Source organism: Pteronotus mesoamericanus, unplaced genomic scaffold (assembly GCF_021234165.1).
Source record: "Pteronotus mesoamericanus isolate MK-2021 breed Mesoamerican mustached bat unplaced genomic scaffold, CSHL_Meso_final contig_90, whole genome shotgun sequence".
Taxonomy (NCBI): Eukaryota; Metazoa; Chordata; class Mammalia; order Chiroptera; family Mormoopidae; genus Pteronotus; species Pteronotus mesoamericanus.
In genome coordinates this window covers 25,592,636-25,664,724 of record NW_026555277.1, presented here as the reverse complement: position 1 = coordinate 25,664,724, position 72,089 = coordinate 25,592,636, and positions in this window count along the sequence as shown.

Genomic DNA, 72,089 nt, shown 5'->3' with positions numbered 1-72,089 from the left:
CATCTTTCTATCTACACATACATATATATGCATGTATTTAAACAAACACACATAATCCCACATATAGCTATTTTTCTACTGCATGGAAACTCACTCCTGAACAGCCAGATGTATGCCTTCCTGCCACTTTCCCCGAATGTCTTTTCCATTTTTCATAGGCCTTGTTCTTACTTTGTATATCTATTAAAAAATTATGTATTTGTAAGCTTTGCTATAGTAACAAATGGCTACAAAATCCCAGTGGCTTATAACAACAAAGATTTATTTCTCACACATGTTACATGTCAACTGTAAGTTGATGATGACTCAGCTACAGCTCTTTTCAATTCAGCTGTGTTTCAAAATTTTTATTTATATTAAGATTGTGCTGAAGAAGCAGCAGCAATATGGAAGATGAGATTCTTTGGCATAGGGTCATAGAGTTGAGTAGAAGCAGATTCAGAATTGGCTTTCTATTGACATGTTATAAGAATTATATATATTTTTTCTTCTAAGAGCCTGAAATTTTGAGGTCTTTTGTCAATAAAACAAAAATGACTAAATAGAAGTTTGTAGCCAGATATGAGAAACTGTAAAAAAAAAAAAAAAGGCATTCAAAATGTGTGACATTGGCTTTGAGGTTAGGTATTGAGAAGTGAGAGAGCTGTTAGCTGAGATCACAAAAATGATTTTGGTTGGATTCCATTCCTTTCTCTTTCCAACTAAGTGTTATGCAATGGCAAAGTATTGTATTTCTTGACATCATTGCCTGAGATAATTTGGAAGGCAGAAACAAAAAAAAAATCTTATGGTTGTAGGCAACGGAATAATAGCACAACTGAGTTTTGCCAGTTTGAGAGGTACAAAGAAAAAGATGAACTCAGGAAAGAACCAGCAGGTTTTCAATCAACTATCACTGATGAAAGAGGTGATACAGAAATTTTTGTGCTTGGGTGGAAAGATGCAACCATTTCTCATCACCAGTGAATAAAAGGTACAATTGAAAAAATGGAGAAACAATGAGCAATTAAGTATCATCCTCAGGATAAAAACCAATGAAGGTCATGACCATAAAGGACCTGATTAAATTTTCTAAATAGATTAAGGTGGCCCCCAGGAAATCTCATTTACACAAAATGACTCTGGGAAAAAAAAAAAAAAAGGACTAAAGACTTAGTGTCATAGGAGTCTGATAAATTCAGGGTACTTGCAATTAAATCTAAAGAGTAAACACACTTTAGGTGGCCCCATGATTCCCAATCCCTGGTATTCCAACCCTTGTATAATCACCTTCCCTTGATTACAGGCAGGACTGTGACTTGTTTCTAAATGATAGAAGATGACAAAGTAACAGAATGTTACTCTTATGATTACATTGCATGACTTAATTGCATGACTTCTTGCTAGCGGACTCTGTGTAGAGATTCTTCTCCTTGGCCTGATTGATTAAGTAGCCAGCTTGAGAAAGCTGACGTGTCAGGGCACTGGGGCTGCCTCTAGGAACTGTGTTGGCCTCTAACTGTCAAGAGGAAGCTTCCAGCCAATGTCAGCAAGAACCGGTGACACTCAGTACTAAAAACATAGCAAACGGGCTTGACCAGCAGTCTGAGTGAGCTTTGAAGCAGACCCTTTGCCAACTCAGCTGTCAGATGATAAGAAAGCCTCGCTGACCCCTTGATTGCAGACTTGTGAGACTCTAAGCAGAGAACCAGATTAGCTGTGCCTGGACTTCGGACCCCCAGAAAATGTGAGCTAATAAATGTGTTCTATTTTAAATCACTAAGTTTGCAATTATTTGTAGGGCAGAAATAGAGAACTAACACAGTAACAGAAGCCATACAATTTTTTTAAAAAATATTACTGAGCTTAGAAAAGATCCATATGGACAAAAACAAAAACAAAAACAAAAAACTCAGAGTATAACTGGAATAATGTATGAAAACAGGCTCATGCTCTGGATGTAATATCATATAAACCAGCTCTCTTTTCATCAAAACTCTTTCACCTGGAAACACTGTATCTCCCTGCCTCTTCTTCAGATTCCTCTCTTTTCCCATTTTTGGCTGAGTGAGCTCATGACAAGTGTTGGTGGTGGCAAATCCTGAATTTCTGAATGACTACATGGAGCAGGACCCCTCACCAGTGCCTCCTACTCACTGGTGGCTTTGTCTTTTTTCAACAGTGTAAAAAGGACATTACCTACTTTCCTTAATGTGGTTTGCAGCACGACATTGAGTGACAGACTCTCACTGAGCTAATCCATGGATATTAGGAGTTTATTTTTTATAGTACATGACAGTACCTTACCTAATGTACATATTAAAAACATTATAAATTTTTAAGTACTTCACAAGTATTGAAGCAGATGACTGTTTTTTTACTAAAAGCAGAAATAAAAGAGGGAAGAAACTTAAAGAAGCAAGTATGATCAGCTTTAAACTTTAATTCTAAACCAAAGTAAACAATCATTTCATGAGATACTATACTTTGTTAAAAAAATAAAAAAGGAAGCTATAACCAAGAAATTTGTAAAACATGACCTTTCTATGAGCCATTTGAAGAACGATAATCTATAATAACAGAATAAATAGTCTGAAAACCCAGGAGTTAAAAATAATAAGGATTGGAAAACTGTGATCCATAATCTAAATATGGCCCACTGACTGTTTTTGTAAATAAAGCTTTATGAAAACACAACCAGATTTGTTCCTTCATGTATTATCTATGGATGCTTTTTTGCACTACAACAGAGTTAAGTAATTTCAACAGAAACTGCATAGCCTGCAGAGCTGAAAATATTTAATATCTGGCATTTTACAGAAAAAGTTTGCTGATCTCTGAATAAAACAAAAAACAGAAACAATCTGTTTAACTTCTTACCATATTTGATCATAAAATACATTATTTTATGTTAACACTTTTTTTTCCAGGAAGCATATTATTTAAAAATACTTTCCAACAGAGTTTTGAAGGAAGAAAAGTCATGATTTAACTAATTCATACCTAGATAACTTGTCACCTATTTGTGAAGGTAACAAAGTCATCATTTGATATTCTGTGTCTGTGATAGTTTAAATGGCCCCTGAGAAAAACAACCTGAAGATGTATCATAGCTAAGAAACAGTACAGTATCTTGGTTACGTATACAGGGCTTAGAGAGAGACAGGTTGGCTCTGATGGACAGATTACCATCAGCTCTCTATTACCTTGATGTTCTCATACCCTAATGGAGCTGATAATAAGGATGGGATGACTATTAAATTAGATAATTCATATAAAATCCTTTGAATCATGTGTGGTACGAAGTACATTATCCACATATTGGCTATTATTATCAAGAGAGCATGGAATAACAAAACAGTAATGTTTTTAAGTCGTAAATGATAACATAAAATCTTATGGAAACAATAGAACATGGTAATGAATACACAATTTATTACAAATAACCTAGGAAACTATGGTTAGAAGATTGAAAGCAAAAACAATCACAATTCAGGAAAGATATTTGATATATAATGTAAAAATGAAGTTCTCTGAAAGGTTTTGTCTATTGCCCCTGTTTACATTAATTAAATTGTGACAGGGAAAGGAAAAAATACTGAAACCATTATTAAAAATCCATATATATATATATACATATATATATGTATACTCAAGTAAACAGTTTTTCTAAAATAGTGTTTTGGCAAGGGCATGTTGATGGGGATATACTTATGCATTGACGAGTGTTTAATAAAAATGTTTGAGGTAAATAATTAAGTGACATGGGTGAAAAGGCTTATATTTTCATTCTGTAATCCCTGCTGCAATAATTGATTTAAGCAATGTTCATTGATGGTTGCTAACACCTCTGGGAGAAAAGTAAACAGAATTAATTGCTAAAATAAAGTATTACTCCATGAATGACTTGCTGATCATCTAGGAAAACATGCCACTTTACACTAAAAGAGTTGGACCAACCCTAAACAATCAACCCTCTCAAAAGCAGGATATTATGATTCTTGGTGTGATGTGATATGAAGGATGAAGCTCCTAGAAAGTAATCTTACCAAGATTTTAGGTTCAGTTCAATTTCCAGGTTGTAAGAAGAACAACAGATATAAGGATGTTTAATGGCACCATGAATAAACAATTAAATGAATCTACAATGTTGGAAGTTCTATTGAGAAACTGACATGTTTCCTTAAACCAGTTAATGGCACAGCAAATAAGATAGAAACTCACAGATGAAAAGATTTAAGAAGCACAATAGGGGAGAGCCAAATGCAGTGGGTGAAATTTGATGGATCCCGATCCCATATGACCAACTAGGTAACAGGTCTTTTTTTTTTTTTTTATTTGAATATGGGCTGGGTATTTGATGATATAGGCAATCAGTGCTTTTAGAATTTAAGTGTTAATTTTTAGAATCAATAATGATTTAGTCATAAAAAAATGTTCTTATTTTTTTCAAGAAATCCATACTGAAAAATTTAGTGATGAAAAATATTTGTTTTGTCTCTAAAATGCTTCTGCAAAACTGATTTTTAAAATAACAAAAAAAGAGTGAGAAAAAGAACAAACAACTGTAAGGAGATAAAATATTTATAATTGTGATACATGGATTAGGAGCTAGTTGAAGGTTTACTATGCTATTCTTGTTATTCTCATACATACTTTAAAATCTTCAGGAAAAAATGCTGAACTTTTTTTAACCTCATATTTAAATTAACTAGTTAATTTCTGGGAAGCAATGCTATGGCAATCATTAGAAGTATGGAAAAATAATTTTGCAAAATGATTTCAGTCAAAGCATTTACCTACGCTGGGAAAAAATTTTGACTTTAGGGTGATAATTCATACGTAGAGAATCAAACCTCAGTGAGTCTTGAATTATTATGCTTACAAAAATTTACAATGATGTGAAAAATTCTTACAATATTTAATAAAAATGCTATGTAATTGAAATTACATATATATGTGGGTATATACACACATACACGTAAATGTGTAACATGAAGTGCACAAAAATAAACATAGAAATATAAAAATTATTGTAAAAAATGCTGACAATTATTTTCTTCATGGGTGATTTTTTGTGTGTGCTGCTTCTTTATACTCTTTGCTGTTCTCACCAAAATCTCTATAAGCACACATGAATTTATTTGATAACTAGTGAAAGAAATAAACAATATCTATAAAAAATGATTTCTAATTGTTTTAGGGAATTCACCTTTACTTTGTAAAACCCTCATTTTTATTTTTTTTATTTTTTATTTTTTTTAATTTTTATTTATTTTTATTTTTTTTAAATTAATTTATTTACTTTTTAAATACATTTGTCTCTGCCTTCCCCCCACCTCTTTCCCTTGCCCCCTCCCACCTTCCCTCCCTCAGCTCTTCCCCTTTGGTTTTGTCCATGAGTCCTTGCTATATGTTCCTTGACTTTCCCCTTCCCTTCCCTTTCCCTGCCCCCGCCTTCCCTCTTGTCTCTGTTGATTTCTTTTCCTTTCAGTGTTGCTGGTCATATTTTCCCTGCTTCTTTGCATTGTTGGTTAGGTTCCACTTATAGGTGAGATCATATGGTATTTGTCTTTCGCCCCCCTGGCTTATTTCGCTTAGCATGATGCTCTCCAGTTCCATCCATGCTGTCGCAAAGTTTAGTACTTCTTTTTTCTTTCTGCTGCGTAGTATTCCATTGTGTATATGTACCATAATTTTTTGATCCAGTCATCTACTGATGGGCATTTAGGTCGCTTCCAACACTTGGCTATTGTAAATTGTGCTGCTATGAACATTGGGGTGCATAGGTTCTTTTGTATTGGCGTTTTGGTGTTCTCAGGGTATAGTCCCAGCAGGGGGAATCGCTGGATCAAAAGGCAGTTCCATTTTCAGCTTTCTGAGGAAATTCCACACTGCTTTCCATAGTGGCTGCACCAGTCTGCATTCCCACCAACAGTGGACTAGGGTTCCCTTTTCTCCACAGCCTCGCCAGCACCTGTTGTTTGTGGATCTATTTATGATGGCCATTCCGACTGGTGTGAGGTGGTACCTCATGGTCATTTTTAAAAATTATTATAAAAATTAAAGAGTAAGCTGAAGCAAAAATTTAACTATCTACCAAAGAATTTGATAAAGGTCTTCACATCCTTGGAGATATCCCTCAATGTTTAAGAATCATTATTAGTAAATGCTTTATGTTTATTAAAACTGAAATGTATAGAACCAGTCCGATCATGGTTACATTGAGAAAGTTACAATGGAACAAATCTTGGTGTGATAAATAGAAAATGCCCAATCTATTTTGGGATTAGAGTTCTAAAGCAAAAACACAAAACAAATGAAACAAAAACAAACAAACAAAAAGAGGTATGGAGTTTCTTAACTTTAGTGCCTCTTATTTTTACCTTTTGTCTACCTGCCTTTATTGTCAAAGCTGATAGTATGGACAAAAAAAAGTGTTATACGATATCCTAGTAAAATTGCTTAGAAAAATATCCTGCAAACTCTTTCTTATTATTATTTTATTTTTCCATTCCCTGACCTGAACTCTTAAATATGCTATTCATTTTGCCAGTTAATAATGTATTGTTTCATCTTATTTTTAGAAAAAGCAACATTATGTAGGGAATAGAGCATGGGTCTTTGAATCAAATCTGTATTTGAATTCAAGGCCTGGAAGTTTTTTTCTTGAATAAACCTCAATTTCCTCATTTACAAAGTGATGATAACATCACTTACCTCAAATATTTTTTGATAATTAAATAATATGTCAGACAAAACACCTATGATACTACTGGTAGATGTTTGGACAATATTCATATTTCAATTCTCCCTTTCACATATTTTTTTTTTATTTTCTGTTGTTCTGAAGAAATTCTTTCTGAATTACCATGCCAATGACTAGTTAAGCTAGTAACCAGACAGGCTCTGTTTTAAAATGGTTAGGGTAATAGTTATCCAGCTGAGCAATTGGAATGTAGAGTTTGGAAGAATTCAAATTATCTTATTATTTGTAAATGTCTTAGGTTTTACAAAATATTATTTTTTAAAAAATCAAGTTATTTTGAAAAATGCCCAGCTCCTCTGCTCTCCCATCTGGAACCCAGAGACACTCAAAAGTTAAAATTTAAAGTTATTTCAACAACCAACAGCTTTGCCCTTCTGGTTAGCTCAGTCTTCCTGTCTACCCCAGTCTTTCTGGACAGTGAGCACATAAAATATCAGCAGGTATCATGATGTCAATTATTTTTCTCTCCTTTGCCCATTTAAGTTGAGTTTCATGTCAGAAAAGGTCAGTTTGGGGCCTGACATCCTTTGGGTTGATTTTCTACTTCAGTATCCTTACTTGATTTTGATAGATTGATTGATTGATTTGCACAAGGAATCGCACTCCATACTATATCAGTATTTTTTTCTTCTGAATTCGAATTGCATCTTGGGGTGAACACGTAGTATGAGGGATGCCTGTCTGCAGAGACAAGCAGAGCAAGCTTCAAGAGTGAGCTGAGAACTAGGAGTATTGGGAAACATATTTCAGACATAATTTCATAGAGTCTTCTGTCTTCATATTGTACAGATATAATATTTATAGTTTATGCATATAGATATATATTGTTTAATAATTCATAGAGCTGGATACATTTGCTACAAGGCAATGTGATGTCCTCATTTGATCTACTTTGGTAGAATCACTTTCTGCCAGGGAATTTGCTGTAATGATGTGCACAGTAAATATTTAATAGCATTAGAAACATCAGAGTTTATTTTACTTTGAAGAGTGCTTAATTATGTCAATTTCCCCTGATGAGATGCTAAAGTCAGTGTTATTTGAATTTGGAGTAACTGAGTGCAAGTGAAGTCCTTATGTAAGGCTCTCCTCCCATAAGAAGTCACTGTGTGTGAGTTTAACAAGGAAATATACCAGAACTTCAACCTCATTAATTTGAGCCACATTAATTAAATATTTGTGATACTTCCACTGTGCTTGAGCTAAAGTTTACCTAGCACTATCAATGAAGAAAGGGTTGGCTAAGCTGTACAGAAGCATAAATACAGGAGAAAAAAATTTAAATCTCTTTTTACTGCATTGTCTCTATATACCTTGATAGCTGTTATTTGCCTACATATTAGGCTGAATCATAAATTGATATTTGATGGTTGTGACCTAAAAAATGGCAGTTTCACATAGGTCAACCGACAAGCTTTACTCCTTCCAAAAGCTCTGATGATAGACAAAACATTATTTCTGTCAATTCTTTCCAGTTGGTGACAAACCATGACACACTCTTGATACATTTTTCTTGCATTATCACTAAAACATCCTAAGCCAAGACCTTAGCTGATGGAAAAGTTGATAGGATAAGCAACAAGCTCCACTTGGCTTTTCAAATAACTGCATGAATTTGGTCTCAATAGTGAGTGTTGTTACTTGTAACTCTTAGTACAGTCAGAACATATGGCTTCTCCACAGCGACTAAACTAAATATGGCTCTCTGAGCAGGATCGCAGATTTGATCAAACATCTCATTACAGTGTTATTTTTATATCCGCCAAAGAGCAGACTTTTCAAAATTTGTATTTTCTTCTAGACACAATAAACAACATTAGGCTTTAAAAAAAGATCTTATTTATTTATTTTTAGAGAGAGAGGGAAGGGGGATAAAAGAGAGGGAGAGAAACATCGTGAGAGAGAAACATCAATCAGTTGCCTCTCATACACACCCCCAGCCTGGGACCAAACCTACAACCCATGCATGTGCCCTGACTGGGAATCAATCTGGTGACCTTTCACTTTGCAGGACAACTGAGCCACACCAGCTAGGACAGCAATATTAGACTTTTAAAAGAATTTTCCTTTGGAAACATTTGTTTACAGAAATGTTGTAAGATTAATCTAGAAAACAAAACACATGAATATTGTATAAAAAGTACTTTTTATACTTCTAAGTACTAAACATTGTCTATTTTTAATAACAATCTGACACAGGATTTTGACAGAATGTTACAGAGTTTTGTCTACAGATGATACGACGTGTACTAACAGGTTCTTGAAATCCCAGCTGTAAGGGTGAAGATATAATCAAATTTACCAATCCAATTTACCAGCCCATGTCTGAGTGGTTCATTTTATATCATGTTCTGAACTCCTCTGAAGCAGAGAAGATCATATATACCTTCAGATCTTTCAGAACAATCAGCAGACTATCAGGCACAAAATTTGTGCTTTATAATACAGACTTGTTCTATCAAATTGTATCCTCTGTATTTTATCTCAGGGATGGATATTTGGCCCATCTGTGCATCTCATACCCTGGCCATAAAGTTGGTACAACAATAAAGTGGCCCACACTGGGTCAATGGGGCTTAATTATGGGAATTTTGCTACGATTGCTAGCAAAAACAACCTTCTCTTTTATTTGTTAATATAACACAGCTCACCATCACTCACTCTTTCAGAGAATAATTGTAAAGCACCTATTATGTGCCAAGCTCTTTCTAGTACAAAACGAAAGTCTCCCTGAGAAGAAAATTGAGAAAATTAGAGGCTGCTAACACTGACTATCATAATCTTATTACTAAAGGTCATTACTAAAGTGTATAGTTTATATTTATAATTGAAGATAATTTGTTGTCAATGGCAACAAAGACAGTATCTGAAATATACAAAATGTTTTTTTTCAAATTTTAATTTTAATTTTCTTGAGTTTGGACATCATTCAGACAACTTCATTGTATCTTACACCCAACTGGTAGTCCTGAGGAGATAAGACTTAGTAATCGTAATCCATTACATGTGCATCTATGGATTTGACTTACACAAATCCAATTATTGACACATAAACACATCATGTACACCAAGACACACTCCCAAATCAACCCCAAGTTTTTCTTATATTAAGTTATTTATATTGTTACTTATATCAAGTAACTCAGTTAAGATTTATTCTATCACCAAATCTATAATTTGGGAGGTAGAGTCTCTCTAAACAGCCTTTTCCCTCGCACCTCACATTAGGGTTAAGTCCTATTTACTCAACCCAACTAATGTATTTTAAATTAGTCTTCAACTATCCATTCCACTTTACTACTTTAGTTCAGAAATGCATCGTCTTTGACATATATCTCTGTCAGTTTTCACTTCCGTTCATTTGTCACCAAGTAATCTTCTTAAAATATAAACCAGGCTATATTCTTGCCATCTTAAAATAACCCAGTGTCTTGACAATTCCAAGATAAGTAGTCTGCAATTTTTATGCTGCGTATACCGTAAGTCAAAAAAAAAATAAAAAGAGCAAGCACTTTCAGAATGTTTATTATATATTTACAAATTGTAAATCTCTGTACTACATATAATGTGCACATTAGAAACCACACACAACAGGATAAATAAGATAAAAATAAGTGTCAGTAGATGTTCTCTATTTTCTTCCAACATCCCAATGGGTTGTTTTGAGTGTCTATGAAGAAGGCTTACTCCACTTTGGAGTCCCTTGTTCTTATGGATAAAACACAAATTCTTTTCCATGAGTCATGCATTCTCTTGAGTCATTTTGTATCCTGTTCTTTATTCTACCCAATATCTTCACATGGTGATGTGTGATTTACAGTTTACATGTGATAAGATAATGCACAGGGTGAAGATTAAGTTTACAGTTAGCGTCCCTTGAGGGCAAGGTAGAGTAATTTTTTTTTTCCTTTAGACAGTCTGAGCAACTAGCACATTGCTTAGAGTATGTTTGATAAATAAATGAATAAAGTAATGTAATTAAATATATGAGTTAATATGTAAACTAATTTAGATTGAGCTGCTTAAATGTAAAATGCATTTGATTAAACTGTCTCTGGTCTAAAATTTATTCTTTCACTTCATGTATAAATACAATGTACTCTATAATAATAATATTGTTTTAAAATTAGAGACAGTAAATTTTACTTAAAAGTATAAACAATTGCCTAGTGTTTTAGAGATACTTACTAACACAATAAAAGTCCCAATTATTAATGAAACCTGTCTGTTTAGTTGTCAGGCCCTGTTTCATCTTGAATTGGAAATATTTTGTATACAGGCAATTCATCCAACTGTGTGTACTTAGAAAAATAATAAAACTAAATTTCTTTCTAATTCTTCTATGGTCTGGATTCTGGTTGTTCCCCAAAGTACTGTATTTCATAGTTTATGCTCTTCAGTTTCTGCAAAAATAGATGCTGACAGGAATTATCGTATTTTGAGAAAGACTGGTGCTATGCTTTTAACTGTCTAAACCTCTTGAGTTGGAGAGACTGAAGGAACTGAAAGCACATTTCCATTGTTTACTTCAGTCACATTTCCTTCATCTTGATGCCTACTGTTTAACTGTCTTTGTGGAAGATAAATAAGAACCTCCAACCCCATTTCAGCACCAACCCCCTTGGAAACACACAGGAAGCTATGCAGTTTGCAAATCGACACTCACTGCACAATTTCAGAAAATGGCCTCCTGAGGCAAGTTCCAGATAGATCTCAAGACAGAGGTAGGATCTTAGCATCATTCATCTATCACCATGTGTTTTTTAAAAATTGACTTAGCCGGGAAAAACTGTTCGTTCAGCATTAAAAGATGGTAAACTCAGAAAAAGAAAATCTAACAGCATGAAACTTTACTAAGTGCTTTAATTTTTGTGAAAACAAGCAAGAATTGAGCCCAGATATGAATCAGTGATACAATTTTCCTCTTCCTCAAAACACGTCACCGCCATTTTTGCCAGAAGTCTACATTGATACTCATTATCCTTTGAGTCCAGCTCAGAGCCGTAGGAGACTTTGCCATTTAGATTTTCATCACCAGTTTCCACACAGATTTCTGCATTAGCTGATCCTCTAAACAGGGGTGTACAATCTTTTGGCATCTGTGGGCCCCACTAGAAGAAGAGTTGCCATGGGCCACAAATTAAATACACAAACATTAAAGAAAACAAAAAAAATCTCATAATGTTTTAAGTGAATTTATGATTTTGTGTTGGGCTGCATTCACAGCCATCCTGGACAGGTTGGACACCGCTGCAAAACTTCACGCATGAATAGATACCACTAATAATAATAGTGATGAACACGTGCAGGGAGATGTTCCCTTCCCAAGTGCTTCACGAACATCCTCTAATCCTGCCTGCTAAAAGCAAACTTGAGCCCCTTGAAGTGTGTAGCGAAACTACAAACCTTGTACCTTGGCTTTTGTTTGAAGATCACCTCTCTCTTCGGACTGAGAGTAGATTAGATTGTCAGCATATGAACAAGACCAAAAAAGGCAAAAAGGGGTTTAGAATCACAAAAAGAGAGAAGTAAATCATGTCCAAATGCGTGAGATGTGTGCTACTGAGAAGCCACTACTATGCATTATGCATTGATCCGCACACAGCCAACTGAAGCCAAGACAAATGTGACCAGGACCAAGACAGAAGGCTTTACTGAATTACAGCTGTGGTTAAAGCGTGGAAGTGAAGGGCATTATGAAAACTTACAGGTTGGAGATACTCTATCCATATGCAGGTATTGGCCATGTAAGAACCTATGGAGAATTTTTATGAAAATTTATCTGAGTCAAAGAGAGGATACATGCCCAGAAGCAAGATCTCAACTGACTGAGAAAAGTGCTTTGGAGGATAACAGTTTGCAGTTTCTTTTATGCAATTGAGACTAAGGAGGGAAAGTAAGAAACTCTACAGGAAGGTGGAAGAAAGCAAGGCAGCGGTCAGATTACAACGTAGTTCAGATTCTGTGTTCTCTTGAGGTTGGTTAAATCTTAGAAGGGGGGGTCTGAAAGGGGGCATTTCAAAGGTGTGTTAACCTAGATGCAAAGAAACAATGGACAGCGCTTGCTTAAGGCAAAGATAAGCCTTTGAGTAAGGAAAGTAAGGAAGGTATATGCCTGGGGCCTGACTACCCACCATGAACTAACCATTTCGGAATTTAAGATCAGACCACCATGAGGTTGCTTTCCAAAGAACCCCTCCCTTTTTTCACCCACAGCCTGGAAAGTCGTACTGGAGAATGTCGTATCTGGGAAAGGTTCTGAAAAATAGGTAAGGATTAGAGGCACCGAGGGCCTTCTTGACAGAAAGGCAGGCTGAAGCCCAGGCAAAGATGAGGGTTCAGGAAAGCAGGTTCTGGGGAGTAGTGTGCAGCTGCCTGGCTGGAGGTGTGAAAGTGCTTGGAGCAGGAGGAGCGGGACACTCACCAAGGACTGATTGTTACAAAGGACTCGCAGGAGGAGGGAGGGCACAACGCAGTCAGTCCGTGAAGGCAGCTCTTCACAGTGTTTTAGCAGAGGACTGACAAGATCAGGTTTCGGCATTGCTCACAGCATCCTACTAAAAGCAGAATCTTACAGCTATGTTGAGAAATGCCAAGGCTTCCTGTTAAGGTAAAATGTATCCTTCCTAAGGGATGTAAAAAAAAACAACACTCTTACTGAGGTGTAATACAAATGTATCCCATTGCCCCAGAGCCATGAAGAAGGCCCATTAAGAGGTTTCATTCAAGACCCTGAGTCACTAATGAGGGGGATGGTGTGGGTTGTTCTATATGGACGCTTTTTGAATGACTCATTTTGCTGAGGCATCTAATTTAAATTTACTTGGATTTATTTGGCCTAAGGGTGTTGCTGAAATATTTTAACTAACAAGACAGGGATTAACTATTAAAAAGTGACAGACAAATCAGTCAGGTGTCTTACCTAAGAGGCTGCCAGGGCTTCAAGCCAGTGAAGGGAGAGGCATGGGTGATACCATGTGATGGCTCTTGGAGCAGGTTAGGGCTTTGGTTCCTTTCCCAGCCACAGGCCGGTCACAGGCTACCCAGCCTGGAAGATCTGATGAAGCTACTGCAGCAGGCAGTCGACTGGTGCTCTGTGCTCTGTTGAATTTGATCTCAAGTCCTCTTTGCCACATCCTCTTCTTAGGATACAGGCACCAGATAATTGGAGTAAAATTGCCAAGCCTCAGCAAGGCCTGAGGTGAGGATATTGGGAAATTTCTGAATTGCCCCATTCTTTAGCTTCTTGTGTCCCTCATGCTTGGCTGACTCAAGTCTGTTTAAAACAGCTCCTCGTTTCTGTATTTACTCACATCTTAGCTCTTCAGGAGAAGCCTTCCATAACTATTCTGATTCTGATACTTCCCAGTTAGCCTTTTTTCTTCCATAAGGATTGCAACATCCCAGATCATGTCCAGCCCCTACTAGAGAGATTTTGATTCACTAAATCAGGCGTGGGCCTCCTTTCCTTCACGCTGGTGTAGCCATTGATATAACCACTTCCCTGGACTGTAAATTACATCCAGGGAAGTATCAAGTCTGTTTTGTTTACCGCTGTTTTCCAGTGGCCGAAGCAAGGGGCTTTACAAAGAAAGGGTTCAAAATATGTTTACTGGCAGAATGAATGAATGAATGAACGGTTGAGTGAATGAATGATGGAATGAACGCGTGAATGAATCCAAGGAGCATCCTGGCTGCAGAGTCCCCTGACGTCTCTCCCTCTCACCACCCACACAATCATACCCGGATCTTATGTATTAGGGATCCTCATCTGAAACTAATGTAAATTTTATGCATGTCTATGGATATCTAATGAAATGAATGAATACATGTTAAACACTTAGAATTTGTTTTGCTTAGGACACATTTGTCAATTTGAGAACAAAGTCTGTCAATTCTTGCTTAGAAAAGGAGACGGGGAAGGGCAGAGCAGGTGATGCCCAGCCTTATGGTCGCAGAGGCCTCAGACAGCGGCGGTGTGTCCCCTGAGCCTGAAGGGCACGAGCAGAAAGTGAGGAAGAAGAAAAGTCTTGATTTCCTGTGGAAGTTAGCAGGGCGCCACTGGAAGAAGACGGCTGAGAGGTAGGGCTGGCACAACATCAAACAGTTAAGGAACTATCAGAATTTAGTAGCCTTGGGGTGCGCATCAAAGAGGTCAAAGATGACAGAAGCAGCAGTGACACCCATGTGACGTTAAGTGGTCCAGGAAGGTTGTGAAACGATAACAGAGAAGAGTATCAATGTAAGTACCCTCTGAAAACCCTAAGCGACGTCACTGGGGATGCTGCGGTGGACCTCAGGTCATCAAAGAGGGGCCACACTCAGTGTGATGTGATTTCTGTGTGTTAGTATTTGACATCATTATCACTCAGAGCTGAGGGGGCCTGGGAATACTTGGGTCGTGGATACAGTCATTAGGCGCACCACCATTTCCTCGATCTCTGCCCTTCTCCAGCTACAGTATCATTTCAGTCTCCATTCGGTTGACCTTGAGCTTATTTTAGGTAGCGAAAGTGTAAAATTCCTAGGTAGGTTACATGTACTTAACCAAAATCCTCAGACGTGTTTTCTATTAGTTCTCAAGATGTAGGGAGGAGCTGCAGTTCTATGTCAGGCTCCCCAGTAATAGTCACTGAAAATATGAACTATAAAAAAAAAAAAAATCCCACAATGAATCTGCTAATTTGTTCCCATGTTACAGACAGTCCTGTGTAAACCACAAGGTATGGTTCACCCTTGGACGGAAATTGGAATCATGGCATCGGGAAGTTGCAGCGCATACACCCAGAGGGAGCCACACTCATTGCAGTCTGTGTCATGACACATGTGTCTCAAGTAAGGATTTAGAGCATTCACACTGATGGTGGCACTAGGAGTACCTAGTGTTGCTAGTAGTCATTTTTAGTGAGAGCCTGTTCGATCCCCTCTTCACCCTGTTTTAGGGAGGGCTGAACATCTACCTCCTGAAGTTGGAAAGATAAAAGAGACAGCAGTGTATCAGCCACTGAAACTCACAGGTAAGGTAAGAGGACACCACACGCCATGCAGGGCCACCCTCAGGGAGGTGCACCTGGGAACAGAGTAAACAAGTAGGGTGTGGCGACGCCTGGTTCCTGCAAGAGGATGGGACAGATTTGTTCAAATAATCCTACAGAGCTGGCTGAAAATGGACTCCTGCTCCCCAGGATGAATAGCTGTGTGTGCCTGGTCCGCGAGATAAGGAGACTTGTTTGGCTAGGGGCCCCTTCTGTGGGGGGAGAATGGCAAGGGGAGCTTGAATCTAGGGCACTGGAAGGCCTCCAGGCTTCAGAAGTCAAGGCAAGCTATAGTACTGGATCTTTGCTTCAGGTCTTACACTATACAGTCAGCACTAACTGAATGCTCACCATGTACTAAATGCTGGTACAAGTGCTTCAGGTGGACTTCTCGCTTTTTCTCTATAATAGCCCTATACCTACAAGCAAGTACTATGAATTTCTTTTTTTCACACATCTTGGAATGCCACTGAAGTGCCCATAGTAAGGCATAGGGCTGAAATTTGAAGGTCTTCTTAATACTGTGTACACTGCCTTCAGTTAATGGCAATAATGGCATCAGATTGGCTCAGGAATTTAAATGGAAACTGAATGGTGAAATCCTTGAATTCTGGAGCATGAATGGGTCTGAGAGATCTCATGCACCCTGGGAAAATTAATGACATAGTTCTTTTGAAATGGAAAAATCGGAACAAGATATTAGATAAAGTAATCGCGGGCCAAACCCGAGCTATAATAATATAATGTTAATTATACACAAGTATTTTTCTAAGGATCCAGAGAACCTATTGTAACTTATATTGAATAGTAGTGATATCGTTAATATGAAAATAATATGAACTATTAGGAAGACATCCTGCAAGGCAGATGTTCCTACCTCATACACTTAATACATCTTAATAATGCAAGCTTTGCTGACCTCACCAATCTGTTGAGATGAATGAAATCACATGACAATGAACAGCCCATGTTTAACTACCTCTTGTTCCCAATGAGTCACTTGTAAAAATAAGCCTCCCACATATTCACGCTATCTACTCAGGGGGTGTGTCAAGTGTTCCCACGAACAAACGCTCGTTGTCAGCGTGCCTCACTGGCCAGCACGCCTCACTCACTGCATTTCTCAGTCTCCTGATACCCGCTCGCCAGGGCCCAGCTCCGTGGTCAGACACCTCAGTCAGACCTGAGCTTTTCCGCACTGTCTCCCACCACGCAGGACAACAGGACAACAGTGATTCTGTAGTCCCTCATGTCCCTCAACGGCCATGCGGTGTGTGACAAAAGCAGAAAACTCTTTCTTCTGATTTTACTCCTTTAGATGACTCCAAAGCGGTGATGATTCTTGAACTGTATCGTGCACTCGATCGAATTGTCATTTTGTTTTGTTTATTTCTGAGAGGGTGTATGTTCCTTTTATGTATTCCTTTATAATCAAAAGTTAAAGGAAACAGACCCTTCTAAGGTCAGGTTTCTGCCATTCTTATTATAGGATCTCTTAACTCTGCTATTTTTAAAAATTGAGGTGTCATTTGCATAAAGTCAAATCCAGTCTTTGGTGCAGAGCTCTGGGAGTTCTGGCAGGAGCAGACAGTTACGCAGCCACCACTCTGAGCTACAGAACCGCTCATCCGCTCTGAGAATCCCCTTCTGCCCTTTGTTGCTACCTTTTGCCTCACCTTCAGCATCTGGCAACTACTAATGTGTCTCTCCCTATACTTTTCCTGTTTGAGTAGGTCAGATAAATGTGTCCTGGCCTGTTTGTCTTTATTTTCGACAAGGATGAAGGTGGGCCCTATTTCCCTGGGACTGTTCTCAGTTTATGCTTAATTATCAACAGCACCCTTGGCATTCTTGAAAGTGGCTCTGACTCAGTGATAAACTAGAGGATTATGCTCCTTACTGTAACACACACACACACACACACACACACGCCCCTTTCCAGGGAGGACTGGTCTGAAGCCACATGTGAGACAAAAAATGTCTATGCACTGCTCAAAAGTCTCCCTAATCCATCTATCCACAGGATGAAAAGACAAACAAAATAAACACAAACACAACTCAATTGGTTTGGATCACCAAGTTTTGAATATGGTTATTTCCCCAAATTGACATTCACATGCATTGAAATATTCACATTTTTAGCATTTACTATAAATAAGGTAGACCGTGATTTATGTCCAAGTCCTAGTCCTTGGCTGCAATGTCACCCTTTTATTTCCTACTAACACAAAACTGCATCATGATTCATAAGTTAAAATTGTTGCTTTAATATGCTAATGTTTCTAATGTCTTGATATGTAAAGGAACTTGTCAATGGAAATATCTATAAACACACAGAAGAACTACTTCGCTGGACTGTGAAACAGATAATTCAGGAATCAAAATGGACAGAAACAATGTTGGACTTTCTGATATCTAAGACACATTCTAATCTAACAAAGGGGCGTATCATTGCTAGAAAGACTGCAAAATTTTAAGTTAAACCTGCATTCAAATTCTAAATCTGTAATGCATGTAATTTGTTAGCTTAGTGCTTAGCACATAGTATGAGTTAAAAAGAAAAGGTAGTTGTTATTAAATGGAACCAGAGGGTTTATTAGTTGCTTTTTAAAGTTTATTAGTGCTTAGGGTGATGGAAGCAGAAATGGTCCAGCGAATAAAGCTTGGTGAAACACAACAAATAAATTATTTTAAGTTTCCCCTTCCTTTTTGAAGCATACAAGGTGGAATATAAAATCACATTGGTTGTGCATTGTGTCAGAGCCTGCCAGAGGTCACCACAAGAAGCCTCCCTAATAATTTTGGGGCCCAGAGAAAACATACAGGTGGAAGCTGACCTATAATACATCTCAATGTTATAAGCCAAGCTGACCACCTGCTGAATAAAATATATTCTAACTTCCTACATTATCAAATACACCCATGGCAAAACGGAAAACCAGGTTTGAATTTTGAATTTTTAAACTCCTCAGAGCTCCATGCTATAAAAAGTCTGCTTGGGAATACGTGGGTCCCGGCCCCCATCGCTCCACCGAGACCTCCCCCTTCTCAGCCCACCTGAGCTCCCCACTGCACTATGAGGGACATCATGAATACCACTCTGCCCATGCAAGTTCAGTACAAATTCTTCACCAAGCGCCACCCCTTGACTACACTGACACCTAAGGATAGGTACATAGGACATACCCTCAACCTTTGGGATGATAAACCCAGGAGGAGCAAGAAGGTGCCCCTGAGGATAATTACAAGGACTTTTTTTCAGAGAATTCCAACATCCCAGGCACCTTTGGACTTTGGCCTTGTAGTCTCATTTCCTGTAGGGCACGGTACAGCAGGAGGAAATCCTGAGAGTATCTCTCTAAAAGGCTAAAAGGCCAGGCTGAGAACAGGGGCCTCTCTTGCCCAGGGTCTAGGAGCAGTACGAAGCTTCTTATCCTCCCGAGTGCATGCGTAGATTCCACATCGGAGCTCCCTAGGACTTAGGTGCAGCTATATGAGGAATTTGGGAGGAGATTAAGCATCCCTTCTCCAGGCCTGGTCTTTAAAACTTGTCATGCAATTTTCCTATTCTCTCTATTCATTCATCCGCTGTCCACATGCAGAGGATTCAGAACATTCTGGGGTCTAGGGGATGGGAGAGTCATTAGGTGGAAAGGGCCTGAGTCTCTCAATATAGAGAGGAAGCAGAACTCTTCCTATCACAAATTAGGAGTTCTTGTGTTGAACCATTGTGAGCATGTCTACATCTGTTTGTATGCATGCGCGCACGTGTGTGTGTGTGTATGTGTGTGTGTGTGTTAGGGGCTAGTGTACCCTGACCAACACATCCACTATCCCTGAGATTACTGAGATTTTTCTGGGTATTTTTCTTGCTTAAATGCTCCTCTCTGCTTCTAATTCTGTTTCCTTCCAGTAAACAAACAAAAGGACTTTCAGCATGACTGAGTAAAGGAAGAAAGGAAGGAGGGAAGGGAGAGAGGGCGGGAGGGAGGGAGGAGGGAAGAAATGGGGGAATGGTGGCATGAAATGATTAACAACACAGTAAGTATCCAGATGCTTCCCTGATAGGCTAATGACAGATCTAAACTTACATGCTCAAAATTTAGAAATTGAACTATTTAGGCTTACGCCTACAATATTTCTTCATGTGTTTTCTTTCAAGTTAATAGTTGACATCCATGACACAAATAATATGGACACTGTTTTGTCTCTACCTCCCTTCTTTCCTAGTCCCTATTTTTCAGGTGACTTCCTTGATTGTTTTTCTCCACTGTTCCCCTTCTTCTTACTGACATGACTAAAAAGAGAGCAACCAAGACTTTTTAGCTTGACTCTGACCCTTGGACATAATTTATAGACAACAATATAGACAATAGACACTTTAGACAGGATCAATCAAAAGTCTTCACTGAAAATTTGAAACTGAGGGAATATGAAAAATATAGTCTGACTGAGTGTAGAAGTCAGAAACATAGTCAAGTCTGACGGTATCATATACCACCAGGTGCACTGGGAAACCTGGTGACAGAGAAAAAACTAAAATAACGACAGATGTGCAAAGAGAGGCAGAGACGAGAGATCAAGAAGAGGACTTCTTCAGTATCCTGTTGTTTTATAGTCCTTGGCTTCAGCCTATTGCTGTTGTCCACTTTTACCCTTTAGGTCCACGAAAAAAACTTGAGCTTCTACAGAAAATGTCTCTTTAGAATAACGAAATGCATAGTTTGTGTTGCCAGCCATCACAAATGAAGGGGCGATACTCCAAACTTCTTATTCCAGACCTTTGCTATCCCCATCTTGACCACGCACTTTCATGTGACCTTGAAATTTTTAAAGAACTCAGCGACTTTTGTCAGAGAAAGGCAGAGTGCTTCCATCTTTGAAGTTACACTACCTTTACCATTCAAAAAAAAAAAAAATCACCTTCTAAAGATGTTTTTTTCAACAGAGCAATGTAAAAAAAAGAGTAAGTGTCTTTGTAGTGAAAAAAATACAGAAAGCTAATTAAATCTCAGGGGCATTTTTTTTTTTTTTTGGTCTAATGCATTTTTTCTCAGAAAGAAAAACAAGCATCAAGGCTAACCCCAAAGACACTTCCTGACCTGCCACTGCCACTCATGTGAACTTGAGAAATGAAAATTCTGGGCTTGATTTGTGCTTGCTTTTTAAGAAAAAGAGGCTTAATATTCATTGGGGAGGGAGAATGGAAGAAAAACACCTCGGCTGTTACTTTCAAGGGGCTGAAATATTTGTTCTCACCACGGAAGGTATTCAACTTTACTAAGATGGTTGCTGGTTGCTAGGGAGCTAGCCACTTTGAGCGAACATTTTTGAATGTTTATAAAACTAAAGAGCGGCATCATTGGCAACACACTTATTGGCAGAACAGGGCCAATTAGCCGCACTGCCAGAGTGACTGGCTGCACGCAGTCGATTTCACGGAGGGGCAAATGTATAATGATGCGTGCTGCTGGAGATGTTTTCAACTACAGATAGTTAAGTCTCAGATAAAGGTGATGATGGCCGCTCTCTCACTTCAGGACATTTTGAGTGTTCAAGTTGGGGTTTACAAAAGCACCTAAGAGAGCATTTTTAGGCAATTTTGATGCATGTCCTAACTTTTTTCTAGGATAAAATAAATGAGAGTATCAACTGTCCTTGAGGCTGGAGATTAGTTTCTGTAATAAGAAGAAGCCTAGTGATGTGTCCCCGTTTTATTCATTTTAACTGTGCAGTTCAACCACAATTCTCATTTTAATTGTCTTCCTCTCGTATATTCCTAGATACCATTTTAACAACAACAATGATACATTTATAGGGAGAATAATAATTTAAAAAGCAGAGCAAAACCATCTACACAGAGGATCCAGCCAGTAAGGAAAACAGAACAAACAAAAGCTTTCCACAATATGCAAAAATATGGTTCATTGATTCCCATCCCTTTTCCCTTATGGTCAGAAAAAAAAAATGTGTAATCATGAAATATCTGACTAGTGTTTAGAGAGCCCAGCTGGGCTCCCTGGGAACCAGACACTGAGGAGTTCAGCGTAGGGGTCCCTCTAGCATTGGGATTATCTGTGGGAGAGTAGGCAAGACAGCCCGACGGGACAGAGGAAAAACTGGGGCTACCGCGCGATCTCCATGAAGGCTACAGGCAACCCTATGCAGAGGTGGGAAGTATGGACAACCTCTCAGAGTGGTTCTCAGTGGGACAATGGTACCAGGCTTTTATATTTCGGACTAAACCATTCATAGACACTGGCAGCCCAGCTCGGGCGCAGCCTTGGCAAAGTGGCTTTCTTAATGGATGCCATCTTAGAGATGGGTCAAGAGCCACAGTCTGCTGTCCATGAGACTCCCTGCCCTGAGAGAATGAGTTCATCTTTCCTAGAAAGAGTCCTGGGCAGCACAATGCAGCAAAACGCCCTTCACATTATCAGGGAATACTCACTTCTCATGAAAGCAACGGGTTGCACGGAGCAGTACGGGTATCTCTTAGCCTATTATTTGCTCATAAGGTACTCTCTATTGAACACTGCAAGAGATACGGTGCAAAGGAAATCCCACCAGCACAGGACATTTTGTTTAAGACATAAATGTATTCAAGGGGCCCCATCAAAGTACAAGGCAGAATACTACTAAACCATACCAGCAGGAGAGAAACTTGGTGCCACCGGCACATGGAGGAGATGGTGGCAAATATTAGTGAAATCGATAGGAATGAGGGCCAAGATGTGGGCTGCATCCTTGAAAGCAGAGTTAGGATAAAACCGGCAGGTGGGCATAGGACTATTGGTGCAGAAAAGAGATGGTTGTGCACACCACGAACAAAGCAAGCAGAAACAGAGTCATCTGCAGGGGGCAGATAGGAAGGCTGTTTGTCTTGCAGCAAAGGCAGGCAAACTGGGGTAGATAAAGGGGGGTCAGATGATAGAATGACGTGAATGGCAGGTTGAAGAGACTGGACATCTTTAAAACTAAAACACAGAGCTATATACCTTGGTATGAATGCCATACAATAAAGGTGGGGCTTTTAAAAATTAACCTGGTGGAGGGATAGAGAATAAATTGTAGACGATGTGACTGCAAATCACCACCTTCTTGGCTAAGCTGCCACAATGGCAAAGGTGGAATTTCTGAAATTGTGTGCCACATAAAAAGAAACTAGGACTCCAAGAAGTACCAAAATGTAACTTTCCCAGAGTCACAGAACACAGAGGTAATGGAGCTGGGGAGCAAACCCACATCTGTCTCCAAACTGCCTCTTTCACACCAGGCCACGCTGCCAGGGTATTAGAAAACCTACCCGCAAGGAGATGTTCTTCTCCGACAGGGCTCCAAAGGTAAGAAAATGAAAATTGGCACTGTTTTCAAGCAGAAGATCGTTTTTAGGTTTTTACAGTATTTGGGGAATTAAATTTTGTATCTGTGACACATTTTTATCATTAAAAAAAGATAGAACATTCATCTTTCCTCTAAGAACACTTTCAGAAACATTTTTATGTCATTAATTAATGGATTCAATAAATATTTAATAGCTGCCTATTCTTTGCCAGGAACTATTCTTAGTGTAGCAGAGAAAGCAGAAAATAAGACAGTCCTATTGTTATGATACTTATATTTTCCTTGAGAAGTACAAATAATAAATGTAAATATAAAAACCAATTAAAAGCCATAAACACACTAAGGTAATAATTTCAGATATTATATATTTTAGGAAAAAGTGTACAGGGTAATTTTATTAATAGTTCCTGGGTCAGAGTAGGTGGGGATAAGGTAATTTGGGGCCTGAACATATATAGTATATTGAAAAATAATAAAAAGTATGTGTAGTGCTTTCTTTTTTTAATGCTCTACCACTTTCTACCTGTGTAATCTTTATCTGTGACTCAGTTTACTCATCCAACTTACATATCTGTTGCTGTCTTTAAGTGAGTAAATACATAAAAATTCCTTTAAAAGTGTACAGAGAAGAGCTCAATAAATGTTTTTTTAAAACACTTTGTTTAACTGATTTTAGAGAGAGAGGAAAAGAGAGAGAGAAATATCAATTTGTTGTTCCACTTATTTATGCATTCATTTATTAATTCTTGCATGTGCCCTGACCAGAGATGGAACCCACAGCCTTGGCATATCAGGATGATCCTCCAGCCAACTGAGCTACCCGGCCAGGGCAATAAATGTTAACTCATAATCTCTTAGTATTATGTACTCTATGTAGTAATAGATTAACAATATCTATTAATATTCCTGAGAATGATGCAGAATAGTTCCTAAAGGTAAAATTTCCCTCTTGAGATTATTCTTCATAAGTGGGATGCAACTTGGCCTCTTCCTAATCAATAAGTACTTATTAAACAGCCACTATCTGCTAGGCATTAGCTTCCTTAAGGTGACTATATTTCAGAAAGTACTAAAAGAAATTCCTTGAGTTTGTTTTCCTTCTCTGCAAACCCCCACACTGGTTTATCAGCCTGCAGGAGAAGCAGAAAAATAGCCTCAGGGGCTCTGTCAGTTGGGCCCAGCCCAGACTTCAAAGAGTGTTATGAATGTGCAAAATTGCCTTTGGCAAATACTATTTACAGACCCTCAGGCACAGTTATGCTGAAATGATAAGAAATGTCACTGCAGCCTACTGCATTGAATAATAAACATTTCCTGCTTTCAATAGCAACTAGCCACTTACCAAGCACCTGGAATGGCTTACAAGCACCATAAATGTAGAAAGCAAGGGCTTCTATTTTCTTCTCATTAATATGCTGCAACTCTTCCTATTAATTAAGACAGTAGTATAGCCAGGAGTAGAACTTAGTGAGATTATCTATATTATGCACTTGAAATATAGTTTACCCATTTTAATTAAATAAGTTCTAAATATAACCACTTTTAATTCTTCTACACCCTGGAACTAATTAAAAATGAAATTAGTTAATGTTTCTCTGTGACATCATTAAAAACTGTTCATATGAAAATGCAAATATCCCTACAGAATGCTGCATGTTTACTTGGATCCTTCTGTGATGCTGATGACTAAAGGATTAAAACTTTGCATGACTAGGAACCTCTGGGAAAAAATTATTTTTTCTCAAATTTCTCTCTGTGTCTAATCATCTCTGTTTGTCTCATCTTGGCATGTTCCAGACATTGGTTACAGCCCTGGAAGCATATTAAATGTCATCTTCTTGGCTGTACTGTTTCAGACACTTCATGTTAGGCTGACATGAAGATGTACAAAGATATTTAAGGACCTCTCCAAGTGCTCAAAAGGCCTTGAGTGGCTAGAAACTACTAGTGCAAGAGATGTCTAGATTAATATCTAGGTCGATACATGTCTTTTCATGGAGAAAATAGAGGCTGAAAGAAAAATGTTAAAATGAAAGTCATAGTTGCTGACATTTATTAAATACTCCATTGAGATTACCTTACTTTTTCCTCAAGATAACTCTATTTTTATCATCCATACATAACAGAAGAAACTGAGATTCAGATCTTATGCTCTGGACCACCATGCTTGGCCGATCAGCTGCATCATACTTTCATCGTCGAATCAATAACAATGGCCAGGTGTGCTGAATACATATGTTTCCAAAGGAGATAAATGGATGGCCTATGGGTACAAGAAATGGTACTCAGCATCACCAGCCATTAGGGGAAGGTAAATCAAAACCACAATGAGAGGAAAGAGAACTTTTGGGCACTGTTGTTGAAATTACAAATTGTTGTAGGTGCTATGAAAAACAGTATGGAGGGGCCTCAAACAATTAAATATAAAACAATCATATGATTCTGTATTTCCATTTCTGGGAATATAGTCAAAAGAAATGAAAACATTAACTCAAAAAGATATCTGCAACCCCATGTTCACTGCACCATTATTACAATAGACAAGACATGGAAACAATCTATGTATCCATCAATGAATGAATGAATAAGAAAGACATATATACAATGGAATATTTTCAGCCATAAAAATTGAGGAAATCTTGCCATTTGTGACAACATGGATGGACCCTGGGGGCATTATGGAAAGTGAACCAGACAGAGAAAGAAAACTACTGTATAGTTTAAATTATATGTGGAATCAAAAAACAGTTTTTAAAGAAAAACAAATGAAACTCTTAAAAAATTTTTCAGATTTGTGGTGACCACTGGTGGAAGTAAAGGGGGTAGGGGTGGGGGACAACTGAAGGAAGGTGGTCAAAGGTTTGACTTCCAGTTGTAAGAAATAAATAGTAGGTATGTAATGTAAAACATGACTATAGCTACACTACTGTATAATATACATGAAAGTGTTATGAGACTAAAGTTCTCATTACAAGGAAAATAGTTTTTTGTTTTCCATTTCTTTTATTGTATCTGTATGAGATTATGAATGTTAACTAAACTTATAGCAATTATTTCAAAATATGTGCAAGTCAAATGTTTATGCTGTACATTTAAACCTCATATAATGATATACGTCGATTATATCTCAATAAAACTGGGGGAGAAAACATGGCAATGTCTAGATATAAAGCATTTTTCTCCAAGTATATTTTAACCCAGTAAAATTCAGCATAATGACAAAAATTACATATCATTTTTAATTACAAAGTAATTTTTCTAATCAAGAAGAGCTTCATAAAAACACAGAGATGATGACAAATCAAATACAATATGACTGAGTACTCACTATCTGTCATGTCATGTGCTAGATGCTAAGTCATAGACAGAAGAAATGGATGAAGCCTATTCCTTCATAGCTAGTGTTGCCAGTGGAAATCAGGTTCTTCCACAGGATTGCAAGGAAGGTATTCCAAGGACCCACACACAGGAGATTGTGGTGTGGCAAAGTTTATTTGGGAAGGCTGCCCCTGGGTTTCCAATTTTCCATCTCCTTCTGTCCTGCCATGGAAAGAGTCCAACCATGTCTTCAGCGAGGCCAAAGCAAAGGCCAGTTTTCAGAGTTTCTGTTTCATATTGAAGATGAGTTCTTTGGAGCCACACAGTTTGCTGTAGGCCCACAGTGCTACATGGTTGTGTGTGTTCCTGGGCAAGAGGGAGAATGCATGAACAACTGGGATGAGTGCAGGTCGTCGAGAGGCGGGGGGAAGAGAAATAGAGAGAGAATGCTTCTTTGTTTCCCTGGGATTATTTATCTCAGGCTTGGGAAAGACCAGAAGCTTTCCAAAATACCCAATCAACCTCCCAAGCTTTTGCAGGCTTCTTATGGGCCCATCCCCTAGTTAGACTGACAAGCCACTATGGTCAAGCACCTCCACCGGCACCATTTTGACTTCTATTGTGCACGTCCTTACCTCTCCCGTCTTTGTGATCCCTTTCCCCAGTGATCTTTGGGTAAATGACCTGTGGTCCCCTGGCAGGTGGGGACCTTCCTGGTTAAACAAACAGGCTTATACTTCCCAGTTTATTAAGCTCAATGTCTAATTCCCTTTGCTTCCTTTCATGTTAATACCTAGTCAGCTACCTACAGGAACACTAGGAGAAGAAAAAATCATAAATATATAAAAATTGGGATAATTTTTAAAGAAGATTCAATTAAGAACAATTATTTTCCCCAACTCCTTTTATGACCTAGTCTGTACAGTTGTATACTACCACTTCTACTTTATTCTATTCATTAAGAGCATCCTCTATGCATTACCTTATTTGATGCTATCTTTCTAATTATTCCTATTTTCACCTTCAGAGATAGGGATAAGATTTAGAGAGTTTAATTTGTTGCCCAAAGTCATCTATAGTACATAGTAATGAAGCATTCAAAATCAGTGGTCTGTGATTTCAAAGTTATATTAGTTTGACCATGATCTTTTATCCAAGTTTGAGTAAAAACAACTTCATTTCTCTTCAGCCTTGATCACTGACTCTATCTCTTCTTAAATGATTAGGTCTTAAACAACAAAATAATTTTTAAAAATGATGCTTGTAAGCAAGGAAAAGATTGGAATAATAGGTGTGTTTTCTTTTCCTACTTCTTTGATAGAATAAGGTTCACTTGAAAGAAAGCATAGCACATTTGTTAAATGCATGTGTTGTAGAGTCTGATGAAGCCTCTTTCTTACCTTTGCTTGGCTATGTGTGTCTTTGGACACAGTACTGACATTCCCTAGGCTTCTGCGTTCATGTGTGTCAAATGGGCATAAGAATAAAATATGCCTCATAGGGTGTGGTGAGAATTAAATGAAAGAATTAACATACAGCAGCTAACCTACTAATACGTGTTCAATACATCTTAGCTACCATAATTTTTACTTGCTAGCTCACTACAGCTGGCCATCAGCTCTTACAGTCAAGTAATAAAACTTTTCCAGTATTTATGGGTCCTACCTACTTACCTTGCCAAAGTGTCAAGGATAGGAATTGTGCTCTAATGGGATTAAAAAAATGATCTTTACCTGTAATGCACTGCAGTGAAAACCTCAACCCACCCCCAGAAGCACTGTTTAGGATACAGCATAATTAAAATAAGAGAACAATCAACAGCAGGAATGTTAATATAAAATCAAGGAAATTATTAAGAAACTGAACAACATCATTAAGAATCACCAGAGGCTTCTATAAATATATAAGTCGTGTAGGAGTTGAAATAATACAGGAGGGAAACACTATAAAAATGTGTTTGTGCCTATAGGCGCTGCCAGCATAAGTCTCTGCAGGTTGTATAACTCAAAGCAGTTTCTTCAGTGAGGGCAACTTATGCCAGTGAATCAAATATTAGATAACATCAAGGACTAGTTTTCAGTGGGTGCTAAAGCACAATTTATATTTATTCCCATGTTAAAATGTAGTAGCTGAGCCATTAAAACAAGACTCTGGCCCACTTTGAAAAAAATAAAGACTCTATAAAAGTAACTCAGACTTTGTAACAAGAGTTTATACTTTTCTTGAGCCACCAGATTTGATTTATGGTATAATAAGAATCTTATGTTATTACCAGTACCGAGAGGAGTTATACTTGAACTATCCTAAGTAGGGTAATGAGTCCAAAAATTCATCCGAAGCCTACTCTGGTGCTATAGTGGTGGAAACTTGAGTTAACTAAGGCAGAAACTCAAGAGAGGCTTCAAGTCTAAGTTGCAGCTCCAGATTTTATTTTTGAAGATCTGCGAGAAACCTTCTTGACAACTCTATGCCAAGTTAGCCGTCCACTCTGCAGTTGCTGTTTTTGAGGGTGACTGGAGTGTGACAGGGAGGGAGAGTGGTAACAAGGACATTTTAAAAGGAGGGGGAGATAAAGTCACAATGAGCCATATGTTAAAGAGCCTAGGGTTTAGTCTATACGCAATGAGGAGACATTGATTGGTTGTGGTCAAAGGAGTGATTGAAATCATACCATGATTTGCAAAAAACCCTTTGGCTTCTACATGGGGAATGATCAGAATGGGGGAAGAATGCAGGGCCAGCTATGGAGCTAGACAGGCTGTGATGGTAGAATGAACCAAGGAGATGAAAGTGAAGATGGAGAAAAGTAGACAGACACAGATCATTTTTGGAGGTTGAGTCAGAAAGTTTTGCTGCTAAATGAGACAAAGGTGCTTCCAAAAAGAAAGTCGTCAAGAATTTCACAGTTTCGTGCTTGAACAATAATAAAGAACTTTCACTGGAATGGATAAAATACCAGAGGAGGAGATCAGTAGTTCAATGGGGAGTTGCTAACCAACAACAGGTGTAAAGTTTCAATTATGCAATATGAATAAGTTTTAGGATCTAGGTACCTGTTCTACAACATTGTGCCCATGGTTAACAATACTGTTATTGTGTGCTTAAAATTTTGTTAAGAGGGTAAATCTCATGTCAAGTGTTCTTACCACAAAAAAAGTTTAAGAAAGAAAAAAAGGTAGAAAGAAAATGGTCAAGGTTTAACATGTTAATTTGACTTGCATATGAGACATTCAAGTGGAGATTTCTCATGGGCCATTAGGCATAAGAGTTTGTAGACTGGAAGAGACCTCACACTGCTGTCCTAGTCACACAGATGGGCTGGATTATTACAAGGCAGTTCTTTGTAGGCTTCTATGCCTAACTGTTTCCCTAGACACAAAGAATGATAAGGCAATTACTGTTACAGCAACAATGCTCAAAGTTCAAATGATCAGGTGAGTTCTGAAATGAAAGGATTTTGATAAGATTTCTCTGATAAGCTGTGCATGCTGCTTTGCAAAAGCCGTACAGATCAAGTTTTGCAAAAGTAAAATACCAAGATGGGCTGTCTGTGGATTCTAACCATTAGGGAGTTGTGCTGTTCTTAACACTTTGGAAAGTATCATTATCTTGGTCAAATTTCTACCCATTGAGTTTTCTGAGCCAAAAATAAATTCCTATTTGTAACAAGGATACAAGAGAACTAATAAAACTAGTATGATGCTGACATTATGAGAACAGCATGCCTTCCTTTTCTATAGGCCCAATGAGAAATGAGCTAAACTCAGTTTTTTGAGAGCCATGCTAATTTAGAGAGCAGGGTCTAAAGAGACTGGCTAAATCATGATCACGCCTAAACTGCTTATCTTCAAACACAGTGTAATTGCATAATGATTCGTGAAATAAAGCCATTTCTGATCAAATTGTTGTTGTTGTTGTTGTTGTTGTTTTCTCCTTAGCCCCTCTGCCCAGTGCAAGGAACTCCCTCCTAAGCTTCAACTCCAACAATTGAAGCTCTGCCAATATTACTATACCAAAGTCTACAATAATTGATTGCAACGGTTACAACAGCAAAAAAACAAAACAAAAAACAAAAAAAACAAAACTTCGCTAAGCAAAAGGATTTATGAATTTGGCCATATTTTGTTGTTTGTTGCTTCCATTTACTACAGATACATGTTCAAGATAGAGTGGATGAAACTGATGTGGAAGTTTTAGTAATGCATTAGATAAAGAAAAATTTCTCTGTAGGTATTTTTTAAAATAACATTCATTTTTTTCCTATTTAACAGTAAGATCTTTTTCATGGAAAAATTTTAGAAATATAGAAATTAAGAAAGTAGAAATTATTTATTATCACACAACATAATGTTAAACATGATCCTTTTATAGTTTTTATAAAGATCTCTTTCTAAGTATATCTATGGTTACATGTATTTTTAATAAAATTAGAATCTGATTTTTGTATGCTGCTTTTCCCATGTTCTTTAAAATACTTTTAAAATATTATTTTTAATGTTTGCAAAATAATCAGATACATATATAATGTATATATAATGACTTATCCATCATTCTATTATAATCTATTTAATATTCAATGTGTTTAGGAAGTGCTTTTCAAAAGTAAGTTTATGTACAATTTATTCTAGAAATCCTGTTTCAAAATTTCTATTAAGAATAATAAGGGAAAAAACCACAATGCCTGGCTTTTAGAATTATATCAGTATAATATAAATATGTACACTGGAATGTTTTATATAGCAAAAAGTTAGTAGGTTTAAAGATAGTGAACTCATTCATATCCTTCTCCCTGGACTATCATTTTTCTGGATAAAGCAAACTTTCTATAGTACATTTTGCATAAAATGATTACCATTGGCAGGTCCATATGTGGTTCATACACACTTTAAGTTCTTTGTTTTATACGTTTTGTATTGCAATAGGTTTTGTATAGGTTTTGTGATGGCAGCAAAGAACACATATCTATCTTGTAGAAGTAAAGTTTGATTTCTCCCCACAATTGTCCATTTACATCAACTCATAAAAGTCCCTTTTTTTTCTATTTTCATATTATGTGAGAATATAGGATCAAGGAGTTTATTATTCTTAAAGATGGGATTTTCAATCCTAATCCCAGTGGAGCGGGGAGCAGAGCTAGCTAAATGAAGGGTCACTATATGAACGAACAAAATGTTCCCACAGTTCATAGTCTTGAACGTCTCATCCTTACATCTAGTCTAAAATCCCCTGGTAAATTCCTACCTCCTGGCAGTTCCTTTCCTTTCACATTCTGGTTCTGACACATACACAAGGAAAACGCCTTTCTTCTATCTGCTGGAATATTCTGGAATTAGTCTGTAATTCAGTGCCATGTTCAGGAGTTGAGAAATAAAAATATAGATACTATTCATGTTTTCCATGGCTATTTAATGTGTATGATTCACATAAACTTACAGATATCATATAGTGAGAAATATAATGGTAATGTGAATGTGTATACCTTTTTCTCCCTTTCCTTTTCCCAACTGAAGATAATTCTGTTTTTGTCTTTCTAAGAGGATTTTTGGTTTTTGTACAATGGTTTACAAGGTTTTATAATGTGAAAGGAGGAAAATAGCAGAAGCAAAATATGAAGATAAGGATTCAAATCAAAATATATAGACAGCCTAAGGAAAGAGATATAAAAGAAGAGTCCTTTTCATCATTAAGAGAATTAGTGATGGTAATAGAAAGTGAAGAGAAGAAAACTTACGGGAGCCAAACAGTTGATATGGATAGAAATGGGGAGAGAAAATGTTTGAGAATATACTTAAAAAGCAGGATTTTTCAAATTCAGCATTACTGACATTTTAGATTGGATAACACTTTGTTATAGGAGCTGTTGTGTGCACTGATGCCCAGAAGCATTCGGGGCCTCTCCTTGTAGATGCCAGCAGCAGCCCTTCAGTAGCAACAAATAGAACTGTCTAAGGTCATTGCCATGGAATTTTTGAGGGGCTAGATTTTTCCCGGTTCAGAAACACTGCTTAAAAATGTCTTTTCCCCCATCCCACCCCACCCAACCATCCACCTTTGCCATTTTCCCCAGAGACTAAGTAAACATTAAATTGTTTCACCTATAGTTTTCTCTGGATTGTTCTTTCTTTGGATTGACTCTACACAAAGACTGGACTTTATTGGGTGCAGTTGTATTTATTCTAGATTTTCAAATTGGTTAGTTGATATATAACATGCATCATTATATTATTGACTGCTATCGACAGTTGAATAAGGAGAGAATAAAGAGGGCTGTGGGACTGAAGGTTAGGAGATGTTGGTTTTACTCCTGAATTTAGCAATGATTAGGAGAAAGTAGTTGAATTTATGGGTTTTGACATCGTTAAAAATGGTGTGGTCACCAAGTTCCTTTCAGATTTAAAATTCAGTGATTCAGTTATGCTACAGTTCTTTTACATATACCCTACTCTAAAGAAACTATTTTCCTGGTGTTGCCTATGTGATGTCAGGAAATTTCTAGGTAGTAAAGAAATGTCAATGGTAGGAAAGTCAAGAGTTAAGGGAAACTTTGGTGGAAAGAACATCATAAAGTAAAGAGAGTGCTTGCAAACCCTTCAGATTTAAAAGCTGTAATCTATGGACCCTATTCATACCTCTACTCTTATTGTACCTCTATCTTATTAGTTGTCAACTCAGTCTCTTATGCATTCCTTTTGTTTTATCAACATACCTCAAACTTGACCATTAGTCTCAAAGTAGAATAAGATTCACTCTATTGGTTTTCTGGTGGGGGCACTTACATTTTTGTAAAGGAAATGTGTTATGTATATTAGCATCGGGGAATTTCACCAATGTTAGAGGGGAGAAAAGGGGATTTTTCTGTCCCTTTATAAATATAATTAAGATCTGAGCTTTAAGAGCAATGAATGCCCGCCCTTGTTCTCTTCACTTATTGCCAAATGATGGCAGCAGATTTGACAACTAGGCCAAATACTTCAAGAGCATTTTAAAATCAATTTTGTTATTCAAGAATTTGGGGCAATAATCCCTGTGGACTTAACAGTATCAGGAAGGAGAAAAATGGATGGATGTTGTGGAATGTCATTGTAAAATCTAAGACACACACTTTATTTAGACATCTTGTTTGAAAGCTTTCTTACATCATAAAAATATATGTTTCCTATTCATTAGCTGTCTGTCAATAGAAAGTGTTAAATATGGATGTGATTCTAATCCTTGTTTGGTCTTCCAATTACTCCTGCAACTGAAGTAAAAAAAAAAAAAAAGCCAGAAAAACTCAGAACTTCTCTTTGTAATTTCATGATTATGAAAGACAGACAATCTTTCCAATATTGTCTTATAATTTAGTCAATGATAAAATTAAAGCCACTTCTTTTTTCCTAATTTTAGCTTTACAGTTTTTTTCCTCTATTTTTAAAATATAGAGGAATACATTTTTTTTAGTTTTTTCAAAAGTACTCTTGATCAAGGGAATAATATATAAATTTTTTATATTGGAGCATTAGTGAGTCAGAGCTTTGTAATCATTCAGGGAATAGTAGAGGATTAGCAAGATATGAATTCAGCAGGGGATTAAGCAGAAAGCAATCATTTGTCAGAGTTGAATAAATCCTGAATCCTTCTGGAGGTTAAAAACTATTTGATTAGCTCATATTTTAAAATTATTTTTAGTCCTTGCTGATGTTTCCCAAGTGGAAGCATTAAGATTCCATGTAAGCTGGAGCTTTCTGCCACAGGAATTCTATTTTGTTTATCCCCTTAACCAAGTACCTACTATTCTATCTATCAAATATTTCTTGTTGAAAAGGTTTGGGTACAAAGAGCAAATTACTTAAATCCCAATGAATAAAATATCTGAAAGGTGAATATTCACAGAAGACAGAGTAAGATGAAAAAATGATGGACAAAATGCTGATTTCTTATAACTAGGAAAGAATCTTATACTTATTGTAAATCATTAATTCATTATAAAACAATAAAATCAGAAATATAAAAATGGCCTGTATTCATTACACAAAAATGGTCATGCATAACTTGTGTATGTAAGCATACACAAGTAAATATTAATTAAAAAATAAAACAAGTGTCCGGATATGCATTCTCAGTTGTTACCTGCCTCTGTAGCCACATAATTTTTATAAATACCTCTTCGTATTTATATCTATCTATATAATGTTTTCTTTTTAAATCAGGAGACTTTTTTTTCATTTAATAGATAAATAGAATATTATACAGTGATTAAGAGCATGAGTTTTGGAGTCAGATAAACCTGGATCTGATAAGCATTCTTGACGTTTAACTTACTTTCTCCAAATCATAGTTTCTTCTAATTTTTTTAACTGAAGAGAAAGATAATGGAGATAATAATATCTAATATGTAGGTTATTGATTGTGAGAATGAAATGACATCAACAAGTGCCTTGAATATCAATAGTATGCACAATTAAGCACACTGGGTTCAAAAAACGTTAGTATTATCATTGTCATAATTGATTTGGTCAGTCTTCTACAGCTTATGTTTGGATTGTTCTGTATTTTCTGTTATCTCTAACACTTCGAAGAATCCTGTGAAACCAAATTATGTATATGCCTGATTATTTCTGTAGACTAAACCCCTAAAGTAAATTCCAATGGTACAGGGTTTGTTTGTTTGTTTTATAATTTTGATTTCTCTGGCCAAATTACACCATATCAAAAGGTGTGCCAATTTGAAATCTTATTCGCATGGTATAGAAATGAAAGAATTATTTTATCCCACTGGAACAGTTGAGATAGTAATTTTATCTTTAGCTGTGTAAGTGAGAAAAATCTTCAAATCATGCCAAAACTGTTGCCACTAAAAGACGTCTCTAATTGCCTTAAAAGATTGTGATGTACCTTTTAAAACATTTGAAAATAATGAAAGTCATGCTCCTTGCTAAACAATTTTCAGAGAAATAGACATTTTTATATTTCTCTCCTAAATAATCATTTCTACAACTTGATCAGCCAATTTTTAGTTCTATTATTAAATTTAATATAATTCTAATGTTTAAGAAACATTATCTCTTCTAAGGGTCTATGAGTATTGCAGCAGCACAGGGCCCACATCAGAAAGAGCAGACTTCAGAATCAGGTAAAACGGGGCCCGAGTCTCATCTCTCATGTATGTATCAGTTGCGCATGCTCTAAAAGCACAATGAAACTTTCTGATACTTCATTTACTCATTTCTACATAAAGAAGATTACACCCTAACGAACTTGCCTTTACATTTACTCGTTCAGTAGCCCTCCTCTCTTCTGTTAGCAGAATGCCTACTTCTTTGGGAAACTGCACCTCCCCCACTTAACGTACCTCCATTGGTCAGTCCATTTCCATCTTTTTCAAGACCCCCCCCCCCCGTTATAGAATTGTTCATGTGATATAGATTTGACTAATCTTAGTATCCACATTCTAAGCAACAAAGACCTGTCCAAGTATGGTCATGTGAACACTCCAGGCTAACCAGAATCCTCTGAGATACTCAAATGATTTAAGTCAGGTTGGCTATCCCATTGTATAGTGCATGGAATGATGCCACAAAATGAAGAGAAAGAGAGGAGAAAGTTAGAGGGCAACGGAAAGAAAAGTGCCTAAAATTCACATCCCTTAAGGACTGTAATGATCCTGGAATTCTCAGCTACATGAGACCCTCAATTCTCACATATGCTTCACATGGTTTGCATTACAACTAGTGTCATGGCAATAGAGAGTCCTAATACAAAAATCTATCCCTCAGGGTGGTATGTGTCTTGACTGAGATTTAGTATATAAAGTGCTCAGCGAGATCTTCTACATTTTAGACTCTTTCTTTTTCTTATTTGAAGCACTCATTCCTTTGAACTACTGATCAAGTTCACTGAGAAAGTGGATAACTTTCTTGAAGAATCCAAAACCAAAACCCTGCACTCAATGAGAAGACTCTCAGCATACCTGGGAAAGCTTCAAGGCGAATGAGGCTTCCTCCTTCCACTGTGACTCCTCTTACTTCAAGAAGGTAACAGTCTCAGGTTTTCTCTCCAGCCACAGTCACTCTTGAATAAGTAATTCAATCAGGTAAGGGTACATAAAATATCTTCTCTCCCAGAACCCTGACAGGCATAGCTCTCATTTGCATACAATGGTGAAATAAACTTGGTGCTGTTTCTAGTTCTTTCTGAAACCATCTGATGTCTTAGAGGACTCTTGTAGGTTGACTCAGCTTGATAAGCAAATTTAGTCCTTATTTTTCCTTTTATAGCTCTTAATTATGTGTATTTAGCAACTAAAGCTTTACTACTCGAATGTTACAGTTATTGTCCAAAAAAAAGGCTGGACTTGAATAATTATATGGATATTCATTTTGGAAAACAAAAGAGCAACAGTAACAACAAAAACTGAAACCAAAGAGAAGAAATGTGGAAAACCTTGCTTAACCTCCATGGATTCTAATTGTAATATGAGAGAATGTGAAAATGATCCCTCTGGCTCAAACATTTAATGATTTTATGATTTTATAAAATAACAAACATTTTGGGACTTCCAGCCTTCCGGATCATTAGGCAGTTGGTATGTGTTTTATTATTTAGACATCAGAAAAGATATTCTTACAAAAGAACCACATTTTCAAGTATTCCTAAGGCAACCATAGATTCCTGTAGGAAGGAAACTAGGTCTTGTCAGGAGCCCTAAGTTTAATTAGCTGTGTGAATTTAGATGAATCATTTCTTTCTCTGGGGACAAGTTTCCTCATTTGCAACATAGTAGGTTTGGGTAACAACGATGGTTTCCATTATACTTTAACCAAAGAAGCCTTTTGAAAATGAATGTGAAATACTGTCCTTGCCTCTCCTGCTTGTAGAGAGGTCTTCTGTATTGCCTGGCTCAAGGCACCCTTCCTGCATCTTCCAGGCCAGCAATGTTGCGTCTCTCTCCCATGGTTGCATCCCTATCTTATTCTCTTCTACTTCTCACTTCCCCCTTTAAGAACAGTATGATTACATGGGACACATTCCTATAATCCAGCTAAATCTCCATGTTTTAAAATCAAGTATTAGCACCTTGACCCCATCTGCAGTCTCAATTTCTCTATGCTGTGTAGTATAACATAGTCACAGACACACCAATTAAGATGTGTGGGGGGACCATTATTTTACCTCCCATACTGTTCAAATTGTCTAGTTTTATTTGTTAAGGTTAGGAACCATGATTTACTGTTAGTATCAAGACCAACCCAGAACATGTGCTGTGTTTTGGGGAGAATTACATAATTTATTATTCAAATCAGGACGTTTTTGTGAGTGAAAGAGGCACTTTTAGTAATTCCTGTAAGAAAACAGACAACTGTTATAATCCAGGCAAAGTAAGACACCTGGTGACATTGCATAGTATGAGTTTCACAAATTTGCTGATTTTGACATTTTATAGATGTTTTCCAAACCTGAAAACAAACCTTCAAGGTTCAGGTATATGCTAAGTGGTTTGGAAATCTAAAATATACAGTCAAGTTGGGTAGAAATGATTCCTGCATGCAATACTGTAAACCAAATGTTCAGATACCCTTTACAAAGCATAATTTAGAGAAGATAGAATATCAGTGAAGGCTGGTTGGTGTTCAGTGGAGGTCAGGTGGAGGAGATGGGAGCCTTAAACTAAGAAAATCATACTACAGAAAGTTAAATACAAATGCTCAAAATCTTCTGTGAATTAAATTTCTTGTAGATTTACTCAACTACATTAATATCACAAGGACGACATTATTTTGCATCCTACTTCTTTTACTTAAAATGTAAGCAAGTTTTCATCTTCCATCATTATTTTCTTAATTATTTTGAGAAATACTATTGATGTGCCTTCCAAAATTTGCCAAGCATAAACAATATTCATAAAAACATCTGAACTACAGTTCTTTTTCTATTTTAGATCATGGGTACATTATTCATTCAATCCTAGGAGTGGGAAGATGAGCACACTTTAGGTGCAATGAAGGACAAGGGCCAGGAGAAGGCAAGGACACTGCAGGTGAAACCATATGCAGGTTTTATAGTAGCTGATTAACAGCCCCTTGTCCATGTCCTAATCCCCAGATCCTATAAATGCTACCTTACATGGCACGAGAAACTCTGCAGATGTGATAAGGATCTTGCGTTAGAAAGATTGGTATGGATTATCTGGGTGGGCTCAAAATAATCACAAGTCTCCTTCTAAAAGGTAGGCAGAAGTCAGAATTAGAGAAAGGAGCATGGAGACAGAAGCAGTCAGTGAAGATGTGACAATACGAAGCAGCTGGCTTTCAAGATGGAATAAAGGACCAAGAGCTTTGGAATGCACATGGCCTTGGAATGCACATGGTCTGTAGAAGTCAGCACAAGTGATTCTGCCCTAGAGCCTCAGAAAGAACCAACCTTGCCCAGAGAGACTGGTTTTAGATTTAAGACCTCTAGAACTATAAAATAAATGTGTGATGTTTCAAGCCACTTAGCTTGTGGTAAATTGTCCTAACAGCAACAGGACACTAATACAAGACAATATGCAGCCACAGGATCAGGAATGAAGGCAGCATGATGCAGAGCTGGAAGATTTCAGCTCTCTGAGCAGAGTACCGGCTTTCGGGGAGTGAACACACAGCAAGTAAAGATGGGGTGGGGGCAGGAGGTGGAGGAAAGGGCTTCAGCAACAGCCTGATGGGTTTAAACCCAATCTCTGCTGTAAACTTGAGGAACTGCCTGTTATTTTGTAAAATAAGGAAAAGTCAACTAGCTTTCTGGGCTTGTCTGAAAATTAGGAAGATCATCATAATGATTAAAAGCATGGGCTTTGGAGCTGTTGTGTGCTAAACTCCAGTCCTTTGTTCAACTGTCAATTGCCGATTATATGGATTTAACTATGTCACTTACCTTTGTAATGTTATTTCCATGTTTCCAAAATTGGGTTAGTAATACTGCCTCCCTTGTAGGGTTGATGAGATTAAATGTATATAGTGCAGTATAATGTATGCAACGCAATATATAAATATGTATATTGAGTCAATTCTTAATATATGCTGAGTATCCACCCTTAGGAGTGTGCAGAAGCGTTCATTCATTCATTTGTTATTTATTGGATTTCCACCCTGGAGCAGAACACTTTAAAAGTATTCAGGCTGCAGCAGAACATAAAAGACAAGTGCCCTGTTCTTGTGGAGCATATTTCCTGGTTTCCTTTTCTTCATTGAAAATGAATCAAATTTTCAATATTTCTCAAAGAGCTCACTGTCCAATGAAGTCACTATCTCAGCCTGAAGTGTGAAGCTTTTCTAGGAAAAATTCTAATTGTCATTTGCAGGCAACCGCATGGTAACAAGCCACCCTTTTAGGCTATAGAAGAGCCACCACTCCCTTGTAATATGGCTGTGCATCTCTACCTGGCACCAGATTAATGACATATGAGAAAAAATGACTTTTAAGACTTTCTCATGGCTGATGTAATCACAGAAACATTTCCTCTGCCTCTGACTGGAGGTTCATGGCACTTGCGTAAAAAACTGGATAATGAGCCATTTTTAATGTGACAGTTGAAGAAACACATAGATATTTCATTTCACTCCCCATAGGACTGGAAAAGGTAGTGACTGGACTGGCTGAAGAGATCATACTGTTACAATGAAAGTAGGCTTAACTAGTAAAGGGTATAATGAATGTAAGCCTCGATTCAATGAACCATTATAAAATGTACCCTCCTTCTCCACAATGAGTCTATTTGACTAAAATAATCTCTGGCACAATGCTGTCCTCTCTTGGCTTTCCCCTACTGTGAATCTATCCACGATTCCACTATCACAAACCTCATCCCCTGAGGGAAGATCCATAATGAGAGTGAAGGGTTTGATTATTTGCTTTTAATCACTCTGCCTCCCAAATCCTACTTAATGCAGCAGAGATTCTATATTGAAGAACATGCCAGAATTATTGGAGGATCAATCACAATTGGCAATTAATCATAATCACAGTCACTAATCCTAGCAGCAATTACCAATTGATTAATTAGGACAGCTCTTCAAATGCCAGTAGAAATTTAATATCATATTAGATTCAGCCCAATAACCATAAACTTCTACAATTACTTTCCAGCTTAGCATTATTTATGTCATATTTCTTTCTATTATTAGTTGTTATATTTATTTATTCATCATTTTATTTGAACAGGCCAAACTCTTTCACTGTCTTTTTTCATGTTGGGAATCTATTAAAATATGTTTAAGTCACAGCATTAAATAAATCCAGTGTCAGTGCCAAGCACATATTTGCAAATTTAAGTCATCTATTTGCATTGATTTTTTTTAGGCCAAGAATTATTTTTTTTTCTAAAAAATAGGATGTGAGCATATTCTGCATAATGAAAATTAGAAAATGTTACTACACTGAATTTATCTATACAAACCATCATCTTATTTATTCACCAGCTATTGCAGTCTTGGCACAAGAAATTTTATGCAACCTTTTTTTAATGATAAGTGTCAGGCCAATAGCAATAACTGGAACCACCTGATAGGAGCCGTAATCCTAATATTGGTGAAAGTATACCTTAAGGAAGTTAGGAGATATCAAATGTAAATAGAGCAGGGATCTGTTTAAGAAATTCAGCATATGTTTACTTATTTGTTTTAAGGCTATGGATTACATTGAGCCAATACAAATCACTACCACTTAAATCATACTTTTCATTCAACAAACAGATTTTAAACTCACTCTGTGCAAAATAACGTGCTAGGGGGAATAGAGGTAAATAAAATTTACTTTTTTACCTTGGCCTTATAGTCAAATAAGGACAATGGGGCATGGAAATTTATATAAGAACCAAACTCATCGCTTCTTAGCATTTTGGCTAAGACCAAGCAAGGGTAGAACCAAAGTAAATTGTGCATACAAATGTGAAGAATGGGATTTGAACAAGTAAAACATTTTTAAAAGCCATTTGACCTGATTTACTGCTTTTTTCATGGGCCTCCAGCCTCTTCAAATTGTTTGCCAAATCAAAGAAAACATTTTAATTATCTGCACTTTGAATTGCTTTTTTTCAAAGACTAATTCTCCTCTTCCACATCTCTACGTTAAAATTCCTCAAACTTTTTAATGTTAATTTGTTGGTAACTTGATTTTGCATCGCAAGCACAGGAAATTTCTTAAACCCTGATTGTAGTAATTGATAGGACAAAATAAAGCTACTATCATCAGAGGCATAGAAACCAGAAATAGCTAACCTGATATACTCAACATATTAAACTGATAGCAGTAAATTGAAGTAATAATGAGCAAGATTTTAGGTACATAAATTTTATCCTACTCTTCAGTTCCTGATAATTAGGAGATATGCCCTATGTGACTCATAATGTCTGAGCATGTACCACATGCCCATTGATGAAGGGACGGTCTACATGAGTAACTAATGGCTTCTCAGTTCCCACTCCATTTACAGCTATGCACTGTCGTGCTGTGCAGAATAATGTTCACTCACATTCAAAGAGGCTAATTCAAGCTATGGAATCAGGAGCTGATGAAAAGGTAATAGACATTTAGGAAGGCTGCATTACAGTGGAAATTTTGATAGCACAGTGTATTACAACCATATTAATAGCAAATTCCCTTAGCATGGATAATAGCATTTTACAATGAACACCCAAGGAATTAGGAACTATTAGCTTTGTTCTCCTAAGCACTGTCTGCCTCTTAAGAGGTGAATTTTGAAAAATGGAGACTATGAGCCCAGTATATCTTTAGATATTTTGGTGTTGTCAACCCACTCCGAGTTTTATCATTAGAGCCTCCAATTTGCTAAACCATGCAAATTCCAGTGCTCCTGGGAGCAGAGTAATAGGAGTTGTACATTGTATAAGTGCTGCTGATTCAACTCCCATTTCCCTTGACACAACTCAAGGCAATGTCTGCTCAGTGAAACAATCTTCCAAACAGAAAAGGAGAAACGGATGTTTAAAAACATCATCCGTTTAACAGATGAGATGTCACGGTCTCCTGGCAAGTGAATACTTCAGTGGCATAGTACTTTGATTTGCAACACTTGTAAAACAGCTATTCCTAGAGCAGAGTTAATTACGGGGAGTAAGCAGTTTGGAGGGATTCATTTATATTGCAATGTTTTGGTTGGCATAAAAGAGAAGAAGGCTGTCAGAAGTAACATTTCTCTCCCCTTTCCCAAATTTGTTGTTGCAAATTCCCCAGCCAGGGTTCCATTAGGATATTAACTTAAGATAAAGTCAAGCAATGATCTGGATAGACCTTGGCTGACCCGAACAAGTCTGTCCTGGTAACTATGACACCAGCCTCTAAGATGGCTAGATGGCAGCTGTCGGTATGGTGGGAAAGTTCTAGTGGCCTAGCCAACGTTTTATATACCCCAAAGGTCATGGATAACCACTGTGAGCATCACCTATATGGCGACTCTTCATATATATAATTTGCATGTTGCAATAAACTGTAACAATTCACAACACCCCTTGATAGCACATTTATCAATGGCATTAATGATGATAGCGATGGTGATAGCACAGGAGAAAAATTTTACCAAAAGCAAGTGGGAATAGAAATTTCATCATTGGAGCCCTTGTAGTAAAACAATTGCTTAGGCATTTGCCTCTCCCAGTAGACAACGCATAATCCCTGAAGGGCAGAGACAGAAAAATTCTTTTTTATTTATTCCAATGTATTGAATATTTTCTGTTTTGCTGAATGAGGGAGCTGGACTATAACTCCTTTTTTACAAGGAACCCCTTTGACATACAGAAAAGTGCTCTGCTCACAGCGTATAAGCAGCAAACAGAAGAAAAACTCTTGACAAAGTTCAAACTTCTCTCCATGCCTGTGAGATCTCCATCTCCAGCCGCCGTCCTGGCTACTGTCTCTCCTTGGCCAAACTCAGCCGTAAGACAGACAGCATGGAGTCTGGATAAAACAGTATTTGTGGATCAGGCTCTCTTGCCCTATGCAGGGCAGAAAACAGAGCATAGGAGGGGGGAAGAACAAATGGTGGGAGAACTGGTTTGAAAACAAAATTGGACTATAGGGCACTGTTTATAAATAGTGAGACGCTCTATCAATACTAGTTACTTCATTGTTGTTACTACTCTTATTCTCAATATAACAATAAGTCAAAGTAAAAAGTCTTAGTAACACAAAATGTTCTATATTCCAACTATAAATTGAAAAAAATGTCAGGTCATATCAACTGCCAGAGTAATCAGAGTCACATGATTCAGTGAGATTGATGTCCCACTTGACAAGGCTGATGCTGCCACCAAGAAAGAGCATGCCTGACTCCTTTGATTTCTGTACCTTTGGAGTAACCATTCGACCCCTGTTACTTCCCATCTCTCCGCTTCTTTTGTTTGGCTTTAGTCATTAATAAATACTCTGTGAATTTACAACATGCTGCTACTTACTTAGCTGTTATACCTAGCTTCTAATAGGTTCCCAGAGAGTAAAGGAGCAATGGCATATAATTGACAGGTGCACATGACCAGAGACACTGAGGAGGGAGATGACTTTGGGCTTGCAAAATTTCCCCCTGCTGTTATGCAATTTACTGGGCCTCCAAAGGGAGGAACATGTGTACCTCACCCTACTGATGTTGGACTTGATCTATGTGACTTACTTAGGCAGTAAGATGTGATTGGATGTAACATAGGCATGACTTTAAGACAAGCTTTAAGAGACACTAAAAATTTAAGAGCCAGTCATCTTGTATTTTCCCTCTGCCACAAAAACTTCATGTCCCAAACAGAAGCTACTTCTTCAGCCTGAATCTTAGAAATAAAGACAACTCATACAGCAGAAGAAGCTGCAGCTGACCTGCAGCCACCAACATGTAACAAGAATGAGAAATAGACCATTGCTTTTGTAAGCCAATGAGATTTTGAAGTTGTTACTGCTGCATAACTGGGCAAAACCTGACTAGTATGATCACAGATCACATGCAAAATATGTAATAGTTTTTAAATAACATTTCTGAGAGATATTTTAAAACTTTCATTGGAATTATTACCAAATCTTTAAATCATTTCTTTCCCTCCTGTTACTCTACAGCTTTTCATCTACTACTCTTTCCAAGCCTGGACTTTTCCTCATTCCTGCCTTCTCTCTACAGAACCAAGAAATATTTGCCTTCTCAGCATTTTGTAAATCTTAAATGTCTCTAAATTCTCACCATTCTGCTTTTCTTACCCTTGTCGTAGGGCTGTAGGGTTGGTTCTACTGAAGAAAAACATAATTTAATATCTACCTAATTACGTATCTGTTGTGTTCAAACGAACTATAATGTTGGATGGATTTTGAATTCATTTTTCTATTCTAAATAACCCAGTTTTTCCTTGTTTACCAAAATTGACTCTCCAAAATAACTCTAAGGCAAAACTACTATGTATTTAATGTGTATTTTCCCAGATATGTGATTTTCACCTCCACAGTTCAGTTCATCATTCTTTTAACTAATTATCAAATTTTTATTTACTTCAAAAAACAAATTTACCTTTCTAAAATTAAATTTCAGCTTTTAATTTCAATTTAATTATTGGACCTAAATTTCAGAGACCTGAATTAACAATATTTGTCCATTTATAGCAAACTATCATCCTTGCTCCTTGCATAGCTTCCTTCCTGGCTTGTTCTGTTCTATTTTATCTGTTTTCTTGATATCTATTCCTTCCTCTACCCATAAGCATTTATTATAATGTGCTTAATATATGTAATTTTTAAATAGAAATTATTATTTTATACATGTACCTGTTTTTGATTTGCATAAAAATGTGTTGTTATATATTTCATGCTTTAAAGATATATCCATATTGGTTAATGCACATCTGGTTTGTGGCTCATGGTTGTATATAGTACCTGATAGCATTATTCCATTCCATTGTACTTAACTGTTTCATTTATGAAGAAAACATAAGGTCCTACCATCAAAAACAATACCAGGATGCACTAGGTCTTATCTGTTTTAAAATATCTTTATTTTACTTTCCCATTTAAATGAAAAGTTAGGTGACTATATAATTCAATGTTCAAATTTCTTAGTTCATTTCTTTTAATAGTCTGAAATTTTTACTTCATTGTCTTCTTAGAACTGTGTAGCTAATGATAAATGTGATGTTAATCGAACTCTTGTTTCTGGGTATGTAATCTGCTTTTTTTTCCTGGAGTTTTTAAAAAATCTTTATTTTTGATGATTTTAACTTTCACTTTACTTACTTGTGTTCTCATTTGATGATGTATTTTAAGTTTATGATTATTTTTGAAACTGTTCCAGTATGGGGCTTTACTTTTTTTGATTCTGGAATATTCTCAGGCATTACTTCTTTAAACAGTACCTCTTCAATTTACATTCTGTTTTTATACTTTTGGAGAAACAAAGTTTGACACATCTACTATTCTCTACATCTTCTACATCCTGAACATCCTGAATGTTTTTGTACATCTTCTGTCTATTACTCCCTTATCTCTTTTGGTTTTATTTGCTTTAAAACAATGTTATAGACAGAATGTTGGCACCCCCACCACCAACATCCATGTGTTGAAGCCCTAATCCTCGGTGTGACTACACTTGGAGACGAGACCTTTAAAAGGAAGTAATTAAGGTTAAATGAGGTATTAAGTGGGGGTTCCAGATCTGATGTGATTAGTGTCCTTTTAAGAGAAGACACCAAAGCTCTTATTCCACATGTGTACAAAGAGGCGAGCACACAGAAAGAAGGCAGCGCTACAGCCTGAGTGGTAGAATGTTCCTGAAGCCATCCCTGCTGACACCTTGATCTTACACTTCCAGTCTCCAGGTGTGAGAAAATAAATTTCTGTTTTTTAAGCTACCCAGTCTGTAGTAACTTGTTATGGCAGCAAGAGCAGAATAATACAAGAAAATAATTGTTTTATTCTAGATTTTGTTGTGACTAAAAATATTTAGTGAGTAAATTACATGTCAAGGGGGAAAAACCTTTATAATCAAATGCACAGTAGTCTATAGTTGGTAGGGTACAAACATGGAGGCAGAAGGCAGCAGTGCAGACAAGGTAGTTTGGAAAGGTTTACAGATTTAATTTATACTCATCTCTTTCAGTGAGATATTATGATAATCCAGACTAGTAAATGCTGTCTCTATTTTTCCACCTACCCAATTTCTCAATTTTTTATTTATTTATTTTTATAGAGAAGGGAAGGGAGGGAGAAAGGAAGAGAAACATCATTGTGAAAGAGAAATGTTGATTACTTGCCTCTCACAACTGCCTTAACTGGGAACCAAACCTGCAACCCAGGCCTGTGCCCTGACGAGAAAGCAAACTGGTGACCTTTCACTTTGAGGGACACTGTCCAACCAACTGAGCCACACCAGTCATGACTCAACCTATCCAAATTTTATCTATACCAAATATTCTGTCTAGGACTTCCATTTTCAAAAAGATTATTCTAACTATTCCACGACTTGATATGTATAATTATTGTCTAATTGGTTCATGTGTTTATTTTGCCTTAATGTAATACCCATAAATCTTTACACCATTCAAAATACCTATCTGTTTTTCCCAGTAACCAAATCAGTCTTCATCATAAAATAGATATTTAATATCTGATACTATATAGTAGTTTGATTATGTTTAACGTTATACTATAAAGTATATCAATCTATGGATCACGATCTACCAGAATATAAGAATGTAAGTGGGAAAATATATATTTTTATTTTGAGATACATATTGACAGTATTTAGTTTTCACATGATTATTTTTATAATAAATATTCTTAATTACACTAGACTTGGTGATCTAAGTCTAGGGATTTTATATCAATGATTTAAAATGAAGACAGTTTGTACTAGTCTTAAAATACAGATTAGTTCTATTGCCATTGTAAACCAGGCTTTTCCATGGGATCATGAGGAAAGTAATCCAAGGACCCACACACAGGAAATTATGATACGGCAAGGTTTACTTGGGTGGAAATCTTCCCCTGGGTCTCTAATTTCCCATCTTTCTCCATCCAGCCATGGAAGAAAGTTCAACCTTGTCCCCAGCAAGGCCAAAGCAAAGGCCAGTTTCCAGAGTCTCTGTATTATATGAAAGCTGAGTCCTTTGGAGCCCACACAGTGTACCGCAAGACCCATATGGTGGCATACTATTGGTAAAGAGAGAATGCACAAACACAAGGAGCAACTGTAGGGCAGAGGGAGAGAGAGAGAGATTCTTTGTTCCCTTTGTTCACCTTGCATTATAATAGTTTGAGTTTGGAATGGACCAGGTGCTCTTTCAAAATAGCCAATCAACTTCCCAAGTTTGCACCAGCTTTTGATGGGTGCATCTTCCAGTTCAACTGACAGGCCTTTATGGTTAGGCACCTCCCCTTGTACCTCCCAACAATATGGCACATGAAGGAAGAAAGCAAGGAATGTTAATGCCCTTGGCAAAAAGATGCTATGACCCCCTGGGGCATGGAAATTTAGCTTTCTGGTGAGGCAAACAGCTCATGTTTCTCAGTTTATTAAACTCAATGTGCAATTCTTTCTGCTCTCTTTCTTATTAATAATAGTTAACTACCTATGGTAACAGTTTGTCTACGCTTATGGGTAAACATAATTAGCTTTTAACAAAAATTTACCAGAAATATCAGTGTTTTCAAATTATATAAACCAAGACTAAGTAGTGATTCCAAAAAACCCTCATGGCCAAATTCACTTATTATGAAGTAATTTTTAAAACTTGACATCAGTGAAAGCGTATCAGGTGATCCATTACCCAAACTTTTCTGCCAAAGTACACATGTAAGTAGCAATATGAAATTCCCTGGAGAGGAGATTTTATAGCTTTTTAAGACTGTCCAAATGCTTTCTCACTCAATTAAAAGTGAAGAATTCCTCTTTCAATGTTTTTACACAGTTGCATTTTATCACAATTTGAGACGTTAATGGAGGACACAATCTTGAAATATAAGAGTGGAAGAACTTTTGACTGAAATGAAGGGTCCAGCTGTAGTACAAGCTACATTCAAATTTGATGTTAGGACATCTTTGATAAAATGATAAAGTTAATAATGACATCCCCAGATATATCACATACCCAGAGGGATCCAACTGGCATTTAAAATGAGTAACAACAAAAAAATTTAAAAATAATTAAAAAATAAAATGGATAATAGCTGTCATAAGAGCATATCCTGAATAGGTAAAGAATGCACTATCATTAACCATAACTGAAGAAGATGGTAATCTATTTTAAATGATATGGATGAACTCTCTCTCCCTCCCTCCTTCTCTTTTCTTCTTCTCTCTAGCTCCCTCCCACCTTGTGCTCTCTGTCCCCATCCCCTAGGATTGCTTATAGCTCTCCTAGTTATTCTGGGAAATTCAGAAAGGGTATTTTAAGTGCACCTATGTCACAATGACTCTATTTACTGGGATGAGAAATACATTTTAACATTTCAGAAGTGAGCAGTTTTCATTGCTAAAATCCCAAACCACCAGTAGGTGAACTTCTCTCACTAAGGCGCTCATAAAATGTGAATGAAGAAAAAAAAAATTCTTCCTCCACCTATCTTAGGTTCTTCAGCTAAGATTACAAAAATCAGACTGGCAAAAGACAGATGAACATGAGAAAGACAAACATAAATTTATTAACACTTGTGTTGTGCATGTATACATATGAGCACCCAAAAGTATGTAGTCAAAAAGGGTGGCTTGAATTTGTGTTTATATAACATTTTAGGCTAAACAACAACAACACAACAAAAGAATTAGAACTTCTGGTCAGGGGAGGCAAGTTATGGGAAGGTGACCAGAAAAAAAAAAAAAAAAGGTAAACAATGATTGTTAAGTAAGGTTTTTTTCTTTTTTAAATGAAGATTTAAGTTGGTGCCTTTTCCATTGTAAGAGTTAAGAGCCCTCTTCGTCCTGATATGAGAGATGGACACTTCTTTACAAAGGAAAATATCCTCTATAAATGTAAATTTTCTTTGCAAAAGAAAAACATATGCCCTGTTTTTAGAATTTTTCCTGCATCTATTGGTACTCAGTGCCCTTTAGCTTAAAATAACCTCTATTCCCACAAGGCATATTTTTGGGTCATGCCTCTGGTGCTCTTCAAAATGTTAGTCAATACACTCAACACATTCAATAAAAATGCCACAAAAGAATGTATCTATGCTAATATTCAATGCTTCTCTAAATATTTTTTATAGCTCAATTATTAATTCTAAGTAGTTCTTGCTGTACACTTTTAACAAATTTCTGCATGAGCAGAGCTCTGAATGCTGAGATGAAACAAATGCTGATATTTAAAGACCTTATATTTAAAAATTTTGATTATATATTTAAAAATGGTATAATCAAATTCATAAAACTCAGGCTCACTGTATATGTATTGCATCGAAGGAAACTGAGCATGATAATTAGTTATTCTCTCATTTCTCTGGCTTTCACTGATTAATCATGGTGGTCCTCTACGGTGATTCAGGGGGTTGTATGAAATACAATTCCAAAGAAGAGACATAGAGTTCTGTCAGCTGGAAACACCGTGCACCCTCAGCCCCACCCCCCACCAAAAAAAATAATTGACGCATCATAACTATCACTTGGGATTTCCTCTTCAAAAAGAAGCAAAGTTTCTTAACAGAAAATTTTCAAGTGTAAAATGGATACTATTCTGAAGTTTCAAAATGACCCCCCGTAAAGTACTAATTTTATAGTACCTTCTGGGTAATTCCCCTCCCCAAGGTAAGTGTCTGTAGCTTATCAGAAGCCTAAAGAAACACACTAATGACTTGATGCAAACAAAAATGTTACATTTTCTTCAATTTTCCATTTGAAAAGTCACATATCTTTAGTTTTATCTTTTAAACATGCTCACCCACGCAGATAGATATACAAGCACACAACAAAGGTATGGCTGTCCCTGGCCCAAAGTCCATGGGCTCTATGCTTCCAAAGGCCAAAATTCAAAACGTCAGAATTTAGAGTAAGGGAAGGTTTATTGATCAAGAAGGTGCCAGCTGAGAAGACAGGGACCTAGTCGTTCCTTAAATTCATCTAAGGAAAGAAAAGAGTCCAGGCTTCTTCTATGTCAAGGAAAAGGGATATGGGATGGACTATTTTTGTTCACACTCCGGCTACAAGCAGAATTCCTCTAATGATTAGCATGCTCATATGCAAGATGAGGCGGGAGCTTTGAGCCTGAAGGCCACAGAAACAACACAAGTTTGAACAAGATGAAGTCAGAGACATGGAGCATTTTACCGTGTGACATGGCCAGCAAGTTGCTCTTTTAAGTTTCTGCAGTTAATAAACAAGGTTATTCAGGACAAAGAGGCAAAGGGCAGTGTTATGGGCTGAATTTTGTCCCACCCCTCTCCCAAATTCATATGCGGAACTCCCAAATCCCGAAGCCTCCGAACGTAACCGTATTTGGAGATAAGGTCTTTCAAGTGATGATTAAGTTAAAATGAGGCTGTTAGGGTGAGCCCTGATCCAGTCAGACTGTTGTCCTTGTAAGAAAAGGAAATTTGGACACAGAGATACACCAAGAGTGTTCCACGGGGGCAAGGCCATCTGCAAACTAAAGCCAGGGGCCTCAGAAGAAACCAGATCTTCCAATACCTTGATCTTAGGCTTCTAGCCTCCAGAACTATGAGAAAATAAATCCCTGTTGTTTAAGCCACCCAGGCTATAGTTTTGTCATGGAAGCCCTCGCAAACTGATAATGGAGTTGTTAAAGTACGTAGTCTTCCAAGAGGGGCAGCAGCAGCATGACAACAGGAGAAGCAATGTGGGTGGGGTTAACTGTTAAAGCTGCCAGAACACAATGCATTCCCACTCCTGCAACTTATAAAAACAACAGTAATTATGATGAGAATTTCATTCTCAGTAATGATACAATGTTAGATCAACGTGCCCTCTTCTATAGAAATATTTTTAAAACAAAGAACACAATACTATATATTAAAAAAGAAAACAACAAAAAAACAACTGTTTTCCAACAGTGGATGACAGCACAAGATTGTGATACCTGAGAGTAAGAAGCAAACAAGATGATCCTTAAATTTGCCACAGATTTTTGCCTGAAGCAATTTTTGGACAGTGACCCAGTGAGGGAGGTCATAAGTAGAAAATGACAGTTTCACTGAGGTGAGGAGACAGAGATAAGCGTGCAAAAAAAAAAAAAAAAAAATGAGGTGGCTGGAATTTATAGCAAAACTTTCCAGAAAAGGCAGAGCTATGCAGAAAACAAACCGTATAGGGGTTCACATGAGCTTTGACTGTGAAGCTCCATGAGGCTGGGCAAAGGACATTCAGTGAAAAGCAAACCCAACAATTTCGAAGGCTCACACAGAGCTTGACAATATCTGACTTCCAACATGTCAAAATGGTCAGTCATTGTTGAATACCAAGAGCATTCAGGAGAAAACCCGGAAGTGTCAAGCCTTGATGTTATGGCTAAACTATCTCTTAAGTAAAGACTTCATTAGAATGCTATTAACAATTTAAAAACAAGCCTAGAAAGGATTGAGCCAACCAGCAAGTAAGTTAATTATCTAATAAAACAAAGCTCAACATTCTTTAGAACGGTAGTATAAACCTGGACATCCAGCAATGTAACATACAGGGTCTGGCAGAAGTAAGACCTCCTTGACTGTGGTTGGTAGGGTAAGAATATGGGTGTAATAATTTATAGTTTTAATTTGAACTGTTCACCTAAGATGTCATATGGTATGCGTCATTGTGATATTGTTATGTTACAGAATTACATGCTTATAGTTTTGTAATAAAAAGGGGGCATTTTTTTTGTGCTGGAACCTGTATGATGATTCCAGCATTCAATAAAAAAATTACTGTGGCCCTGGCCAGTGTGACACAGTTGGTTAGAGATCATCCCATACTCTAAAGCGTTCGGGGTTCGATACCTGGTCAGGGCACATAGTTAGGTTGCTGGTTAGCCCCCCAGTCGGGGCATGTATGGTTTTTAAAAAATTACTAAACATTTCAAAAACCAGAAAAATAGGACCAGATCCAGAAGAAAAATAAGTGAATACGAACAGATCCAAAAATGTTAGACATGATGGAATTGGCTGACCAGAATGTCAAAGCAGCTATAACAATGTATCCAATAATTTAGAGATCAGGATGAATATAAAGGTTAGAGGACCAGAGGTAACATCTAGAAAGAATCCTTGGGGTGCTTGGAACTGGAGCTCCATCCTCCATGAAAAAAAAGACATTCTGAAGCTACAAACTACTTATAGAACAGAGTTTCCCCAAATATTTTTTTATAAAACATCAATCTCTGGATATGGTTTCTGTAATAAAATGAGTCAGGAAATAACTTTGTATGACATATCCCCCTCCTGCAGAAACAGAGGACATATTCGTATATAAAAGGTTCTGACAAGCCCTGTAGCTAAGGCACCTACTTAATATTTTCTAACCTACAATGTCTAATGCACTTTCCATTTTAATAATGGAAAAATAATGCAAATATAAAGAAAAAGAAAAATGTTAGGGGGAAGGGTAGATAATTTATTGGTTTATGAACCAAATTTAGAAAGAACAATGACTTCAGAAACAACTGTCTATTAGTGATCTGACATTAATATTGAACTTCTGTCTGTCTCTCTCTCTTTATCTCTCTCCATTATAGTTTCTACTTCTTTATATTTAATTCCCTAAGGGCAACTTTCTCCAAAAGAATGGTATTAAATACTTATTGCCTTGAAAGCAATTCTCTTCAAATTGAAAAACTACAAGGAGAGGATGTTAATCAGGCTGGTTTGACCTATGGGCTCACTCCTGGACAATTCACAGTATCTAGGGAGAGGGTTAATTAGTTAGCATATCCTGGCTAGTCTGGGCTATCCTGAGGTAAGAAACAGCTCCAAAATTCCAGTGGCTTAAAAATAATGATTTATTTCTCACTCATAAAATATTCTGTCATTGAATTAACCATGGCACTAGTCTATGCCATCTTCAATCCCAGACCCAAACTGACTGAATGGCCTCTATATGAAATATTTACAATATTATGAGTGGAAAAATGTTGTGGAACACCACACATTTGCTCACTAGACAGGATACTTGTTACTTCTGCTCATACATCATTGGCAAAATGAGCCCAGGGCCAAATTGGATATTAGAACTGGGAAGTGTTATCCTTCTACAGGGAAAAATAAAAGATACTTTTAAGCAATAATGCAGTCTACCACTGTTAAGTTTTCTGACCATAAATACAGGGATTCACAAAAGTAGGTTTACAGTTGTTTGTACAGAAAACTATATAATACAAGAACAAATAATAATACAAGAAGTGACATTTTGTGTTTTGAGTATTCACAACTGTAAGCCTACTATTGCTCACTCTGGTGTTCACCCTTCTTCCTCTCCCACATTCAGAGCACGTCTGTTACCAACTTGGCTGACAGAGAAGTTTCTGTACGGAATATTTCTCAGCTCATGAAAGAGGGGAGTGTACCATATATCCTTAAAATCCTCTCAGGGAAATCTGTTCACATTTCATTGGCCAAAGCAAGTCACATGAGCAAGCCTAACATTAATAGAATGGGGAAAAGAAATCCTCACACAGGGAGGAATTTGAACTTTTTTTGAAATTAAAAACTTAACTTATCACACTTGGTTTTCTATTGGGTGAGAAAGTTAGATGTTCTGTGTGGCCACCCCTATAAGACTGCAGTTTGTCATAAATATTGGTCTTACTGATAATGTGTGTAAGTAAATTCCATGGCAAGTTGACTTGAGGAACTGCTGAAGACAAGATCTTTTCCTTGGCAATTTGCTATGTACATGAGCATATTAAATGCTATGAGTGGTACTGTAATAAAAAGAGTTTTATAATATATAATATAATCTAACCCTAAGTTTTCCAAATTTTTGAGTTTGAGACCTCTTTATACATGCTGGTAAATACTACTGTAGAGATATTAGTTCAGCACTGGAAACTTCCGTTATACAGTAGACCTACAACATTGACCAGAAATATTTCCTGAGAAGTCTACAAATCTTTAAATTTGGTGATAAGACATTTCTCACCAAGCTTTGTCCTTTATCATTTTCCTGTGGATGGTCATGTATTTCCTTTGGCACAGTTCAACTATCCTTCAAATTCATCTAGAATTCCAGTTTTTCAGGAAATGCCCTTTTCTTACAAAAAATACTTCATATTACATTATGAGAGTTACTACCTTTGACATGAGAGGAGAATAAAAAGCCACACTATATTTTACTGTGGTAAAAATATATATCATGAATACTAATTCAGGAGAACTTATGTACCCCAATGTTCATAGCACCACAATTGACAATAGCCAAGTTCTGGAAGCAACCTAAGTGCCCAACAGCAAATGAGTGGATCAAAAAACTGTGGTACATTTATACAATGGAATACTATGCAGCAGAAACAAAGAAAGATCTATTACCCTTCATGACAGCATGGATAGAACCGGAGAGCATAATGCTAAGTGAAATAAGCCAGGGGATGAAAGACAAGTAGTATATGATCTCACCTATAAGTGGAACCTAATCAACAAACAAACAAGCAAGCGAAATATAACCAGCGACACTGAAATAAAGAACAAACTGACAGTAACCAGAGGGGAGGGAGGAGAGGGATAATAGAGGGAAAGAGGGGAAGGGTCATCAAGGAACATGTATAAAGGACCCATGGACAAAGCCAACGAGGGGAAGGATTGAGGGTGGGAGGTGGGGATAGGTGCAGCAGGCAAAGTGGTGGCAGGAAAATGGAGACAACTGTACTTGAACAACAATTAAAATGTATTTTTATTTTATATTCACATATATATATGTCACACAAAATTTGCCAGTGTAATCATTTTTAAATGTACAATTCAGTGACATTAATTATATTCACAATGTTGCACAACATCACCATGCTCTAGTTCCAAAACTTTTTCATCACCCCAAACAGAAACTCAGTAACTAATAACTAGTAACTTCCCATTACCCTAGCCTGTGAAAACCTCTAATTAACATTCTCCATATACAAATTTGACAATTCTAGATATTTTATATCAATGGTAATATATAGTATATAACTTTTGTGCCTTATTTCATTTACCTTAATGTTTTTATCCATCCATGTTGCAGCATGTATAATATTTCATTATATATGTATTACATCTTATTTATCCATTCATCTGTTGATGGATACTGGGGTTGTTTTTAGCTTTTAGCTATTGTAAATAATACTTCAATGAAATTGGCTTGCAATTATCTGTTTGCGCCTCTTTTCAAAGGTTTTTTTTTGTTTCTTGTTTTTTTTGGTTATGTACATAGAAGTAGAGTTGTTGGGTCATATGATAGTTCTGTTTGGCTTTTCAAGGTACTGTCAAATTGTTTTCACAGCTGTTTCACTATTTTAATTTCTACAACAATATAGATGGCTCCAATTTCTTCATATCCTCATGATGCTTATTTTTTAATAGTTAAAAGTCATGAACACCAGTCTCCTGTCATGCAAGATTTAAAGTCACTCTTTGGAAATGTTATGAATAATATACCATCACTCAGTGGTGCATCTTTGAAGGTGATAATGTTATTTTCATTAATAGTAATGATAATGATAATAACATCAATACACATAAAAGTACTACTCTAATCAGAAACATTGGAAAAGTAGCTTAGTTTGTTGAAAGGGGATGACTCTGACAAAGTAATTCCTTTATGGATTTTCCTGGATTGGGTCCCATAAATGCATCAAATAACTGATCTTAATTTTCTTTTCAAATAGATTACCTGCCAAGGAAAGAGATATTCATCCATTATAAATCATTAAATGGGCTGTCTAGAATGAATGAGTCCCATGAGAGTTGGGCAAGACAATGTATCTTTATTTTCTAGTATGTGAATCCCCAATACATCTGAGAGTCAAAGACCTGTGAGAAAGAAAGTGGAATAAATTCATAGCCACTGAGTTCCTACTTTAAGAAGTTTCTCATTTAATTTGTACAATCACACTGTGAGCTGGGAGACATGTAGAGGAATCATGAAGCACGTAGAATGTGGGTTCACATTATCTGGGTTTGGGTTCAACTCCTAATTCAAATCCTAAAGCTACACCTCCTTTAGCAACTAACTTCCTTTATTTCTCTCCTTTCCTTCCTTCCTTCCTTGTTTTCTTTTCTATTGTTTCTTTTTTTTAAACAGAGTCATTGAGCATCATGTTATGCATTTGCAGGGATAAAAAATGACACAATTCTGTCCCTTGTAAATTATACACTATTTGGAAAAATTAAATATATAAATGGAAATTCTATGAACAAAAAATAAAGCATGGAAAGAGGTTAGAAAGTAACCAGTTTTATCATCTGAAAATGTCATATTAATAATACCTCCCTCAACGACTTGCTGTGACAGAATGAGATGATCCATATAAGGTGCTTATCAGACTGCTTGGCTCATAGGGAGAGTTATGGAGTGATGAAGCAATTAAAGTCCAAACAGGTTAAGTATCTAACCCAGAATCACTCAGCTAATAAATGCAGAACTAAAATTGAAATATAATATGCCTACCCACAGCATTTTTCCATTAGTCTATGCTTCCTTCTTGAGATTCCGAATGCTAAGAGTAAGAGAGATACTGATACTGTTGCATTTCCTGGGAAGTATTTTTTTTACCATTATTAAAAACTTATTTCTCATTAATCATAAAAAGAGAGTTGAAATGAATTGCTTCCATAGTTGGTGTCAAAATCAACATATTTGTCAAAATGTTCAATGTAGGCAATTTATAAAATACCTTTCTTTCTCCTAGAGTTTTTATTCTTTGGAACAATAATATCATACAATCCTTGAGCTTGAGTTCCAAGGAAAAGTTACCTACCCATGAAACTCAAACAACACATTAGGCCAGTGTGAGTTATGATGAAAATGAGAATTTGGGAGCTTACAAACTCCCTTGCCATCAACAAGCCCTACCTAGCATCTTTTCAGTGTCTAGAAATTCGGTAGATGTTAGAAGCAGAACCAGCTGCTAAAACTGACCATAAAGTAGGGATATACACTTCATCCCCTCGTTTCTTTGGTGTTTCATATAAATCAGGCGGCGGTGTTTCCCAGTTTGCCCAGGACGATTCACATGTATGCTGGTTGTCCTGCCAAAATTATTAGGATCCCTTCTTTTCCTGTCCAAACCATCCCTCTTTGAATAATAAATTATATGTCCACCCTGTATATAAGCACTCAAGCACAGAGTGGGTAAGAGTTTCTAGTGTTAGAACTTCTCAATGAAGGAAATTTACTCAGGGTTAGTTAATTGAAGTCCTGGAAAGTGGTCAAAAATCCTTTCTTTCTGGGTGCTTTGTACAATAGTTTGTTATTGTAAGTTTCAGTGTTAGATTTTTACATCTACTGGCTTACAGTGAAACTGTTAATAGTGCTTGTTCATTAGTTTCTGTGCTCAATTCCACATAACTGCATTGTAAATGAATAATTGGTTGCCTAAATAAACACGGAAATAACCCCCTGTCTCTGTGGTGGTATTTCAGGTCTTTAATGGAAGTTTTATAAATAAGGTTTTTCTCCTCCTTGAATAGAGACAAAAAAAAAAGAAGCATGTTCAATAGAAGCGATGCTGATCTAAGAGGGATGTGAGGATTACTGTGCTTCAGACCTAATGCAGCTTTAGTTGCTTTGTTTTCTAACTGCAAATTGATAAGCAGATTAAAAAGACATCAAAAATGAGCACAATCTCATGGCAGGTGTTTGTCGGTCATAAGGAAATATTTTAGAGGAGCTTCAGCTCACATTATTCTCCTCTTTGGTATCTAGTGAGCAGCAAAATAAACAAACTCTTAATATACTCCTTCAGTTTTTCATTAGGGGATGGACAATTATCTTAAGGAAAAATATACATTTATGCGGGTTCAAAACCTGATAGTTTTCTCAGCCAACTGGGTTTTAGGAATGGGAACTTCGAGCAAAAATTAAAGCCTACGCTTCTTAACTTGGCATTTAGGATGCAATCTGGCCCTGACCCATATGCCACTCCCCTAGCTTTTCCTTTGCTATCACCCAACTGAACTACCTGGATACTAGAAACGCTGCTGCTTCCTGTTTTCAGGAATATATTCATACTGTTCCTTCCACCTATGGTGGTTTGTCCTTCCATTGCAATAAATCTAAATCCCATTTATCTCTCAAAGTCTAGTTGAACTGTCCAAGCTTTCAGGGAAACTCAACTTCTTCTTTCTTTGACTATCTATAGAGTAGTTTCACTAACCACCCCCTCTTTCAAATTTATGTTATCAGTATTAATGCAATCATCTGAAACGTTTTATAATAGATTATAAATTCACAGAGGGTATGTTTCATATTCAACTGATCTTTTCTAACTCATTCCTACCACAATGTTTTTGCATAAATGCCGTGTCCTATGCAAATCTGTCAAAAAATAAGTCAAGAAGTATAGTTGATAATATTGAAATAACCATGTATGGTGCCAGGTGGGTACTTGAAATTTCAGGGGGACGACTTTCTCTAACCATTATGCTGTATACGTGAGACTGATAAAAAATTAACATTATATGTAATCTGTAATTGGACAAAAAAAAGAATAAATCAAGATAGAAAGGAAGCAGGAAGAGAAAGTAAGGAAAGGGGAATGAGAGAGAGAAAGAGAAATTATACACACACTATGTTCCCAGGGCATTAAAGCACCCTTCACTGGGGTACACTTATTGGCAGACCTTAGCAAATGACACACCTCACTGAGCCCCCTCCAAACGAAGCAGACATATTCTTTTGAGGCATGTCTTAAATGATTTGATCTACATAAAACTCACTGGCACACAGTAAACAATGTATTTGAAGATTATTTGAAACAGTCAACATCTTTCATATGTTATATTTGAAACTGATAGGGTGGCTTAGGGGAGTGGAACGGTCACACAACCTGACTCTGAGAAGTCGAATCTCAGCTCACCCACTTGTAAGGCACAGCCACTTAGCCAAGTTATTTTATCGCTTGTAACCAAAATCCCCTCATGTGTAAAGTAAGGGTTATGGAACTCATGCCACAAGGTTGTGCTAATTATTAAATGAAATAATGTCTGGGACATAAGAGCCAGTTAATGAATGGCAGTCCTAAGAGTGTTAAAGATACTTTCTTAATTTACTATTTAAAATATTTATAAAAGCCCATGAGGGCTCCCTAACTTGCATTAGTCGGTGTATTTCTCCTCTCCTGTTCTGGGTTCCTTATGGGTTGGTTGGGGAATGCAAGCCGGGCAGGTGTGAGAAATCCCAGCAGGAAGGAGCCCTGTCTGATTGCAGGATTTACAGAGATGGAAGGACGCTCACTGGTTTCCCCCATTCTGTCTGATGCCTGCACACATGCTAGTGTGTTAACAGCGAAGCCCATCACAAATGACTCTTTCCATTTCTCAAATAATCTCTTATTATCACTGCTCAGTCACTGTGAGCAGGTTTAATCTATTCTTCACCATTCAAACCATTTCATTCTAACTACAGAATAACATTTCCCATTTCCCATATTCAGGGAAATCACTTACAGAGTTTTGCATGACTGACTTAAAGCTGACACTTTGCACGTGTGGAATTCAAGCTCTCTGGAAACCTGACAAATTCCCCTAGATTTTGTTAGTTTGCCATTTTTTGAAAGGTGCAATAAAAATAAGCTTTCTTAATATTGAGACAAATCTCCGGAGTCAGGGTCAGAACTGACTCGAAATGGTAATACTCCCTCAAACAGATGTAGAATTAAGAATTCTATACTTTTTCTTATTGTAAATCACTTTCCCATGAATTTGAATTGATTTTCCCTAGGGACAGTACACATCTTCCATAATATCAAGGCCTGATTTGTATGACAATAAACAGATGTGATTGGAAAGAGTTTACCAGAGCATACAAATGTGAACATTGACACAGAAAACAGTTTGGTGCGCTATTAAAATTGTAAACTAAACTATATATTTCTGAAGAAGTTTCTTACAAAACCTTCCCACTGTCCAATTTGGGTAGATGAAACATGACAAAGTTTTGCTTGCCAAGTATTCTCATTAAGTGAAAACAAATAGAAAGTTAATCAGAAATAGTTGTCCATATGGAATCGTCACACTATCATACACATTGAACGTATACATTACGCAACGAAGTCATATGAGCATCAAAGTCATAAAGCCAATGAACGAATTAGAACAATCCTAATTTTCACCTAATCTGACTATATGAAAGATCCTTAACCAACATTATGTTATAAGCTTTCTTATCTGTACAATGGGGACAATGGCAGGTATTTCACAAGGTAATAAAGATCTGAGTGATATTAGAGTCATGCACATAATAAATTTGCAACAAACAACAGTACTATTTATTTCCATTTTCTTTCTGAATGTGCTCCAGTTTAATTAGTAACTTGCTTACAACCAACCATAAATCTAAAACTGGAAAAAAAAATCATGAATGCATTTAATTGTCTCAAAATATGAACTATTAGTTGAACCATGAACCAAACCAGTTTGAATTGTAACTTCTCTTTGTGTTCGTATTTAATTAAACTAAGTCAGGACCAGAGCATCAAAATATCATCCTAATGGGACCTTAGTCAAATTATTTTTATTCAGTTTAGTTGCATCACTGACTCACTGTTCCACCCTGTGAAGATTTCACATCTTTGATATCTGAGAAATACCTTATTTCATTCTTTATTACCCAACCTGGCATATAGGGCATATAGTTAATTTGTGCTAGAAATAAATAAAGCCATTTAACTTCTGCCACAATTTCTTCATCTCTATGTTATGGTGATAAAAATACATATTTTACCTAACTAACCAGATGTTTGAAATCCTACACCAGATAACAGACATAAAACTGCTTTAAAAATATGTTATGCTGTAAAAAAATCATTACTATTTAACATGGAGCCAATACATTACCCTGTATTTTTAGTATTAGTAAAATTTAAACATTGTTGCCAGTATAATTTACCATTTATGATTACTGTCCCAACTATAATTATTACTGGCCTAATTATGTCCTGAAAGAATGGTTTGAAAACAGGGATAGGGTTTCTTTGTACCTTAGAAATAAGGCAAATATCAGCCAGAAACCAAGGTTCCAAAGTCTCTTATCAGTCCTCATGATGCAAATTATGAAGAACAATGGAACTATATATGTGTGTGCATGTGTATATGTGTGTGTGTATGTGTATACAAATATGTGCATATATATAAAAATAATCCCAGTTTGACTGAAAATTCTTCAGTTCCCTTCACTCTTAAAATTGCTCTCATATTCTAGGTTTTTCTAAACTTGGATCTATCTGTACACTTGAAACCAGACCATACTTCGTTTATTTTTAAGTGACAATGACCTTGAGTATCTTAAGAGACATTGACTATCTGGTAATCCTTGTCAAATGCATTCCTTAGTAATATGTGAATATTCAAAGGAGGCAGAATATATCAAAGCAGTGAAAAATCCAGGTTCAAGAGGTAAACTACTAGGGTTCCCGACACCCTCACTTTGAACCAATTAACCAGCTATTAGACCTCTCCTTAAATACCTGTCCTCATTTTTAAAATGGAAATAATAATGAAACTTTACTTGTAGGGTTTCGTGAGGATTAAATGAGGTAACATATATTTGAAATATACTTAGAACTGTTTCTAAAATATTTTTTGAAATATGTCTGAGGCTGAGAGATGGCATTGTTAATTAGATCATATCATTGAAAAATGTAAGTTTTCCTTACAGAAGAATGTAAATTTATACAATACCCCCAGCTCTTCCCTTTCAGGGACAACCAGGGGGCCGTCCCAGCAGAGGGCAAGGTGTTTTCCCTGTACCGATACTGGGAACTAAGAATGGTCCATTCATGACTTTTTTCTTTTCTTTCTTTCTTTTTTTTTTTTTTGTTACTGGGATAAAATGGTATTTTTTTCTAATAAATTTATAGAAAATTAGAAAGCACTACCTTTAACATGTGAAAAATTTGACTTATCAGTTCCCTTACAGCTTGGTGGGGTTATGTGACTAATTCGGTCCATAAAGCTCCCCTAGTAACTAAGGGTAGTCTTACTTTAAAGAGATCTCTGCAGTCAACTGAGAGCTACAGGACCCGCTGGTGCTGTTCCCTTACGTACCTGACTATCTCTGTGACCACCATGTTTTCAGGAGGAAGACGGTTCATGTCTGACTGCTACACAAAAATTACATTCTCAAGGCCACATGTTGCCCCAAAGGAGGAAACATTTGTAACCATGTTGCCCTCCCCCCAGGTGGGGCCTACATGACTCAGGGAACACAGGTTTCCAGTGCCTCCAGTGTGGACTCCCAGCTGGCTGGTGGCTGGAGGGTATCTACTTCAGTTTGAATAGTTGAATCCCGTCTTTATTTCTGAGGGGATTACTTGAGAACAGACAGTTCAACCTGTTCTGTTTGTTCACACTGATTCCTGGCTGGCATTCATCTGTGCTCCACAGGAAGACTCGGTGTGGATTACAGAAACAGGGATGGGTAGATAGCTGGATTTTTTAAATAGATATTTTGTATGGCAAAAGGGTAGATCTTGTTTAATGGGGTCATATGCAATGGATTATCTAGTTGATAACGTTGTGCCTTTAATGTATGTCCTTAAAGATTCAAAGTTTACTTTTAATTGGGTAACTTAAGAAGAGAGACTATAATCAAAGTTACTAACTCAGCGACTCTTTTATAAAAGTGCCCACCAGCCTTTAAGATGATACACTGGGGCTGCTGCTGCTGGTGATAATAATGATAATAATAATAGTTATAACTACTAAAATGCATTTAACATTTGTATATGTTTGATACTTTATCAGATATTTTTGTAAACTTCCCATAATTCTTATTAGACACACTCTGCTCCACTCCTTCTTCATTTGTCTCTGGACAGTGGGTTAAGATTAAGAACAAGCGAATGTACTGAGGCTAGGACTGCAGTGATGAGGAGTTTTATCTCTTGGAATGTGTACTTTTCTTGGCCTCCCTGAGAGCCCAGGTTTCACATGTTACCATATTCTCTGTAATAAATGAGATTTAAGCTTATCTCTCAGTTAGGAATTGGCTTGGTCTGGGGAGTCTCAGGAGAAAGGGCTAATAATAAAGTATGCGGTTTGAGCTTTAGGTCAGAGGAATAACATCAATATTTTGGGCTGTGAGTGATTTAGCTATATTCAGCAGGGTGAGGGTCTCCACATAGATTTGAGACTCTTATCCTAGTTTTGTCTGACCGCAGCACAATCCTTTTGCCTCAGTCTTCTACATCAAAGCCATAGACTTAAATGATTTAGGGTGAGCATACTGATAGCTACTGATAACATTCATAACTCCCCTCTAGTCCTCTACTGTGCTGGCTGAAATGAACATTTTGCCTTAGTAGATAGAAGTTCAGTTTGTTAGATATGCAGCTCAGACTTTATTTTCCTTCCTTTTTTCCCCCCCAGATTGTTATAGACTAAGGTCAAGCTTTCAAGTGTTCCCAATGGAGTATAAAAATGTGTTAAACTTCCAAGACATTCCAAACATTTGCCTCTGTATGGTTTGAGACCAATATATCCATTAATATTCTCTTAGGTCTTAGCTTTTGCCCTGAAAGTCTTGGGTCAGGTAAACATCGATGCTTTCAATTTTTCTTCCATTCACTTAGCAAATAGTCACTCCCCAAAACTCCAGGAAATGAATGCCAAGCCAATCCACAAAAGACAGCGATGATGTCAATAAATAAGCAGAATTGTTCATTTTCAGATTTGCCTTATTGAAGTTACTTCTGTCTTTGCAGAGCAACTAGTGTAATGGCAATGGTGGAAGTAAACAGGCCTTAAATTAGGTTGGGCTAATGCGGATACGATAGCTGCCAAAGCAGACTGAGAACAAATGCTGGGTTCTTTGTCTTTGCCAAGATAAAAATGCAGTTCAAAGGCAAACTAGCATTGCTTGGAGAGTTAGTCCACCCAGACTCACTGTCAACGGCAGGCTCAGTGTGTTGCATGTAACACCATCACACATTGTCTTCTTGAAGGTGCTCTTTCCTGGCCATTTAAAAAAAAAAAAAAAAAAGTGGCAAAGCATCTCTTTTGCTTTCCTTCCAGGTTGACTTTTACATGTAACGAAGAAGAAAATAAAAGCTTCCTAAGTGCAAGAAAAATAACAGCCCAAATGCCTTTGATTAATCCTTGGCGGCTCAATTTTCTCATCTACAAATGGAAGAAAGTGATACCTGTTGGAGCCACAATATTGTACTTATAGAATTAGGTGAGATCGTTCTTGTGAGTTCGCTTTGCAAATTAGAAATTGCTCTGTAAAAGTACATATTGTTATATTGCTCACTGTCATTCTATCAAACTCTTAAAACATCTTCAAAGTTTGAAGGTAAGTTTGAAACACTTCTTACTTTTTTTAAATCCCTTGTATCTTTTGCCCCTGTAAATATGACTTGGGGTGTAAAACTGCTAAACTATTTTCCCGATAGCTATTTAAGTAGCAATTTCAACATAGCCATTAACAGAAAATTATACATAAGACTTACGTGGAATTCTAAGACCTTAAAATTTTCATCCCATCCTATATTAAGCAAGACCCGCAAATATAAAAACATTCTCTAAAAATGATAAATTAATGAAGAATTCCCCATCTCTCTCTGTTACTAATTGTAAACAGTAACCTATTGAAAATATAAACGATGACTCTGTCCAGCTAAGTCACATTTTGGTAGGTGATGAATCTTGACAGCATGCTGACTGGAAGAACAAAACCATAGACCATGATCAATGTAAGTGTATGTATGTAGGCACATGTGCATGTTAGAGTGTGTGTGTGTGTGTGTGTGTGTGTGTGTGTGTGTGTGTGTGAGAGAGAGAGAGAGAGAGAGAGAAGGAAGAAATAAACACCTTGGGTAATTCAATACAGCTTTTAAAAATGACACAAATTTACTGAGAACCTGGAATGTAATGGGTATAGAGAGTACAAAAGTAAATAAGAAATCACCCTGGTGTATAAGCAGCTTTTAACCTAGAGGACAAATCAGAATTGCTTTGACATTTCTTGTTTCCTTAAATAAGATAGGTGGACCATGTGATATTTAAAGATACATGAAGAGCTAAAATAGTGAGATTGTACTTAATTTTTACATTTAAATTTCCTTTGCCAGAAGGAATTTGTTATCTTGATATTTTAGCAGGCTTGAGCATAAAGAAGAAGGTTTTCATGAAGAAATGAGGTATCTTCTCCCTTCCTGTCAGGACCAGAATAATCAAAATAAATTTCCGCTTTTCAGAGCTAGAATTTTTTTAAAAATCATTGAGAGGGAATAAGAAAAAAAAAAAGCTCTATTAGGGAAAAATTGCTGGATATCATTTTTACCATTCCTTCCTTGAGTCATTTGTACACTGTTCATTCCCAGGCTCCAAGTCAGACCCAGATTTATGTGACATCCCAGAACCCTGCAGTAGACAAGTGATTCTGTCCAATGGCTGCCCATCAGAAAACATCTGCATCTCTAGGAAAAAAATGGTATCTTTCCCAGCCTTACCCCAGATCCACTGAGTTAGAATCTCAAAGGCAAGAAGCATGTAATTTTTTTAAACTCCCAAGTCGATTCTGTTCTATCCAACTTGGCAGAAGTCTGTAGAAAACTTTTAGAGAATCTCTGAGAGGATTCTGCTTCTGAAGCCATGTGTTCCCTTCTTTGTAGACAAATTACGATAGTTTCACTTTATTCCATTTCTAGACTCGTCCATCTCTTCACCTAAGCCTATCCTCCCTCTGGAGCATTTCACCTGGATTAATTCTGTTCTGCTCCCACACAGGCATTTTGTGAACATCTTTTGATATTCCATCTCTTTCACCCTGAAATTACTCACTATACTCTGGGCTGTAATTGTTCAAAAAACTACTGAATTTGATCTGTTTTTTCCCCCTGACATGTTAGGTCCCAGGCTTGACATCTTTCCTCCTCCTTCCAAGACACCTTTTTTTTTTTTTTTTAAATGTATAAGCCATTTTAAAGCAGACTGACTGTGGTCAAAGTAAGGATATGGATCAGAGCCCCACCACTCATGTCTTTGTATCCCATAGGTTACAGTTGGAAAACTAGCAAACGAGACTATTTTAATATCGTCCTAACAGCTCCCATCTAATCAGACCTTCCTTTGTAGCTAACACTCTTGGTAGTTTCTGAGGATTCAAAGTCACTTTTTTATATCTTATCATTCTGCTTTTCCAAATATATTTAACATTAAACTTCAAATCTCCTCAGGGCTGATGCTCCAGGCACAAGATGACTCACTCCTTCTGGAACATGTCCTACACGCCCTGAGTACCAAATCCCACTGGAAGGTAGAGGCAGTATCTCTTCATGCATCCTTGTAATCTACAGCACCTGCAACTCTATATCTAGGCAGCTCTTACTAAATGAACATTGCCCTGGTGCCTATTATTGTCTGTCTTTACTCCTAACTTATGCATATCTTTACTGAACACATGCTTATTGAAATATCTCCTATATCCTGGGTGATTTCTAGGTACAAGAGAGAAAGAACTTATCCCCTAGAAATGTAAATTATTTGTTTCAAGTTGGATCTAGCAAGAGACTATGGAGTGTGGAATACTGCTGTCACCTCTATTGGAAAAACAATCTGAAGTGTTCCCTACCTAATGATGTCCCTAGTGATGTGCAAGTTTTACTGTTTCCTTTTAAAAAGGCAGTATTTTTTTGTTTGGGTGATTAAAGTGGTAGCTACAATTTTTTAGTCTCTCTGGCATACTAGAAACTTGATATTATATTCGCCCCATAGAGGTGTAAGTTTTTCCCATTTAAACTCATGGAGGAGGACTAGAAAGGACAAATAACTTAAAGTTTGGAATCTAAGATTTGAACCCTGCACTGACTGCTCCACACCTGTGCTGTTTTTGCTCCTACGGGCTGTTCTCCAATAGAAGTGGTCAAACGCGGTCCCTCCTGAGTTCTGGCTCCGGGAGAATGTTGCTACCCATCCCTCTTCCCTTCACATTCCCTTTTGACTGGCATTGAAGAGACCTTGAAAAAGGTTAGGATCTTGCCGGGGTTCTTCTTTCATGGTGAGAAGCTTGCTGTGAAATCTATCACAGCAGCTGAAAGATACAAGTATTAAATGTTTTCCAAATAAGAATCCCTCTGTAAATCTAAGGGAAAAAAAGGTATGATTTTTCTTTGGTAAATGCAACATGCACACGTTATTTGAAACAGCTGGTTCAAGTGGAAATGAATGACTTCCCCAGAGTCACAATCTGACAGTCAGTGCTTGCTGCTTACATGTGTGAAGAGGGAACGAGGACAGACTTCGTAATGGAGCAGAACAATTTCTCCACCTCATCAGTTCATGAATATCTGAATGGAGAGCATATGATTTGGAGAGTTCCTCCACGGCTTCGCTTTGCTTCTCCTCCAGTATCCCTCTCATCTAGTGAGTGCCCAATCATATACTTACTTCAAACCAGACACATTGCTGGGTGCTGTGGCCATAGGGTTTGATACTGCATGTCCTCTTGCCTCAAAGAGCAGTTTTCTTTGTATTATTCCCCCAATTATCATACAACTATATTAGACAAATGAGGACAGAAGCCCTTGCTTGTAGAGAGTGAGGGTGTTGTGAGAAAGGAAGCATCCTTGAAAAGAGTCACTCACACACATATGTGTCTTTCTACAATGCCAGAGTTACTAGGGGAGACCTCCCCAAGAAGCCAATAGAGTCACACGCAGGTTTCACACAGAGAATGGGAGCTTACGTGATAGAAGTGATCAGAGAGAGCGTCTAGGGTAAAGTCCCAGTCACTGGTAGTGTCTGCAGCTGGAGAGGTGGGGTTGGTCTCAAGCCAGGTGGTTGCAGTGGCAGTACATGTCCAGTGGAGTGGAAATCCACAGGGCTTCAAATACGACCTGCAGTTTAGCCAAGCCCGTGTGTTGGGTGGTTGGAGCTCTGACTTCTTATAGCCCACAAGGAGCAGGAGTCCCACTCATACTGGTGTCCAGGTGGAGTCCTTATCCTCCTTATCCAAGTGTCCAGACTTGTGGTTTTGGGAGTTTTGGACATTCTCATTACACCCCATTATTTCAGTCTTGACATCGCACTTGACATAACTTTCATGGCTGACAGTGACTCCATCTTGGATTATCAGAGGTGTCCTCTTTGTTGTTGTTCTGTGTAGAGGGTGAAGAAATGAAGATATCTCAGGCCCCTACTCTCTCTGACTGTCCTCTGTGCATAAATGAGTGGAAACTTTTGAAGAGAAACATTGAGCTGGATCTTCACAGACTTTTCTAAGGTCTTTACATCACTTGTGTTATCCAATTCAATAAATGAGTTTTTGAGTATCTTCATGACATGGAACATCCTTTAGTGCTTTTTAAACCAAGGCCTTTTATTCATCTGCATCACTGGTTACCTTTTGCTTAATGAGAATACTCATGCACCTCAGCTAAAATACTCAATAATACATTTAAAGGTTTTCTATTGGTGATGATGCTAGTTAACAAGGACTCTTTACAGATACCAAGTATAGTTGTTACTACTTTCTTTATGCTTACTTTCTACAACCTTCCTCAGAGAAAGTAAATTACATGGGGAAATAGAAATCTAATCTGATTATTCATACAAAACTGCCAGGAAGTCACGGTCACTTGTTTCAAGTTCTATGGTTGGAGCTGGAGATATCCTAGCTCTATTTAGCACAAGAAGGTAGGGAAGTATATTTAAAGAAATTGGGACAGAGGGGGCGGCAATTCATCAATGTCCAAAAAAGAACTAGGAAAGAAGATTAATGTAGGGGGTGGAGAAAAGATTGATATAGGGAAATCTCACATTTTGAAGACTGTGTAAAGAGCCAATGTGATTTATGATAGCCATGAATCTTGAAATTTGGAACAAAATGAACTAGAGAAGATAACAAAAATGGACAATTACTTTCAGTAAGAGGTGTAAATAAGGGTAAGGAAGTACGTTCTCAGTTCCAAACTCTGGGTTGTGCTAAATTCTCAATGAGGTAGACTTGTGATTCACAACAGTATAATACATAGAGACTACTTCAGTTCCATCAAAGGTTTAAGAAAGTTGTAGTTTCTAAGAACATAGTGTGATATCAAGAAATAAACTACAAACCCTGGAGAAAAAAAATCCAAATCTATTTTCCCTCAATTGTTTATTTGTCAAATACAATAGAGGCTAAAGGAGCTTCTTCCCTCCTCCCTCCCTCCCTCCCTCCCTCCTTCCCTCCTTCCCTCCTTCCTTCCTTCCTTCCTTCCTTCCTTCCTTCCTTCCTTCCTTCATTCCTTCCTTCCTTCATTCCTTCCTTTCTTCCCTCCTTCATTCCCTTCTTCCTTCCTTTCTTCTGTTTTTTTTTTCCTAAAGAAAGTTGTAATGTTGGAGAGGTTTTGAAGGAAATATGCTCTGTGAAGTCAGGGAAATCAGTTAATGACTAGGAAGAATGGCACTGATCATTGGCCCTGTGTGGAGGCGTGGCAGATTATAGAGTTCCAAATCAGTATGAAGTCAAAGGTTTATTCCTTTGGCTTCCCTGACTTCTGAAACAGGTAACCATTCACAGTCCAGTCCACCCCTCCAAAGAGAGAGAGAGAGAGAGAGAGAGAGAGAGAGAGACTTATGGTAAGGATTCTGAAAAGATTCTATAATAATCAAAGTGCAAGAATTGTAGCCCACCTTTGCCTCCTAAGAATGGAAACAAAAACCATAGCAATTGCAACGTTTCTCTGTATGTGCCATACAGTGTATTACCTTATTTTTCCCAACTTCCTTAACTAGCTAACTGTTTAATCTCCCTCCAAACTTGAGACAGCCATCCTCCTCAGCATAGTAGTGGGTAGAGATTAATTGCAATTCATTCAGATCCAAACAGTTACTAAAATGTCAATCACCACAGAAGTATTCCAGTAAATCAGTGAGTTGAATTTCAATTTCTCTGAACTTGACTTATGAGTTGAGAATTACAATACAAGAGGTTATAGTCAGCAGATGAACCAGTAGTTGTGTCAGTAAGCCACTGTACATACTCTTCTCTTGATATGAATTGACATGTGGTGTTTGGCAATCGATCAGTGGGTGATGGAAAACAGGCTGTTGAATATGAACCAACTGTTCTTTAACACTGTCTTCCAAACTCAAAAACAAATTAGTATCTCAGAAGTCCTAGGAGGAAGACAGTGTTGGTCAATAGTTTGATTGTTATCAAAATAGAAACTGGTGCAAAGAAACATAAAATCAGGATGAAGTCATCTCTACCATTAGGAATATACAATGAAATGTGTGCAGTAGATAGATAAGATTCAGAGTAACAATATCCAGGAAACCTCAAAATCCCTTAGGCTGCCTGAGTCTATTCTTGGCCCAAGTAGAACTATAACAGAAGTGATCGCATACATAGTTCCATCTTTACATGGGGGCACCAGAAATACCTATTCACTATGCTAAGTCTCTCTAATGGGCTGTGGAGGCCCCAGCTATTTAAGTGCAGATCTGGAATCTTATCATTGGTTTCTTTAGCTGGGACTTAAGTGACCACATCATGTGGATTAGTGTTATGCAAGGTGCGGTGCCCAAACCAGCAGTTTGACCATCAGTATGGAGCTGTTAGAAATAAAAATTATGACCCTCCATCCGAACTGAATGAATCAAAATGGCTATGGGAGTGGAGAAAAGTCAAAATTTTTAAAAATGCTGGAGTTTGAAGTGCATTGTCTAGAGACAGCTTTCTCAGCATTCCATTCTTTATTCAACAAGTATTTACTTTGTGTAAAGCACTTTTCTGAAAAGTGGACATTCAGTGATAAGCAAGATAGGTGGGGTCCTGCTCTTACAGAACTGACCAAATTTTAGCAGTGAAGAAAAATTTTAAACAACAATTTCTTCAATTAACAACTTTATTTTACTTGGGGTCAATGTGTTAAAAATAGACACAGGAAAATATTGAGGTACTTGGAAATATCTGATGGAGAAACCAATGATATCTTTTGATATATGTCGGCATTGTGATGATATATATGAAAAATACAGAATGTCAGATATTAAAAAAATACTTCATTTGATGATGGAATAATCTAGGGATGATCTTTCATAAATGACACAACTAAGAAAGGGAGGCCTCTTTGTAATGGTACTACTGCCTTCCAGACATCTCACACACTTACGTTTCTCTCTTCCTTTAAATACAATTAAGTGTCTCAGTAAAACTGGTATCAGAATCTATTCTAATTCAGTTTTTAAGGAATGAGTTAACCACTTACTGTTCAGTGCAATGATTCTTAAATTAACTCAGCACTTGCAGAAATTTCAGGATGCTGAGGCTTGAAGGTTAGAACAGGGCGTATGCAAAGACATGACGGGATAAAGATTTGATCCAATTATTGAACAAGATACAGTCCCTGCTTCTGCAGTCCCCACTGAATACTTCACAATTCTCTCCTGATAACTTAAAGGAACTGTTTAGATGAAATAAAGAAAAATGAACTGAAATAAATTGAAATGTACTTGCCAAGTACATTTTTATAGCCTTCATACTTTTGTTTCCTACAAAACTTGCAGTTTTTAAAATGTACCATTGAAAATTGAGAGAAGAAGAATCTGTCTTT